General features: G+C 31.3%; 3 protein-coding genes and 2 long non-coding RNA genes across 6 annotated transcripts; 4 read left to right on the top strand and 1 right to left on the bottom strand.

Moving 5' to 3' along the window:
• Positions 1–629: 629 nt before the first annotated feature.
• On the bottom strand, positions 630–3,621 carry LOC111716218 (uncharacterized). The gene is made up of 4 exons (XR_002768435.1): positions 3,536–3,621; positions 2,060–2,149; positions 1,189–1,211; positions 630–706 (listed from the first exon to the last, which is right to left on the bottom strand). It is a non-coding gene; the product is annotated as an uncharacterized LOC111716218 (long non-coding RNA).
• Positions 3,622–11,302: 7,681 nt separating this feature from the next.
• Positions 11,303–30,627, top strand: LOC111716220 (clumping factor A). 2 transcript variants are annotated; one of them, XM_023491659.1, is made up of 11 exons: positions 11,303–11,387; positions 16,394–16,529; positions 19,324–19,388; positions 19,982–20,055; positions 20,382–20,457; positions 21,706–21,787; positions 23,978–24,042; positions 24,595–25,260; positions 26,260–26,571; positions 26,834–26,958; positions 29,853–30,627. In XM_023491659.1, exons 1-11 carry the CDS (start codon positions 11,374–11,376, stop codon positions 29,984–29,986), a joined length of 1,749 nt encoding a protein of 582 aa, XP_023347427.1. In that variant the 5' UTR covers positions 11,303–11,373; the 3' UTR covers positions 29,987–30,627. The 2 variants fall into 2 exon arrangements, with proteins under 2 accessions (XP_023347427.1, XP_023347428.1); XM_023491660.1 differs by having other exon boundaries at positions 24,595–25,179; positions 29,853–30,626.
• Positions 30,628–41,364: 10,737 nt separating this feature from the next.
• Positions 41,365–47,316, top strand: LOC111716217 (uncharacterized). Its single transcript, XM_023491658.1, has 6 exons — positions 41,365–41,487; positions 41,745–41,840; positions 42,952–43,055; positions 43,608–43,731; positions 45,180–45,233; positions 47,200–47,316. Exons 2-6 carry the CDS (start codon positions 41,754–41,756, stop codon positions 47,314–47,316), a joined length of 486 nt encoding a protein of 161 aa, XP_023347426.1. The 5' UTR covers positions 41,365–41,487; positions 41,745–41,753.
• A 266-nt stretch (positions 47,317–47,582) lies between these two features.
• On the top strand, positions 47,583–50,472 carry LOC111716219 (uncharacterized). The gene is made up of 4 exons (XR_002768436.1): positions 47,583–47,670; positions 47,761–47,836; positions 49,797–49,864; positions 49,942–50,472. It is a non-coding gene; the product is annotated as an uncharacterized LOC111716219 (long non-coding RNA).
• A 5,043-nt stretch (positions 50,473–55,515) lies between these two features.
• On the top strand, positions 55,516–59,715 carry LOC111716215 (uncharacterized). Its single transcript, XM_023491656.1, has 5 exons — positions 55,516–55,541; positions 56,354–56,440; positions 58,336–58,387; positions 59,031–59,128; positions 59,345–59,715. The coding sequence occupies exons 2-5, from the start codon at positions 56,355–56,357 to the stop codon at positions 59,409–59,411; spliced, it is 303 nt and encodes a 100-aa protein (XP_023347424.1). The 5' UTR covers positions 55,516–55,541; position 56,354; the 3' UTR covers positions 59,412–59,715.
• The last annotated feature ends 11,691 nt before the right edge of the window (positions 59,716–71,406 follow it).

Raw genomic sequence — 71,406 nt, 5'->3', positions numbered from 1 at the left:
GACCTCTATCAGACTTGGGGGGAAACAGCAGAAACTGGGGTTGGGACATATGGAGGGGTGCTTGAAGAAAGGGATGGGGAGAGGAATGCTCAAATATTTTAATGGTTTTTGCTCATATTCCATATATTTGTTGAAATTTGATATTTTTTTCCAAAAACAGAGGGTCTGAGGAGGTCGGCCCGGCGTCTAAGACTAGGTTTCAGACTCTAAGATTCTACCCGGGTGTAAGCGTAACTTCAAGTGCTCTTCATGGAAAAATGGCAATGCCCGATTCACAACAAAGCTTTGCATGATAAAGTATGAATAATATATTAATGTTTATCGTTTTGAAAACTGATTATTTTCAATTGTGGATTCTCTGCTGAATTGACTTGTACATTTTTATAGAAGGAAAACATTATCAAAATAAAACACTTTTAAACCTAGAAAAACGAAAATATTTTCCACATAATTGATCAGATAAAGTTTTAAAGGGCATCGTTGTGAATCGGGCATTGTCACGTTTGCATGCAGGGTCACTCGAAACTATGCATACAGTCCCTTTCAACCCTTTAAAAAGTTTTGATCTATAGTTTGATGGGCGTTACTGTTTTTTTATTGATTGATTAAAACAATACTTTACTTGATTGATTGATTGATTAAATGATACATTACCTGGTGTTGGCCGGACATTGTATCAAACCCCCATACCCGTACTCAGAATCTTCTAAAGATCAATTTACAGATCAATTCTCGATATTTGTTTATCATTGATCAAGTCATTAATATTTGCCAGTCTTTGATTAAATCATTGATCAATTCTTGATATGATTGTTTATCATTGATCAAGTCATTAATATTTGCCTGTCTTTGATCAAATCATAGATCAATTCTGAATATTTGTCTTTCTTTGATCACATCACAGATCAATTCTGAATATTTGCCTTTCATTGATCAGGTTATAAGATCGATTCTGAAAATTTCCCTTTCAATGATTACATCACAGATTAATTTTGAATATTTGCCTTTCAATGATTACATCACAGATTAATTTTGAATATTTGCCTTTCAATGATTACATCACAGATTAATTTTGAATTTTTGCCTTTCAATGATTACATCACAGATTAATTTTGAATATTTGCCTTTCAGCCCAAACCCCTTTTAATTTTGAGAACACTCCATTTTTTGGAGGAAATTAAAACTTACCCTGCAGGCAGTTCCCACCTTGACTGAAAAATAATAATTTATATCAATCGATAAAATTAAATATTCACTAATTTAGAATTTGATCTGTTGGTATAAAGACGACATTTACAGTGCAACTGGAAGTAATAGTGATGGGAAGTTTGAACTTTTAACTTTTTGGAAAACAACTTTTTTTTACAAATCAATAAAAACTATTGCTTTTGTTTTAACAGAGAAACACAATAATTCTCTGAAATTTTTTTTTTAACAGTATATGGATCAATGAGTGGTGGAATTATCAGGAGGACATTTCTACTGTAGGTAAATTCCATAGATTAATAGCAATACAGATAGAACACTATATGTCGTCTTTTCAAGTTTAAGGGGTTTTTCGTTGACAACAACCCTGAAGGCAGAAGCCCAAACGCTGCGTCGAATGACAGGACAGAACGAGAGCATGTGCGTAACTCCTTTAGACGTCTGCCTCAGGATTGTTGTGAACGAATAAACCTTAAATCTTGAAAAGGCAACATCTAGTGTTCTATCTGTATTGCTATTAATCTATGATTAAATTTATCACAGGTTACCTAACCTTATACAGATACTATAGGGTGTCCCACGAAACATGACAGTTGATAAATAGTTTTAAATGTCGTCTTCCATGCACTGTATTAGATACCAAAGGCTGTTTGCAGTTTATTTCGTTTAAAAAATCTTTTGCCCTAGTATATTTTACTTTGAAATCAATTTTACTATAATATGACTCCTAAATAAAATTTTTATTATTGTCTTTCGTATTAAAAAACTTATCAAATTATGGAAGAAGACATTCTAATCTATTTATACCAACTGTCATGTTTCGTGGGACACCCTGTATAAAATCTTGAATTACCTGCAAGAATAGCAACGAATACTCTGGGCTGGATCCAGGTAAAGTCCAGCTACAAGGAGGACCTGGAGAAGGGTTAATCTTGATCCAAACCTAAATATGATAAAACCTGACTAGCTAGTACACGTTTTAAGTAACTCTCCATTCAAAACCTAAATATGATAAAACCTGACTAGCTAGTACACGTTTTAAGTAACTCTCCATTCAAAACCTAAATATGATAAAACCTGACTAGCTAGTACACGTTTTAAGTAACTCTCCATTCAAAACGTATCCCTTAAAATAACAACAAAGTTGACATTATACATAATCCTATTTATTTAAATAACAACAAAACGGCAATTTTTGATATAGACTTATGTTTTGAATTTTCTGAGGTAGCATCATGGAATCAGCAAAATTGTGGAATCCCATTTTTGTGTGTTTCGGGAAAATCTAACATGTTTTTGTTAGATTTTTCTAAATGATACGGTTGGGAGCGGCTGTAGGTCACTAACACCGCCCCCCCCCCCATCACAAACACAAACAAAATATATATATTTTTTTAACGTCATATTTGTTTTATTGTATGTATCTATATGTAACATTAATTTGAAAATTTATTTAACATCTTGCGAAAATCCGCGAAACATCTGTGAAAAATTCTCAAATCATTCATACTGATGATTGCATAAAAGCATTGTTGCGTTTCAACTGATATGTATATATATATATATAGTAGCCTTATAGGGCGCTTCGCGCCCATCTTCTAAATTAATTGTGAACATGTTCTCTATGTGCACATCGTAAAACAAAACAAAAATAATTTCGTGGATTTTCAAAACTTTTAAAAATTTAATGAAGATCGAATTTTGATGGAGACAAATATTTGAAATTTTGATCATTCATAAACCTTCCCTGTGGTCACGTGATGTCCCATAAAAAATTTGGGCCCGATCGGTTCAGCCGTTTTGACGTTTATTGGATACAAACAAACAAACACCCAGACCAACAAGCCAAATTCCCTCCCTAGAAAAAGGCCTTAGAGAATAGGTAAAGGGTTAAAATGCATGTTCATAGCCCAATTTTCATGGCCAGCTCATAGATAACTTTAATAGTTTGGGTGCTAGGGAGGGTTGAAAAAAATGTCTAAAAATGGTAAAAAAGTTTTACACAAATATCATTTGTGACACGTGTTTCTACATGCAATTTTCAAGGGCTTTTAAAAAATATAGTTTTGTAGCTTTAGTCGCAAAAAGGTTATGGGTTATTTCAGATTTTTTTTCCACAGACCAGACTTTTTTTTCCGCCCTGTATTCTACCCTAAAAATAAAAAAAAAATGTTAACGAAAAATCCTTCAAATTACAATTCATTAAAAGTCAACAAATTTCGCGGTGATAGTGTCAAAAATAAGGGTGCCAGGACAAAAAAACTACAGGGGGGGGGGGGGCGCCAAACGCTTCCCCCAGCCTGTTTAGGGTTGAGTATTTTTTGCTTACATCTTTGCAGGATGAACGATTACAGCTGACTGTTGAAAAGGTCTACAGACCTTTACATTTAGTATTTCCAGGATGTATCATTGTGTGCTATTCATACAAAATAAATACACTTTATATAATATATATCTACTATATACATATAAACATATTATTTATAATATCAATAAATTACTCCAATTTTACAATGAACTCAGATTGTTAGACGAAAATTTGAAATATGTGATAAAAAACACGTATTAAAAATCACACTATAAAAGCATTAAATTAAATATTGCTGGTTAAAAAGAACGATGAAGTTCTCTAAAGAAAATGGCAAAAAACATAATTCTTAATACTAAGTTTTAGTTTTCACACAATTTAAGGAAATTTTTTATTTCAGGAAAAATATAAAATCGCAAACTCCAAAAATAAAATTGTTTAAAAGAATTCTAACTTCAGTTTATCCGGTTGCGGTCCCTATTATTGCACGATGCACTTTCAGTATAACCCCCCTGTATAAAATCTTGAATTACCTGCAAGAATAGCAACGAATACTCTGGGCTGGATCCAGGTAAAGTCCAGCTACAAGGAGGACCTGGAGAAGGGTTAATCTTGATCCAAACCTAAATATGATAAAACCTGACTAGCTAGTACACGTTTTAAGTAACTCTCCATTCAAAACCTAAATATGATAAAACCTGACTAGCTAGTACATCCCCCCCTCAATCTTGAAGTATAAAAACAATGTCTGTTTGCCACCCATATACAAATCTAAAATTTGTATGTATATTTAATTTTTCGTTACTCATTTTTTTCCAAGTTTATGTGACATTTAACTAGCAATGTGTGTTCCTCTGAGTAATATTTGTTTTAAACAGAATTTAAAATTTCCTAACCTTATCTAATAGGTCATTAATGGAGTTGTTCACTATTTTGGTAGTGCATCTGTAATATATACAGGGTCACATGATATTCTGTATAACTGGCAGTACATTCTACATTATTAATTATCGAATGGTTTTTAATTTTTATGACAGAAAAAATCTCAAGAACTGACGAGGGTCAACCTAGACCGAAATATATTTTCAATAAAATGTGGAACTAACATCTACTTTTCTTCTCTACAGAGGTTTGGTCCATCACTATCACCGAACTTTTAATTATTTATGTTTGTAAACTTCTACGTAAAAACCCATTATTCATTTGAACTGCGTTTCAGATGAATATGTAACATGGTTTTAGCTTAAACCCTGCAATATGTACATTCAGCTTATAAACATATGTGGAGATAACTGTGTTATTTATCCTCGCTGATCCTATAAATACGCACATCTGTAATACGTAACATGATTACCTTAATCATGTAGGAATTGTAATTACCTCTATTAACTTTAACTTGTCACATATAAACCTTAAATACGAATTGAGTAATTTGGTTATGTTGAAACATACAAATTGGATCATACCTTGACTCTTAAGTACTGGTATTGATCTATAGATTGCTAGTGTCCGTTTTGACACTGATAGCTAACACAATTGGATCATACCTTGACTCTTGAGTACTGGTATTGATCTATAGATTGCTAGTGTCCGTTTTGACACTGATAGCTAACACAATTGGATCATACCTTGACTCTTGAGTACTGGTATTGATCTATAGATTGCTAGTGTCCGTTTTGACACTGATNAATGGGGCAGCCTACGGCGCTTCAGAAGGCCTAACTAAACTTATGGGAAGTTGCCGCTTTGGAAATTGTCATTTAGGAAGCCACCTTTGGAAAAATGTCTTTGGAAAATACCTAACACCGATATAGGACCCGCGCAGGCGCCGCTGCTAGAACAGACTTGGGAAGCCTAGGACAGACTTGGGAAGTCGCCGCTTGGGAAAATGCACATTTGGGAAGTTGCCACTTGGAGAAAAATCCTTTGGGAAAGTACCTAACATCTATAAATATACAGGGTTGCCCACAAAGGATGAGACTGACGAGAAGTATTTAACCTCTAAACATGTGTATTTTTAAAAGTTGTTAGTTCATCTTCGAAACATACTTACAATCCACCACCAATTTATATTAAATATAGTGTAAACAATAAATATGTAACATTCCTTATCCTTTCCTTTCTTTATCCTTTCCTTACCATATCCTTTCCTTTCCTTTGCTTTCCTTATATTTCTATTTTCTTGTTTTTTTTTAACATTTTCTCCTGAAACACTTTGTATGTTTTTGTTATATTTCATAAATAAATAATTTTTTACTTTACTTTTTTTGTACATAAATATATTCGTACAGTGTACATAAATATATATTCGTGCAATGTACATAAATATATTCGTACAGTGTACATGAATATATATTCGTACGATGTACATAAATATTTTCGTACAATGTACATAAATATATTCGTAAAATGTACATAAATATATTCGTACGTACGATGTACATAAATATATTCGTAAAATGTACATAAATATATTCGTACAATATACATAAATATATTCGTAAAATGTACATAAATATATTCGTACAATATACATAAATATATCCGTACATGTACATAAATATATTCGTACAATATACATAAATATATCCGTACATGTACATAAATAGTCACAATTAAGTTGAATATGGACAACTCTAAAGAGTCAAGTCAAGCTAAAGTAAATTGTAAGTAGAATTTTAATCTTATAGGTCATCCATAGATATTAAATAGGTTTATTACTCCATTATGTTTTCAATCATAACTCCATTAATTGGATAGCTATTGAGAAGAATAAAATGGTTTTGATTTTTATGATTTGTAACTAAACAATTTGATCTTCATGAACTCTGCGTAGAAAACAAAGCTTGAGAAGCTACGAGGTTACAAAGTTTGTCAAGTATTTATCCGTCAAATAACACTCTATTTATAGATTTATAGATTCTTTGTAAAAGTTAATTTTTAGGTTTTGCTGCAAAAACAATGGCGGATTAAACACTTTTTAATCCTCCAGTTTATTAGTGAAATTTAAGAAATTCCAACTTTCTGGAAGTGATATTTATTTTTATTTTTGACATGCCAAAACCGTTCCTGTCAGGCCCAAAACAAAATGTCGCTCCAAAATTTCTCCTTTTTTGTACCCTACAAAAAAAAAACATATTCGAAGCAAAATGAAGATTTTTGCAGAAATAGATTGATTAATTGATTAATTTGCGAGGCTAGGAAATATTGCATTTTTACAAGAAAATCCCATTCTAGCCTTTTCATTATAACTTCTCAGTATTTCTTCATGTTTCCTATGATAAAAAAGAAATATTTAAGCCCCTTCAAAATTTTATCTGATCATTAATTTGTAGGATAACGTCGGCTTTCTAGCTTTACAGTGGTTAGTTTTGATATTTTCTACATTTTAGAAGCAGAAATACATACTATTGGGACTTTTTGTAGAGAAACAAAAATTTGAAAATAAGTATTTTTAATTAAACAAAACATGGATGCCTATTTTATATTAAGTCAGACAAAGCTGTTATGGGCACCGTTGTAAATCGGACATGCCACTCTTGCAATTACATTATATAGTCCCTTTCAGGGTAGTAAGGGGGAGGAGGGGGGGGGGATAGGTAAATCACCACTAGCTCGCTAGCCTCTACTAACGCCTGTTTGTGCAGCGGGGGTGTTAATTACATTTAGTTTGTGTTTAATTTGACGGTTAAAGTATATAATTATCAAATAATATCAATATTATTATTTACCTAAATATTAATTAAAAAGAATAGGAGGGGAATGGGGGGGGGGTCGACTACAAAAAAAAATTAAAAACAGTTTGATTTGTAAAAGTTAGAGAGTAGAATATATATTAGAGGGGAATTTAGAGAATCTCTTGAGTATGAATTTTTTCAGTCCCTTTCAGCCTGAAAGGGAGTTCAAAATGTACAAATCATGTAAATGTTCACAAATTATATGCAGTAGAGTACATTAATACAGTATGTTCCCTAGACTATTCATTTTAATTTAGAATTTGTGAAAGCTGTTAAATAAACTCTATAATGAATTAGGTGAATAAAAGACATCATTTGATTTATAATTATAACGGAAAATCATCGTTTGTAAAGTAAAAGGCATAGAGTCTATGTGAAATGATCATTGGTCAATTATAAAACCAGCCTATTTCAAAATTTGGTTTTCTTTTAACATTAATTTTAGATTTTCAACAAAATGATATTCCAGGGCCCAAAAGGTTATATAGCATAAATATGTGAAGTACACCTGCAGTATGGAAACGGTACAATAAAATGGCCGTTTTACACTTTTTCAAGTAAATTCCCCTCTAAAATATATTCTATTCTCTTTGATTAAATACGACTTTGCGCTCTATTATCAAATTGTTCACCGTAAACATGTCTCATAGGTATCAAATGAATCCTAAAGTTTGTCTCAGCAATATAATGCAGTTTCCGCTCAACTACCATGTCTAGCCGGTCTCTCTCTTTAAAGTCGCCTTTCTATTCCAGAGTTCTCTGGTTTTCACTTTATAGAATAAGAACAAATGAGATTAAACATTGCAATGTATACTATTGTGTGGAATGTGCATTAACTTTTATTTTATTTTATTTGTAATAATAAATTATACAAATAAACGTCAATAAAACTACATTTAGGATATATTCTGGTACACTATTTTATAGACCATTGATCCATTATTAGTCACAGTGGAACAGTAGTATTGAGAACAATTAGATCTAGTTTTGTAGATTTTGCTTTTTTAGTTTACAGGCCATAAACCAACCAGATTTGGCCATTTAAAGGGAAAAATATTAATGTGAATTTAGGTGACCACCCACCTTTAGATTTATGATAAAGGTACAAAACCTCTATTTGTTCAACAGTGAAAAAGATATCTTAAACATCTGGGATTTAGTTAACTTTTCTATATTTTTGCTGGGCTAAAGTTGTAAAGAATACCATAGTTATACATATGAGGTTTAGTTTAATAGGAAAATATATTTAAAATATCATGTTTGAAGGTGAAGAATACATTTTTGTACCGTATATAAGGTCACTTTAGCTAAATAGAAAAATAGTTCTAATAAATAATATCATATTTGAAAATGAAGTAAATAGTTGTACCTAATACACGCTAATTGTCATGAACATCAGAAGTAAATATTTATATTTAAATTGCTAAAATCCGTAGAACGTAATAAAACAGTTGCTCTTGAGGATAAAAAGTTCTTGAGGTAAAACTCCTTGTCGATATGATGATTAATTATCAAAAGATGTCTTAGCGAACTAACCATTTACTAGAGGAAATACGTAGTCTTAGAGAACTAACCATTTACTAGAGGAAATACGTAGTCTTAGAGAACTAACCATTTAATAGAGGAAATACGTTTAATATCAACTGTCTACTCAGTAGTGTTTAATCTCTTAGTAAACGTTTAGGACCAATTCTATAGTGTTTAATCTCTAAGTATAACATCAAGTGCCTCCTCTATAGTGTTTAATCTCTAAGTATAACATCAAGTGCCTCCTCTATAGAATTTAATCTATAAGAATAACATCAAGTGCCTACTCAATAGTGTTTAATATCTAAGTATAACATAAAGTGCCTACTCTATAGTGTTTTATCTCTAAGTATAACATTAAGGGCCTCCTCTATAGTGTTTAATGTCCAAGTATAACATCAAGTGCCTCCTCTATGTTGTTTAATATCTAAGTATAACATCAAATGCCTCCTCTATAGTGTTTAATCTCTAGGGTAAACATCAAGTGCCTACTCTATAGTATTTAATCTATAAGTATAACATAAAGTGCCTCCTCTATATTGTTTAATCTCCAAGTATAACATCAAGTGCATACTCTATAGTGTTTAATCTCTAAGTATAACATCAAGGGCCTCCTCTATTTGTTTAATCTCCAAGTATAACATCAAGTGCCTACTCTATAGTTTTTATTCTCTAAGTATAACATCAAGGGCCTCCTCTATAGTGTTTAATCTCTAAGTATAACATGAAGTGCCTATTCTATAGTGTTTAATCTCTAAGTATAACATCAAGTGCCTCCTCTATAGCATTTAATCTCTAAGTATAACATCAAGTGCCTACTCTATAGTGTTTAATCTCTAAGTATAACATCAAGGGCCTCCTCTATAGTGTTTAATCTATAAGTACAACATGAAGTGCCTACTCTATAGTGTTTAATCTCTAAGTCTACCATCAAGTGCCTCCTCTATAGCATTTAATCTCTAAGTATAACATCAAGTGCCCACTCTTTAGTGTTTAATCTCTAAGTATAAAATAAAGTGCCTCCTCTATAGTGTTAATTCTCCGAGGAAAGTATCAACTGCTTACTCTATAGTTTGTAGTCTCTAAGGTTTTGAAAGAGCTCTCAAGTCTGAACACCTTTAATATTATTTACAGTCTATTCAGAGGGGAAATCTTCAAGTTACAAACTTGACATCATTCATTTATCATATGTAAATATTTATACACCATATTTTGGTTTTTAATATTCATTTATCAAATATAAATATTATACGCCATATTTTGGTTTTTATTATTCATTTGGTTTCATATTTGAATAGATATTAAAAACTGATTTAACATGTTTGTTTGTAGGGTTCAACAACATTGGTTAAGCCCTAATTAAACATTTATGTATAACGATTAAATTATAAACATTAACCTAGATTTTAAACATTTAAACAGTTTCACTAATGAAAAATTGTCCAGGAACCAGGAGCTGTATAAAAAAATATTTGAATTTCAAAAGTTTTTCTTAAAAGTACGAATTAAATTCCTTACTAAAACTTGAAGGGAGTGTTTGCGAAAAATGAAAGGGGGTATAGGCTTAATGCGATAAAAAAGCGCTTTTGATCGCTACTAATCTTACTTCTATCTGTTGCGTCTATAAGGAGAAACTTGTTAAAGACGTCTCACACCGAATAACTTAGCGCCCATACAAATTCATAAAATTGCAACATACGACTTGGACTGTAAAAATCAATTTAATTTCAAACAAATCATTCAGATACTACCTATAGTCTTCGATTATCTTTCGCCACATTTGTATATAGTTTATATTTTATAATATAAATATATTATATAAATATTATGTAAATTGTGAACATCTTTGTGTACATTTTAAAACAAAAACAAAAAAAATCGCGGATTTCATGAACAAATTTTGTGGTTTTTGAAAATTTATTGGAATTCAAAGCGTTAAATACACATTCCTTTATGTAAAAAGCTTTTTTTGTGGCATAAAAACAATTTCAAAGGAATTTCACTAATAAACTTAAACCAACTCTTTACAATAGGAATGTCATTTACTCTTGTTAAAATTAGAATCAATCAAATTTTAAACCCCTCCAAATTCAATGAAACCTTGAGGGGGGGGGGGGGAATTTTCAATACTTCTATTTTTTCTAAGAATAAATGAAACAATTCTAATTTTCATTGGTTAACTGTGCTGCTCAAAAGTCAAAGACATTACAATTGAAAACTTATTTGATTGCATTATTAACTAGTTGAAGTCATAGTTAATTCCGCCGTTTACCCGCGCTTGGTCGTAAATTACCATTTTAGCTATTTTTCCATATTAGAGTGGACAAACTCAATTTAGAATCTCAAAACCAAGCTAAGAACATTTTCGTGGTTCTCCCGATTTCCCCCCAAAAAATATGAGGAAAATCATCCATATGGGTTTATGAGTTATGATCGGACATACAAACAAACAAGAAAAAAACTGAGATTAAAACTTTAATACATTTTTGATGCTTAACAGAATTATTTTGAACATTTCAGAGAGAAAATTAATTTGAAGAAAATGCCTCCTAGAAGAATGAATGCTGGATAGAGGATGAGGTTTCAACTATCATTATGAGGAAAAAGTGGTAATATTTTAAACCAAAGTTAATCACAATTAACTTTTTGACCAATAATTATTTTTAAATTTTAATTTTAAAAAAATTCCGTAAATTAGATGCTATCAGGTGTAAGTATTTACATCTCTATTTTTCTTAATCTCAATTTTCTTCTTGTTGCTTGTTCATCATCCATCATGTTTGGCAAATTTTAAAAAGAAAAAAAATACAATTATTTTTATTTTAAATTTTTTTTTATTTGTCAATTGGAATAAATCAAATCTGTTCAGAGATGAAAACATAAATACTAAGTGGCTAAACATTTAACTGGTTGCATATTGCATTGCATGCAGCATTTTTTAATTCTTTTGAATATTTAGAAAAAAATAATAAAACTTCCAAAACTGTTAAATGGTAAAGTAAACAAACAAACTAAAGGCACATCACTAAATGCATGTGTTTTGTTAAAAAGCACAATTCCTTGGACTACCATGATTTAAAAATTTCAGAACCATAAGATCAATGGTGAAAATGGTGCTAGAAAATTTTTCTTCTACGGCAAAAGTATTGCTGCATAAATAGTGAAAATATATTACTATTTATACTAATTTTTCATGGCCTTTTCCAAAATGAAATTTTAAAAATTATAGTTAATTAATTTTATATGTTCTACCCTAGCTAGAAAAAAATTTAAAATAGTATTTTTTAGTCAAGTTTCATAAAAAAAGCGCTATGGGAGCAGCAATACTGTTTTTTTCAAGGTTAAAGGGACTGTTTTTCTGACTCAAAAAGTGTTTATTTCTGTAAATCATCAGCGTAAATTAAGAAAGCAAATAAACTGTATTTTTAAATGTGGAATTTTACCTAAAATAAACGTCATTAGGCTAAAATTTGATATTCCTGCAAATATAAAGAATAGAAGTATTATTTTAAAGTATTAAATATTTATTTTTATTTTTAGAACTAGAATACTTATACTTTTCCTGAAGCTATGGAATTTTCCTATAGGATGTTTTGTACTGAACACAAATTTTTGATTAAAGGGAGTGTTTGCAAAAAATGAAAGGGGGGTATAGGCTTAGGTCAAAACCTAAAGTCGATTTTTATTTAAGGCATTCATATTTAGTTTATATTTAATATTTGTTTTGTATACAATGCTCTTTAAACACCGAAATAGTTGGCTGCTAGATAGGGTTTCCATTTTTCCAGAACAAAATTTCCATTTTGGAAATGAATGGAATGATCCGGAAATTTGTTACGTAACCAGAATTCCAGGATAATTCTGGATCAAATGGAAACCAGAATGTTTACTGCTTACATGATAAAATCCGGACATTTTTCTGGTTTACGGAATGGAAATTGTAAAATTTTCAGTTTCCATTTTATAAACCAAAATTTTTTCCAGTTTACTTAACATTAACCGTAAAATTTCCAGTTTCCATTTTGAATTCAGGAAATTTTTTAGGTTTACATAACGGAAACCCTAAAATTTCCAGTTTCCATTTCGAAAAATGAAAGTTTTAAAGATTTACATAGGGAAAACCATAAAATTTCCAGTTTCCATTTTGTTAATAGGAAATTTTAACACATTGTTAGACATAGAAAGCAATGTTAAAACATTAGAAGTTAAAACTTATTAGTTGACATATATTAAATACGCATTTAAGTCTATAATTATATATTCACAAATATTTTACTTTAGTTCATCATGACTATTTTACAGTTACAGTTTTCACTTTCCCCACAATATTTTTTGACAAATTGGTTTTTATTTTTCAAAGGGGTCCCCCCCCCCCCCCTCTACCCCCTCAGGTTGGGATGAAATAAACCATATAAATAAGAGTTTAAAAAAATAGACTTTAAATTGGTGAATTAAAAAATAATAAATTTCGCCATTTTTTACCACATAAATTTATAAACCAGTTTTAAACCTTCCTTTGGGCCATATGAGCTGCCTCACAAATTTTTGGCTCGGTTGGTTCAGCTGTTTTGACGTTTATTAGATACAGACGGACAAACAAACAGACGAGTAAAGCATATTAATAGAGTGAGAACCAGAAAACTATGGAATAGGAGGACAACTTTTAGACTTAAGTTATGACTTTAAATATTGCAATGAACATGAGACATGGCAATTATGTAGTATATGCTATACTGTTTAAGACAAATTTAAGATGTCCTTAACGTTTTTCCACAGCTTCTTCCCAGAAAATTCCAGAACCATTTTTCTGCAACAATATTCCAGAACATTCTGTAATTCCGGAACAATGTTCTGGAAATTGTTCTGTTTACAGGGGGAAAGTCATTCAGGAAATCTTTTCGGAATTTCGGAATTCTGTAACCTTTTCCATAATGGAATGGAACAAATTTTCGGATCATTTTCTTATGTAAACCATAACCCAGAATTACTATGGAATTTGAATGATTATATGTGGCAGAGATACCTAGCGGAAAACATGTTGATTTAAGTGCATTTTATATAAAACAAATAACAAATATTATGAAATATTAACTATATACAAATGCGTCAAAAAATAATCGATGACTTTAGGTTGTGATATCTGAATGATTTGTTTAAAATTAGATTGATAATTTTACAATACAAGTCCTTTATGGCAACTTTCTGAATTTGTATGGATACTACTGTTTTTTTACTAGTTAAGTAAAATGTCTGTTTACAGTGCCCCTTTACCTGTGTCTCATGTTCATTGGATAATTTGAGTTTGAAAGATGCCTATTTAAAGTTTTTTGGTTATTACTGTATTGTTAAAAAAACTTGAAATTGTAAGTTTAGTTGAAGGTTAAGCCAGTATAATGTAAGGAAGTATTTAAGTATTGGTTAGGTTGGTATATGATATATTACTTTTGTTTTCCTAGACTAACATTAATGTAATTCATCATGATATTAAGTACCAGCCTCAAAATATTCTTTGTCATCAAAATATTTATTCAAAACAGAATCATAAAAATCATTAATAACAATAATAACAATAAAATTAATAACAATTAATAACAACGTAAAAAATTGGGGATATTTTAGTTTTTAATTGGTGGATTTAAAAAAAATGTTATCAAAAATTCTTAACAGAAAAACTGAATTACAACAAAAAATGGCAGTGTTTTGAGTCTTTTTATATATGGTTACATATCTACAAGCAAACCAACAAAAAAACTCCAAAAATCGGAATCAGGGCATCACAGCCACATTTTTTAATGTTCATATTTTAAAAAGTAAAAAAAAAAAAATGGTTTTTAAATTTTCAGCTTGTACGCACTGAGAGCGTGCACTTACAAACATAAATATACAAAAGTTTAAAATTATTTTAAAACATTTAAATTGTAAATATTACTGTTTCTAGTTAGGAATGTGAAGGTTAATCTATTATTCATTATCGATTTAAATTATAAAAAGAAAGCTATTTTTCCTTGAAGAATTTTTCAGAAAGCGCTTTTAAAAATATCCTGCATTACTACTGATCATTTTCCAGATTAATTAAACATGAAATATGCCAATTTTAGTAGAAACAGTGTAGAAAAATAAGCTACAAGGTCATATGATATTTCTCTAAAAAAGAAAGGCATTTTTTATATAAAAAAGTGAGTTTTATTGTGTTTTAACCAAGGTCAGGTAATAATTAGAAATTGTTATTTTTTTCAAAAGAATATTTGAAAGATTGTGAAATTATATTCTTTAAACAAGAGTTGATGGGGGGGGGGGGCAATGACTCCATGCTTTATTTTTGTTTTCGTGACAAAATATATATCCTCCCAGCACACACAATTCTGTTTTAAAGAAAGGAACATTGTGTAAATTCTTCTTCAAAAAAGTAGTAAGTAAAAATTGGCATGGAATTTTACATTAGTGGCTCATATTTCTTATTTCTACATTAGGAATCATGAAGAAGGAATTATGAACAGATGAAAGGTTGTGCAATAATCTTTATAGTTTATAAAAAAAACAGGGTTCTATTGTAAAAAAAACAGGTTTGAAAAGTGGTAACCTACGCCAATGTTAACTTTAGTGGGAAATTGTTGAAATCACACTAATGAACAAATTACTTCTAGTGATAACCAGAAAACTCTGAAATAGAAAGACGATCAATCACCAATTAAGGAAAATGGGTCTGTTTACAATGCACCATTGCTGTGTCCAATGGATTATTCAAACTCATAACTTGAGTCTAAATGTCATCTTCCTATTTCAGAGTTTTCTAGTTCTCACTTGATATCTTTAGTTGACATACTTGCTATTGATTTGGTTGGTGGTCTCAGATTAAAGCTTCAGTTGACATTGATTGCTATCTCAATTTACTGCCTATGTGACATTCTCCTTCTTGACATCCATTGATATTCTTGATTGGCATCCTTAAATGGCATTCTAGGCACACAAATTTCACCGGAAGGGAATTGTTCATTTGGCGTACTGTCCAGTTTTTAATCTGTCTGAGTACTGCACGGCTTAATCTAGTAGGTTCAACTTCGGCCTGGTACTTGAAATGAACAAGAGTTTCCAGAAAAGATTGCTACCTTAAGTTAATATTTCCATTTCCTTAGTGACATAATTACAGTTGACATCTTTGGTTGTCATTTTTGCTTTAATATCCTTGATTGACATCCTTGATTGACTGACAGCTGTGTCAGATAGTTTTGTTTGAGGCTGAAAGTAAAGAGTGTATTAAAGCTATTAACCTACTTAGCACAATTTACAACTATACTAACGGAACTCTAATGTTGTTTTCCAACCTTAATTAAGAAAATATGTAGAAGTAGCATTTTCAATAATCGGCATCTTGTAACTAAAAACTATTTTAAGGTTTAAGATTATTAGAAAAAAAAACTACAAAACGTGTGAAAATCATTCATAAACTAATTTTTGATGGAAAAAATATTGTTCATCATATCAAGTTTCACTTTTTAAAGTTATTTATTAAAATGATATTTAATTTTAAAATGTCTGTTCAAAATAAAAAAATCTTTAGAACAAATTAATTTCCAAATAATATATATGAGTTTTAAATAATTTTTTTTTAATTTAGGGAGCGTTGGTGGTCGAATATCCTACAGCTGACTGTACTGAGTGTACACTTGCGCAGTGCCGGGGGATTTTCTTTAGGTGCACCTACAGCTGCTTGCTCAGCTGATATGAAACCAAGGCATGGATTCGCACCACAGGTAAAAAAAGGTTTCAACGCTAGTGTTTCTTAAAGTCTTAATTATATGGTTTGATTTATACGGATAATGCTAAACATTTATATCATAGATTAAAAAACACAGATAGAAAATATATGCTGTATTTTCAAGATTTAGGGTTTTTTAGTTCACACTAACCCTGAGGCAGAGGCCCAATGGGTTACGCGCATCCGCAGAGAACAGGCTTTCTTTCTGTGTTGTAATTTAACGCGGCATGGGCGTTAATCCTTTTTTGGCTTCTGCCTTAGGGCTGTTGTGAACAAAAAATCTGTACGGTTATTAATCTATGATAGATATGATCGGCATGACTTTGGATTGACGAATAATTGGAAAAGTTGAAAATGTGAAGCACTTTTTTTTATAAAAATAAATGAATAAATTTTTTTAGAAAAACTAAGTTTTAGAATTTTTTTTTGCTTATGACACCCCCGGCCACCTAAGAATGTACAAAACAAATTTCAGCCCATTTGGTTGGCTATACACAACATATATATTCGAATGTCTTGTTTTTTATATACAGTGAAATACTTAATAACGAATACATCGGAAGAATTTATCAAATGTCGTCTTGACAATTTTTCAATGAGTTTTATACTATATTACGTAAATTTCAGTATTTGCGAAAATAAATAAATAGCCATGAATATGCGGGAACAGTTTTAAAGAGTTACATATAATTATTTAATTAAAAAACTAAATATCTGCAGAAAGTGAAGAATACGACATTTGATGAATTCTTTCAATGTATTCGTTATTAAGGGTTTCACTGTAGATAATTTGATTTATGATTTATAATTTGGTTAACAAGGTCAAATTTAGGTTTCACACGTCATAGCTCGGTGTGGAAAAGTCGCACTTTAGATTCTGAATTGTTAGATTAATGATGTTAAAAAAACTGAACTTACAATAAATATCTACATTCGAATGACGTCAGACTGTGACATTCTAGAATGTGAATTAGCCACTGGAAATAATGTTTTAAATATGTTATTAAAATGTATGTTTTTCGCTTTCTTGGGTTCAATATTGTTAAGAACTTTTAATAGACCACGAAAATTTGACTCAAAATTTGTGTAACAATTGCAAAGATGGAAATGGCTGATTTACAAACCTGATCAAAAATGGGGAATACAACTATTTTTTGACTCAAAAATAATCATTTCTGATCATTTTTTTTTGTTTCTTGTGCAAGAAATGCTAGACCGATAAAATTAAATTTTTTTTTTTTATTTCTGTATTTTTTCGAATATTTTTTTCCACCGGCAACGCCAGGCCCTTCAGCTAGTGACTTATAATTCTTTTATGAATAATTGATTACAATCCTTGAGGTCTCTGTAAATGCATGCTAGGGTTCTATAGTAAATTAATATTTGATGAATCTTCAAGGTTTATTGTTAACCCTGCTAGATGGGGTGCAGGCTTTCACCTCAAACCCGTAAATTATCCAAATTGAAATTCCTTTATTATTCGTTTGGTTTTGGTGTCCTCTATTATTATTTGTTTCCAATAATCAAACTACCTAGTTTGATGGATGATACTTAAATTTGGTTGGAGGGGGGGGGGGGGTTGTACCTATCTCCCCCCATTCAGAAGATGTGCACTCTCTTAGAATTAGGCCGGAATTAAGATAATCTCGGGCGCTGAGGGATTGGGGGGTTTGCTACTATATTGTTCTTTGTTTTAAGAAAATTTAGATTTAAAGCTTAAGAATGATTTTTATTTCTATGTTATAAAAAATAAAAAAGGCGAAAAATTCTAAGGATTCTTTTTCAAATTTTTATAATTATTTTTTTTATAGTTTTTATAAAATAAAATGGTACGAGGCATAGTTTAATTATTTCTCTATCTGCACGTCTGGAGATTCTCTTTTTCTTGCTTAAGTTCTGAGATTGTAAATTCGAATTGGTCATAATCTCCACAAATAGATTGTTAAGTAAAATGTAGTATTTGTACACTCTCAGTAAAGCTGTATTCTTACATCACAAGTGTCCGACAAAATTATTTATAAATATCTTACAGTGAAAAAGGTGCAATTTTTTTAGTTATTTATTTTCCGTTTTTACATTTTTTATTTAATCTTGAAATGCCAAATGATGTGAGAAAATTTCGTTTTCCTTGTTATATTTGACACTTGTGACGTAGTGTATAATTGATCCATTTCTCTGTTGCCACCTATTTTACTTTTTCTATCTATTTGATCTCCAGAGGAATCTTTTTATTTTGAATTTCCACGAATTCTAATTAACAGCAGAGAGAAAGAGTTTTTCTTGGAACGAAGTCAAAATCATTAGAAAATAAAACTGTCAGACAAAAAAAAAACAGATTGGAGTTGTCTGAAGAAGTTATTCACGCCACTGTGCTCTCATTTCCCAAGGTTTAACTCATTATAGATATAATAAAGAGCGTGGCTCTACTGAGAAAGAACTCAATAATCGAATCTAAAAACGAAATAAACCGATCTAGGTTACATACACCAGAAAAAGAGTCTAGAAAGTTTAACAACTTGTACTCTTATGTCACAACAACATGAATAAACGATTATGCCCCCCCCCTCCCCCCCCCACACCCCCCGACAAAACATTTCATATTATTACATTTTAGAAAGTAAAATTTCTACATTAATATATTTCCTACTTCTTATATTTTAAGTTTGCCGCCCAAATTTGATCTATCTATCTATCTATCTATCTATCTATCTATCTATCTATCTATCTATCTATCTATCTATCTATCTATCTGTCTATCTATCTATCTATCTATCTATCTATCTATTTAGAGTACTGAGTCCCCTGCTGAGCTAGTGGTTGACCGGCACACTCTACCAGCTGACCAGTATTTAAGGTTATTAATATGTCAATCAAATGAAGTTAAAAGGACTGTTTGCAATTTTTCAAGTTGACATTATTTTGAAAGTTTTAAAATCAAAACGTGACCTTTTTGAGCAAAAATGATCGGTTTTCGATCTTGAAATCAAATGAATTTTATTAATCCACTTTTGCAGCGAAACCACAATTAAAATGTTTTATTTTTTCATAGAAATTCTAAAATATCTTTAATATTCTTGCTCAGGTAAAATGTACATGGTTGAAACGTTATCATTGTGACTCTTAAAAAAGAAATTGTAATTTCACTTTGTAATTCATAAAATTATTAATTACCATTTTTTTTATCTATGTACATTTATAAAGTAGTAATCACTGCTTCGACTGCTTTGGAAATGCGCCAATTCATACCATGAAAATCCGCCAAATAGAATATTAAACCGGTTTTTTGAATTCAACTCTGTGGAAAATAAGATTCAGCTTGAATCCGAAAGCTCAAGCCGTAAATAAAGTCCAACGACATCTTAGACCCGAGCCGTATTTCCCCAAAATTTTAAATCGCGGGCTCTGGTTTCGAAATTTTGATTTAATATTTAATTTCTGTTTGTCTAGAGTTACTCTTCGAAGCACCCGACCTATAAAAGGATTTCTTCTCAAGGCAGAGAGTGTTACAACAGCAGATAAAGGTTAGAAATTAGATAATAAATATTTATGTTATATATTCCATATATGGACTTTTGTATGTAAACTCATCACACAAAGTTAAACAAAATTATAAAATTTAGTTATTTTGGCCGAACGTTGGACTATTTCGGCCGGATGTTGGACGATTTTAAAATACCACGGACAATTAACTAAAGCTAGCATGATATAAATCTAAAATTTTGAAATAGGGTTATAAAGTTACATCTCTATACACTGATGTCGTCTTTTACTCTTATAAAAACAAGACAAAAAAATCTAACATAATTGCAGCATCCCCAGATTATAGAATGACCATTTTATATCTTAGAAAATACCGAAGAAGGAGCTTTTGGAAGCTGGTATATTCCATATCTTAATGATAGTTCTATACTGTCAGAAGCAAGGTAATTTATACCTACCTTAATACAGTTTATACCTACCTATCTACCTTCATACACTTTACTTTATACTCACTTACCTACCTATCTATCTACCTTAATACAGTTTACTTTATACTCACTTACCTACCTATCTATCTACCTTAATACAGTTTAACTTACCTACTTATCTATCTACCTTAATACAGTTTAACTTACCTACTTATCTATCTACCTTAATACAGTTTACTTTATACTCACTTTTCTACCTATCTATCTACCTTAATACACTTTACTTTATACTCACTTACCTACCTATCTTTCTACCTTAATACACTTTACTTTATACTTATTAACCGTTATATCTTACTACCTGTATACAGTCTACTTTATACTCCATTACCTACATATCTATCTACCTTGCTACACTTTACTTTATACTTATTATCCTTCCTATCGTACCACCTGTAAACAGTTTACATTATACTTATTCACCTTTCTACATAGACCTTCTATCTACCTACCTTACTACATATTACTTAATGATTACTCGTCTTTCTCCTTAACTACCTTTTTGCATATTATTTTAAACTTATGCACCCTCTTATCTACCTGACTTACAACATATTACTTTATTTTTACGCACCTGAAAAAAATGTGTTCATCCTATTTAGCTCTTTGTTTATTGTTCAAAACAGTATTGAAAGTCGAAATAAAGCCAATTTATGTTGTTGAAGAAACAGTTGCTATAAATGCCGTTTTAACCTACAAAAGTAGTCCTAATATTTGAAATTGTGCTCGATCCCTTTTCCAAAGATTTTCAAAATAAATTTCAGATACAAATTTATTTTTAACGTTTTATACAACAGAACAGAATAAATTTCACATTTCCAATTGTGGATTTAAAAAAAAAACCATCAACAGATATTTGGAATTTCTTTTGAAAACCTTGGAAAAAGGAACCAAGTATATTTCCAGAACCTTTTGAAGGTTAAAACGGTATTTTAGAATAAAATGTTTCATCGACGATCCTCCCTCTCCATTTATAAGCATGTAACCTGCCCTTAATTTTTTTATTAAAATTCAACCACGTTTAGAAGTGAAAAATACAACCAAGTTAAGTGGTGAAACAGTTATTGAACCTACCAACCTACCAACCAACCTACCTACCAACCTACCAACCTACCAACCTACCAACCTACCAACCTACCAACCTACCAACCTACCAACGTATCTACCTACCTACCTACCTACCTATCAACCATACTAACCTAGGTACCTGCACTGTGGGACTGGACAACAGAATGCTGTAACGCACAGTGGTCGAACCAGTAGCATATACGTTGTATCCTTTCAGGCAGCAAAACATAATTCATATTTTTCATAATCTATATTTTTTAATAAAGCACTTAACAACTGAACAAAGAGCTTGACATGGAATGAAATTTCTAATGACGCATCATTTTAAAAGTTGTATTTCCGACCAGTTAGAAATTTCATTGATCAACAATAAGGCAGCTATATTCTCGTTTTAAAAATGTTTAATTTTGTCTTTTCTGCTGCACACATCCTTATCTAACATTGAAAGAGACATCCCAATTAAAATTTTCAATTTTCAAGTCGAAAATACGAGGATTTTCTTTATTTTTTTTAACTCTAAATAAGGGTACTGCTGTTAATTGGTATCAAACTTTAAATATATAAATTATGTCTAAATCCCCGTTAACCAAATTATAGAATATTTTCTCTCTCAATTAAAAATAGAATGAATTCGTGAAAAATAAAACAACTATTAATAATTTAGTTTTCCTTCAAATTCTCGTTGTGACTCACTAGAAAATTTAAAAATTTTTCCACAAATTCTCCTGCTTTTGCCAAATAATACTGTTCTAAAAATATATTTTTCAAAATTTCCTGTCAGGAATTGTACACTCTTAAGGAAGCAGGAATGGAATTATCAATTTGATCAAATGCATAAAACTGTAAAAATCAGAAAACTGCATTTATAGATATAGATATTGTTGTAAAGCACATAACTTTACTAGGAAGTTATAAAATAAATTATTAAGTGAAATGGGTCTGTTTACACTGCACTGTTGTTGTGCCTCATGTTCAATTGACTATTTAATGCTTTAACTTGGGTCCAAAAGTCGACTTCCTATTCTAGAGTTTTCTGGTTATCACTGTATTTAAAAGTAAACTTTAAAAAAGTAAAAAAATATTAAATCATGAAAATTTATCCCACGCAAATATTTAAAAAAAATCAAAAAATGTTCAAACAATTTTACAAAGTCTTTTTTTTAAAATAAAAAAAAATTATAAGAATTATTATAAATTATAAGCGTAGGTCTTTGAAAGTTTTTCACACTTTCATTATATCAACTATAGCTGGGCAAAACTATAATTGGTGTATTTTTAAACCCTATCCCGATTGGGTAATTTTTTTTTTTGGGGGGGGGGGGTTTGTTGAAAAATTTCAAGTGCGAAGTTTGTAAAATTAAGAAGTTTGATCAATGAGCATTCTATCTGAAACAGTTTTCGAACAGTCGACACCACGTCCCCTTCCCCAACCGTGATAGGGTTAAGATGCATGTATTTTGCTCCTAAATTTTAATTTGTTGTTCATTGTGTTTTTGCCACCACACCCACGTCCCCAAAGAATCAAACAGAGCTAAATAAATTTAAAATTTTTTTTCTCAAATTAGAATATCGTTTCTAAAATTGTCATGAGAGAATTCAATGAAGATTAAAGTAACATTCTAAAACTTAATCTAAAGAAAGTTTTTCCTTAAGAATTTTTTTAAAGTTTTCATCAATTTTTATAAGGAATATCCAAAAAATTTATTTATTAAATTTTAAAGATTTCACAAAGCTTCTAAAAAAACTTTACTTTACTCACGCAATGTTTAAATATTTTAATGATGAATTCATGTCAAATCTGGATTTAAGTTTGAAAAACTAATAATTTTACTAACAATGTTTAAATATTTTAATGATGAATTCATGTCAAATCTGGATTTAGTTTCAAAAATCTAAAATTGAACTGAAGTGAACTCGAATAGTTGCCTTTTTCCTTAAAGATTTTACCAAATTTTCTAAGATTAAATAAAATTCCTAGAATGACGGCATGATAAAAGTTATTCTTGACCATAGGGAGAATAGAACTTCAATGGACTCACAAATAATTTGTATTCCATTAAAAACCTCAGATTTACTTCACTGAATACCAACAAGTGTTTTTTTTATTCCAGACATATGAATACATAACAAGAGTTTTTATAATATTTAAGTCTTTAAGATCAAATGCCGCGGAAAAATGAGTTTAATATTAATATATCAATTGCATTCATATTTCAGGGATAATTTTTCCGCGGTATTTGATCTTAAATATGAAATAGGACATTATAAAAACTCTTGCTATGTATTCATATATCTGGGATTCACTTTTATTTTATCCTTTTTTATCCCCCCCCCCCCCTCCTTCCTCCAACCTTCCTTTCTCCATTTCCCCGTCCTTTTTCTAAATACTTATGTTTTTATAAATTAGTGGAAGCCTCCAGAAATATACAGTGGTATAATTATTCTACGTGCAACTGTAGTATTGGATTACAGGTAAAATAGTAGTGTTTAAATGGTGTTTTTGCCCTGGGTGGCCTCTTTTTAATCTATGGCGAAAATATTCTGAAACCCTTATATTCCTAGCTGAGCTGGGGTAAAATTTTCACCATTTTCTTATAAGTTTAAAAGTAAAATATCACTCCAGCTGAGTACACCTTTCAATATTTGCGAATTTTTTGCTATGAAGTTCCCGCATTCTTTTGAATTATCATCTTCCAGTATTAATATTTGGGATTTTCTTTAATATGTACTTTTTATAAGTTTAAACTTTATATTACATGTTAAATAATTGGCGTGCCATTTCGATATTGTTAACATTTGAATTCATATTTCTTAATATTTTCCAAAGCATAAAATTATCTAAAACCCTTCTGGTTGAAGGGTAATTAAAGTTAAAGAATCAGAAAGAATTTGAATCATTGATTCAAATTTGAACCGGCGGGATGCAGTTTAGCGACCCCTCAAATTAAAAAAATTCGGTCCCAGGATATTTAAAAAATAAAAGTTAATCCAGCCAATTTATCTTAAAAATAAAATTTTGTTTAGAACATACTGGACTGACGTTAGTTCTCCTCCTATAACTGTACTGCCGGCTGAAAATGAGATTAAAACAGATCTCGATGAAGATGGAAACAACTTGGTTGACTCAAGTGAATCTGTTACAATAGTTCCAAAGACTAGCATAGTAGTTGATGCTAATTCTATAGGAGTTGTTGAAAAAGACTCTGAAAACGTTGTTGAGTCCGATATGGAAAGTGATACCATTAAAGACACTAACAATGACACAAATAACAATGATGAGGCAACAGTCACTGATCCTGAAAGTGAAAACGATATTACAACCATTAGTTCTGAAAATGATATCGATGACTCCTTCGAAAGTCAAAGTGCTACAACTTATTATAAATCCATCCTTCTAACTCAAAGAGATCGAGTGAAGACAGATCCACCTCCAACAAAAGCATCGGAAGAAGATACAACAACAACAACAACAACAACAACAACAACAATAACAATAATAACGGAAGCCCCAACAACAACCTGGAAAGAAAGTACAACTTCAGAAGCATCAGCAGTAGTTCCTTCCTCAACGAAGCGTATTCGAACTACAATAGTTTACGAGATAGCGAGGTATATCTACCATACCTCCACCCCACCCGGTATATATACCTACACAAGTACCTCAACCCCCTTTACCTTCACAAGTACCAGGTATCTTGTTGTCACTAAGTCTAGCCTTGGAACGCATGACGCATGGAAACTAAATGGAAATGTGTAAGTTAGTCCTGTCAAGTCTTAAACATGCACTTTAAGGAATTTCTGATGCAAATATTTATTCTTCTTAAAGGGCCTGCATACGTAATTTTGAGTGATCTTCCAGTTGTAGATTGGCGTTTACAATTCAACTTTGAATCATGTATAGTAAAAGATGATCAAATTATTAACATCTTTCAAACTGAAAACGTAGAACCACTTGTATTATTAAAACTATTACGCAAGCTGTTATATAAAAACTAATATTATTATTCATTTCTCGGAGTCAAAGTAAATTATAATTTCTGGCGCGGCACTAGGTTCAAAGTTCAAACAAGAGTTGGGTATGGTAATCTATGAATGGAGAGCCACTTGAAACACCGTCTACATTCCCTTTAACTTTTTGTTTCAAGGAAGGGTGACACATGACCTTTTAGCTTTATCTAGAGAACTTATTCACTATTTACAGTGAGAATTCGAAAAAAAATGGAATAAGCGGACGACATTAAATTACTAATTCAGTGAAATGGGTCTGTTTTCACTGCACAATGTCAAAGTTTCTGGTTATCACTGTAGTATGTTAAAAGAAGAATGTAATAAAATTATTTCACGTTCCCAATCTCATATGCCTTTAACAATAATGGTAAAATATGATAATCTTCTAGACGTTCTATCTTTCTCTATTTGACACCTTAGATAATGTAACAATATTGGTTAAAAATAAGATTATCTTCTGGACTCATCCTATCTTTCTCTATCTTCTACCTTAAAGCATTGGATTCGATCCAGCGGCATCCTATTTTACATATTCTGTAATTTTGGGTATAAACCTACACAGGGTGTGTGGGGGATGGGTCCACATATCTTAGATAGAGTAATGGTAACTAGAAATTAAGATGTCAATTTGTTAAAAATGTTTTAAGACATAAGTATTTATGATTTATTTTTATTTTTCAGAGATGTAAACGAAGAAGCATCCAAAGACACTCATGTATACAGTAGTGCTAGTGATGAGGATCTTATTGAGATAGTTCCTCTGGATTCACAACTTGAACACCCTGAACACACAAATAGTGATGAGGATCAGAACAGAAGAATGGATTCTGGAAATCAGGAATCTAATTCTGAACCTGAACCTGAATCTAATCCTGAACCTGAACCTGAATCTAATTCGGAATCTGAACCTGAATCAGATTCTGAACCTGAATCTGAATCTGAACCAGGTTCTGATATTTCTCAGCATGAGAAAGAATTGTTAGATGCTCTCAGGGAAAATTTAATTTATAATATAATAACATCAAATACATAAGATTGCTTAAATGTAGTCTTTCTATTAAGCAGTTTTATTCGTCTAACTGTATTTTTTATCATTTAAGTCTCAATTTTTAATCCATAATTTACATCTTAGTCGAACTTTTTTCCACTTAAAATTTGATAGAATTGATCTTAATATGTCAAACTTTTACAGTATATACTAAAAATAAAATAAATAATATAATAAATAATAAGAACTAAATTTCCCCTCCTCCAGTGAAATATCTGTCCCTGAGATTGACCTTGAGAGTTTACCTGAACTTGACCTTGATCCATACTCTCTGGAGGTCAACTCATCACTGAGGGATCGAACACCGAGACTGAATGAAGACGACTTATCAGGTAATACATTTATTAGTATATCATACAATGAAGACGATTTTTGATTTTTATTTTGGTGTGTACCAAGCTTTCAAACAGAATAGATACACATACACAAGTAAACAAAGAGAAGCTCTCAACTTCACAGTTTCTCTTTGTTTACTTGTATTTTAAAAGCTATGTTAGAAATCAAAACTTAAATCAAAAAGTCGTCTTCCTTGGATGGATTTAAAAGCCACCCGCTGTACGTACTTAAAGAGACTGTAGACTTAGTTTTATATGTTTTTATCAAGTCAAACGTGTAGCACGTCTGATTCTATAAGGTACCCCTTGAACCCTATATGGTACCCCTTAAACCCTTTATCAATTGTTGTTAAAAAAACTACGATTTCATTCCATAGATATTTTAAGGTTTAGATTTATAACAATACAGACCTTTAGATGTCGTCTTTTCAAGGGTTAGGAGCTTTTCGTTCACAATAACCCTGAGGCAGAGGCACATAGGATTTCCGCAAAGGCAGCGTTGATTACAAGACAGAGAGAGAGCATGCACGTAACGATCCTTTGTTCTTCTGCCTCAGAGTTATTGTAAACGAAAAACCCCTAAATCTTGTAAATACGACATCTAGTGTTCTATCTGTATTGTTATTAGTCTATGTTTAAAGGTTTAGAGGATTAGACATGAGCCATGGATATTCAATTGAATAATATGTAAAATTCCGTAGATTTGGTGTGGCCTAGATTGACAATCAAGAAAGTTAGAATGAATAAATTTGAACCCGGATATCATTAAATAAAAAATTTTGTTGTTAACCCATTCACGGTGGGGGGGGGGGTGTTTTCCGCCCCCCCCCTGTCGTTTATTCTGAATAAATTTAAAAATGACTTACATTAGAACGCTCAAACTTGTTTACTTTTTTAACATAATAGTTGTAAACAAATTTTGCATGATGCATAGGGTAAGGGCGGAGATTTGTTAAACGGCGGGTGGGTGTTTAAAAAAATCAGAAATCGTCAATAACTTGTTTATTAATTAAGCTACAGGAGGGGAGGAAGGCCAACCACATCAATCTCTAGTCCGAACCACATTCTCATCATTTTCTCGTCCGAACCACATCGAAATTCTCGTCCTTTCAATATTATTTTTTTTAAGTGTCCTATCCTTGAAAATAAATACATATTTTAAAAATATGGCGACGTTAGGCCATATATGAAATATAAAATTTTCCCAATTAAATTTTAGATTTGTGTAAAAATGAAAATGCTTCATAAACGATGTTCTACAAAAAAGCGTCTGTATCTAGGGCCCCTTCTTTCGCGGAAAATGCCGCAAAACATTCTCAAACTCGATGTAAACAACTTTTTGTAATATTTCAGCTGAATTTGGGTTAGAGATATGACTTAAAATTTTTATATGATTAAATACTGTTTGAATTCATAGGGTTGTGACCAATTAATTGTAGCAAATGATTTGAATAATATAAATTGAACATTATTTTTTCTATAATTTTAAGCATGCGGCAGGCAGTAGTGAATGTGATCTCTTAGTGGGAACAACAAATCTACCTTATTTGTAAATAAATCAGAAATCAATGATTATTTTGTATGGGTTAAAATGGAAAGATTAAAGACCATGTTCACGCGAATTCTTTGGTATAAATTTTTATTAGTGAAAGTTATCCATTTTGAAGGCAGAAGAGATTCAATTTTGAACCTAAATAATGTTTGACATCATTCTCGTGGATTTGAAGATTTCAACATCTCAAAATCCTTGGAAAACTTTATTCTGGTCATGTGTTATGCCCTAACGTCGCCATATTTTTAAAAGATGTATTTATTTTCAAGGATCGGACACTTAAAAAAAATAATATTGAAAGAACGAGGATTTCGATGTGGTTCGGACGAGAAAATGATGAGAATGTGGTTCGGACTAGAGATTGATGTGGTTGGCCTTCCTCCCCTCGCTACAGGGCTAAGACTTAGGTCTTAAAAAATCTGAGTTTGTGGCAAAGACTCTATTTGACAAACAATTAACAAAAATACATAGAATGAAATTAATTACGAGTTTCCCCTTGTAATATTTCAATATTAAAAATAATTGATAATTTTGGAGTTAATAATATTAAGTATTTCCTTATCCATAAAGAAATTGATATTTTTAAATTGGAAAAATTCAAGTTTTTCAAAAAAAAACTTAAATGTTTATTCAACACCCATGGCTTACTATTTTTAAAAACCCCAACTGAAATGTTCTATTTAAAGTACAGTCAAGGAAAATAAATATTAGTAAAAATGTACATGACAAAATTTATTTTTCAATTGTAAATGTCATTAATCTCAAAAGATTGTCAAAGGATCTCAGATTTTCTAATTCCTATATCTTTGCAACCCAATGTTTAAGACCTTAGATATTTCAAATTATGAATTTTGTTCCATAGTATGAACTTGAAATATTGAATGTTTAAACCATCAGGTTTCATACATATAGGGATTAGAAGATTCCTATTTCTAAAATCTACAAAATTCAGAAGTCCTGGATTTTTTGATAACAATAAAAATAATTTACGATACAACATGAACTATGCCTAAAATTATAATGATAAAGAAAATAAACTTGAAGTTGAAATAAAAAAAAAAATTGCATTGAAAAACTCCAGGAAAAAAGGTTGTCACAGAATTCAATTTAAGTATTATATTTATATTTCCTTTTTTGTATTGTGTCAAATGTTATCTAACAATTATAACATCTTAGTTTGGGTATAAATTCTTAGTTGGGTGAGATGACTTTTATAAAAGGCAAAGCTGGGTTCCCTATCTAGTTCTTTTTTATTAATCAATAAATCGAAGTTTTCAAACAAACTTTTAAAACATTTGGATAAGTTTAACATTTCTGTAATAGATGTATATTCTTTTAGGAGAACCGTACGCTAAGATGAATTCAGATCTAGGGATTTGGAAGAATACAGGGGGAAATCTGCAGTCATCCTTGTTCATTCATTCATTCATCGTCTACATAGCCGTTTATCCATTATATAGATTAATAGTTTAATCATTAAATTTAGTATTTATTTTAAACAAATTATTAAAATTAAACTTACGTCATGATGAAAGATTTCACATCGAATATTTTCGGATTTTCTGCAGTTTGACATTTTCGTAGATTTTTAGGAAATAATAATAAATTTGCAACAATGATGTAATTGTAAACCCAAAAACCTTGCTTTAATAAACACAAAACACTGCCGTCCAAACATAAACCTGAAATTATTAAAACACTTTAGTTTAAACACATTGATACCTCGCTTGGGAGATAATCTTTTAACATCATTTCTTAACACAACGCTAAGATCATATGTTAAATTTTTGTTTGTTATTCGAATTTAATTGAGCCTTTGGCTCAGCCGTTCGCAATCACTTCACATTCATGTACCTTTTACATGCACAAAAATACTTATTTATTTGGCAAACACATTTTAGTTGCGGATTTAGACATTAGAAAACTGTCAAAATTCAACAAATTTGAACAGCCATAACAAATTCAAATAATACCACACAAAAGCGTTTAAATATTCATATTCTATTTTTTTTTGTAAAGTTACATATACTATCAAATAGTGAACCATGGAAAATTTCATATTTGATGTTTTCTAAGTAGATAATTTGTAATTTAGTCATACTATTAGTATTTTTGTGTTAATACTATATATATTGTATAGTTAGCTATATGTATTATTTTTGTAAAATATAAACCTTCGCAGTTCTTTTTTTTTATTTTTAATCTATTTTGCTTATATGAGGTTTCATACGCAACGAGGCATTTTGATTTATTCCAAAATACATCACGGGCAGCCGTAGTACATTTGAATTTCCGAGCCGGGTCAACCTTTCCGGTCCCAGTGTGTACTGTATCACCAGTACATGGGTAAATAAAGCTTATTAGGACTAGCTGGTGCAACAAGGTTGACGTGGTTTGACTTTTTTACTGAAGGGTCAGGGGTGCGTGTATTTTTCTGTGATTCTTTAGATATTTTTCAATCTATAAAAGGGATTGAAAGCGTAAATTTAAATGACCCTCCATGCAAAGATGTCAATGCTTGAAAAGTGTACGTATATTTTCGTGCCTTTCTTCATGCATTGCTTTTTAATGCTTGTTAAGGGAAAATTATAGGGGATATAGGCTGAAACCACGGACTACGTCTACACAGACTGCTTATCTACTTACACAGTGTGGGCTACGTAGGCCTAAGTTGACCCGGCACGACATCCTACGTTTTTACGATAGGTTTTTAGAGTGCCATCTTACGGCCACTTGTTGAACATATAATACCCATTCAGGGGTTAAGTAGAAATACTCCAATTTTCATTATGAAACATAAAATTTATGAATTCAGTCTTTTTTTAAAGATTTTGTGTTTCGTATCATAAAAGATCCTTAAATATCCCTGAATACAGATGTTCTCTGTGATTGGTCGTGTACAGTACTTGTACACAATAGAACATACTGTTGAAAATATCGCATATTTTAGCTGATAATCAATCTCTGTAAATCTCTTACCTCTGGCTGAAACCTAAAGTGGATCGAGACCTCGATAATTAAAACGTCTGTAACACATGACAAGAGCTTCCACCAATTGCTGTCAAAGAGAACAGAATATATATTAGAGTGGAATTTACTTGAAAAAAGTGTTAAACGGACATTTTGTTGTACTGTTTCCATACTGCAGGTGTACTTCACATATTTATGCTATATAATCTTTTGGGCCCTAGAATATAATTTTATAGAAAATCTAAAATTAATATTAAAAGAAATCCAAATTATGAAATAGGCTGGTTTCATAATTGACCAATGATCATTTCACATAGACTCTATGCGTTCCACTTTACAAACGATGATTTTCCGCTATAACTAAAAATCAAATGATGTTTTTTATTCACCTAATTCATTATAAAGTTTATTTAACAGCTTTAAAAAATTCGAAATTGAAATGGATAGTCTAGGGAACATACTGTATTTGTGTACTCTACTCATATAATTTGTGAACATTTACATGATTTGTACACTTTGAACTCCCTTTCAGGCTGAAAGGGACTGACAAAATTCATACCAAGAGATTTTTAAAATTCCCCTCTAATATATATTCTATTCTCTATGATTGCTGTGAAGTATTATTGTCAAGTGTCTCCGTATGTAATGTATCATGTCACAATGATACTGCACTGCCATTGGTAGAAGTTCTGGTCACATGATACAGACGTATCAATTATATTATCAATCTAATAAAATTGAAAAATTATTAAATTAAAATAACGTGTTTAACGAGACCAGAATTTTCACCAATGACAAGGTTATATAGCACAAATGTCTGAAGTACACCTGCAATATGGAAACAGTATCATGGTCACGTGTCTCCGTCTGTATCACATGACATATGGTACTGCACTGCCATTGGGGAGTTCTGATAATGTGTATCAATTATATCTATTAGAGATGAAAAATTATTAAATTCAAATAATGATAGGAGCAAGCCTAAGCTATTCAGGCTCCTCTGTAATATTATAGTTTTCAGATTGGTTTCGTATTTGCTGAATATGCCCTGATTATTGTAACAAATCTCATATATATAAGTTTTGGTGTTTCTTTTACAGCATTTTAAAATACTGCATCTACATATTCTTACCCTAATTTGATTGCAAGACATACTTGGGATGTAGGAGAAATGAAATCTTGGAATGGGAAAAAACTTAAAATGACCATCCCCCTAAAATCACCCCTCCCAAAACTCACATCGTCTTACAACATTTCTGACAATGAAGAGCGTTCACTTAATGATATTTTGGATTATTTAATCCATTATCACTTGGCGGAAAACGTAAATGACGCAAACCAACAGCAAGGGAGTCCTGTTTTTCTTGTCAGCCGCCCTGATAGTCAAAGAGGTCCAAGAGTTGTAGTTGACACTAGGATCTGCACAGTTTTTTTTTTTTATCATTTTCTCGAGACAGGATCATCAGATAGAACTCTGATAGGTCTCGATCAACTCCTTTAATGCTTAGGTTCCACCCTATACCCCCTTTCATTTTCCCTTTACAGCCCGTTTAAGAAAGGAATGCAGAAGTCCTATTTGCAGAGAAACCGCAAATGAAAGAAACCAGTTTAAAGAAACAAAATCATGGATTGAATATTTTTCTCCACCAATTAAAAAATGGCCGACAACATATTCTTTATTTGTTACAGATTGCGGATTTCTCTCATGGGATAGAATTTATTTACAAGGCTGTCATTGGTCAATACAATTTACTAACTATATTCCTGCACTCTCATTGGAGAAAACAATGTACGGATATCCAAAGAGATAGAAATCTAATATATGTAAATCGGAAATTTCCATCTTTGCATTAAGAGTCGCTTGAAATTACGCTTGAAATTACGTTTGAAATTACTGAAAAACTTTAATTAACGAAATAAATGAAAATATTTTAATGAATAGCAAGATTAAAATGACATGTTAGGCACTTTTTTTAATTCACTTTGGTGATTTAATTAAATTAATTCCTGTTACTCTACGCTCTTCAATATTTTTCGACGTTAGCCACTGTGATTTAAAGGTCTCAAGCTCTCAAGCAAAAATCGTTGAGAATTTTGCCAATTACTTCCTTAAAGCCAAAGCTGAAATGTACATGTAAAGGGCTACAGAAAAGTGAGTTAGAGCGGCGAAATCTAAACCCAAGGTGTTGCGACACTTCAAAGTTAAACTTGTCTTAAAAATAGAATTCATGAGACTGTTTATAAGCAGGCTTAATCTATGTAAAGCCTATACCCCTTTCATTTTTCGCGAACATTCTGATTAACTAAATTCTACCTAAAGGGACTGTTCACGTAGTTTCAAGTGACCATCCATTCAAATACAGGCATTTATGATTCAAAAATAAATAAGAACATCTTATTAATCCTATTAATCAAACAAGGGTATACCGTATAAAGAGTTATAGCATTGGAAATCCGGACATGCTATTTTTCTTAATAGAATCTCACATGACAGTACATGTTTATCCCTTTCACAAACATTAATTAAAATAAACCTTTTTCTTAATAGAATCTCACTTGAAAGTACATGTTTATTCCTTTCACAAACATTAATTAACATAAACCAATTTTTAATAGAATCTCACATGGAAAAACATGTTTATCCCTTTCACAAACATAGACTAACATAAACCTTTTTCTTAATAGAATCTTTTATTGAAAGTGCATGTTTATCCCTTTCACAAACATTAATTAACATAAACCATTTTTTAATAGAATCTCACTTGAAATACATGTTTATCCCTTTCACAAACATTAATTAACATAAATCATTTTTTACAAATTAAATGTTATGTAAGAAAATTTTATTTTTTTCCTTTTCTTCAGCCTTCATACAGAGTGAAAACCGGAAATAGTTTTAGTTTAGTAGAGTTTTTATTATTTCTGTTGAACTGAGTCTAAAACTAAAGAACTAAAAAGTTTTGACTTAAATTTTAAGTTCATGGTTAAATGCCACTTCTGACTTAATTTAAACCTGAACTTTAACCGTGAGGTTAAATATTTAACCCTGTGGTTAAATATTTAACTCGCCGAAATCGACGAGTTAAAATTTAAACACAGGTTTAAAATCTTGAAATCCTGCATTTTCCCTATTTGTCTATTATTCAATCATCATTCAGCTGCAGCTGAGAAAGCGGCATTCAACTTACGATATATTTAAAAGTGAAAATCTTATTAAAGAAATTTCACGTTTTAGATAAATAAATTTTTGGATGTAAACCCAAAAAAACGGTTGTATGTTTTGTTTTCGGTTACGTAAGAACAGCTGATTAGCGATGGTTATGTAATATTCTCCGTAAATCCTTTTCTCTGATTGGTTCAGATTTTTCCCGGAAAATTCAAATTTAATATTGAGAAAGTTTAATATTTAAGTAGCTATTCATTATTTTACAGAACTTTTAACCTCGAACTTAAAATTCGCGCATTCTTTAGTTTTAGACTCTGGGTGAGTTATTATAATTATTCCATGGCATGCACACGCTTTAAGCAACAACATACAGGGTGAGCAGAAAAATTAACTCTCAGACAAAAAATTTAGTATTTTTTTCCTGGAAAAATCATGGAATTTCTCTGAGCTAGTAAAATTTTTAACTTGAAAGGTACTACAGGCATGATTTCAAATGACCCCCCATTTGGAAAAATGGCATGTTCGGTTCCCAACAATACCCGGTTAAACCTATGACTAATTAAGAACTTATCCCTCTTAATCTACAGAAACGTCTGTTGAAGAATACTTGATTTAAAAAAATATTCTGTATTTTTGAGGCATAGTTGATTATTGAAACAACAGCTGTGCTGAGTTCACACTATACGCTAGCGTACACTTCCGTTTTTAAGCGATTCAAACAGTTTCTGATAAATATACACACAGAGTTCTCTGGCCTCGATTATGAGTCAAATGTTACGGTACAGTTCTATCCTGCTTTGCAAGTACCCCAGCAGGGGGTCAAGAGTTGATTTTTTGGTCCTTTTAATGGAATTCTTTAGAAGATTTTTTTAAAAAGAAAACTGCACTCACTCAGTTAATAAAGCAAGTAATTCATGACTCCTTGATATTATTATTCCCCTGTATCCCCCCCTCATATTCCCCTTTTCATTACCCCCCCCCCCTTCAATTCTGGCCAAATATAATTGAACCATAAATAATTCCCCTAGGTGCTACAAAACATAAAAAAAGATATGGGCATATTAAAAAGAGAATAAAGGGACTGTACGCGTAATTTCAAGTGAACTTAAGGTATTCTTTAAATCTTTTTACGAGCAAACAAAATGGAGATTTCCTTGTTTTTCATTCTGAAAATTGATCAGTTTAATTGAAAATGTATATTCTATTTATCTATCTATCTATCTATCTTTCTATCTCTCTAACCTCCCATTATATCTCTTTTTATGTGTAATTACAGAGTTTCGTGACTCTAAATATCTGTGTACATGTGCAAATGCAACTGTATACCGTACACTTTACAATACACTTTACATTGTACACAGTTCAAAGTAAATACATTATTTACATCACACTGTACATAATACATGCTAAAGTCCTAACTTTACACTGTTAATTGTAAATACTACACAGTACGCACAAAACAACACTGTACACTGTACAGTGAACAACTAGCTTTTTGTACTTTGGTTTTACTAGTTGTTGGGTCGTTTTCTTTTCGTTTTTAGTCAATATATACTTTCTTTTTGGTCTTTTCTTTTCGTTTTTAGCCAATATATTTTTTTCAGGGTGCAAGATTGGCAAATAGTGTAAGAAATGTTTAAAAATTTTTCAAGCTCGACAATCACTTTCATGGTATGTCAGATTTGACCCTAACAGACCTAAACGATCCAAATATTAACACGTTGGATTGATTGTTTTAGGAACTTAAACATTTTACGCTGAAAATAGTACATTGTAAACAGATCACTGTCAACAGAACGATTACAATTACATTTACAACCATCATTATGCTCAGACTATGTACAAATTATGTAAAAATTATGTAAAAATTATGTACAAATTATGTACAAATTATGTAAAATGATGTACAAATTATGTACAAATTATGCACAAATTATGTACAAATTATGTACAAATTATGTACAAATTATGTACAAATTATGTACAAATTATGTACTAATTAAGTACAAATTATGTAAATATTATGAACAAATTGTGTAAAAATTATGTACAAATTAAGTACAAATTATGTACAATTATTTACAAATTATGTACAAATTATGTACATATTATGTAAAAATTATGTACAAATTATGTAAAAATTATGAACAATTTATGTAAAAATTATGTAAAATTATATACAAATTATGTTCAAATTATGTACAAATTATGTACAAATTATGTACAAATTATGTACAAATTATGTTCAAATTATGTACAAATTAAGTACAAATTTTGTACAAATTGCTACAGAAGGGAATAGATTGTCCTTGAGAAATCTAGGTATAATTAACTACAGTTTAGAGGGAAAACAAAGTAAAAGAACTTTTTATTACTTTTACTTTTTTTACGGTCCTTTTCAGTTCAAGATAGCCCCTGGGAAAGAAAGGGGAGTTGAAAATCGAGCAGCATTTTGCCAATTACTCTGTTTATATTTTAGATACAGGGTGTCCCAAAAAACATGGGAATTCAGTGACGAATTTGATATCGTCTTTGTTATGAATTAGCATTGTAATACCTAATTTCAAAAGCTATAATATTATTATATCTGCTAGAGTTTATTTTATGAAAAGGGTAAAAGACTGCAGAGATGTGTCTGTAATGTCTCCGCAAGATGAACAGTGAAGACGGACAAGTTTACTCTGAGCTGAAAACTTTAGAATGGGATATCCTTAATCCTGATCGGATAATTAATCTGGAGATTAAAAATGAGAGGAGAACAAGCAATATTTAATCTCGAGATTAAGAAAAAGAGTGGATTAAGCATTAATCCCGATATCCACCATTCTAAAGTTTTCAGCTCTGTTTGTATACTGCAATTTTCTTGTTTTACTGAGTACAACCGTATGCAGTCAAAACATTAACAAACAAAATGTGAACATAGCAGACGAAACTCCTACAGATTTTGCCAATTACTTAATTTGCAAATTAAGTAAGTTGGTGAGGTAAACCTAAAGGTCAAGATTTTACAACACTTTCAAGTCGAGGCTGTTTAAAAAGTTTCATGACAAAGTTTTAGAGTTGTTTAGATTTCAATGCCATTATTTAAACTTGTATTCCTCCTCTTCAGGCTCTATGCTTTACTACAAACATTATAAGGGTATAACTAACTAAAGATGATGAATATATTTATAAAAAGCAGAGTGGTTTGTATTGCATTGATATTTATTGTTCTATACATACAGTTTTTCACAAAATGAACAAAATTGTAAAAAGTTCCATTTTACAACAAATCGTTAGAACGATATTGAAAGAATTGAACTTGAATAAAACGATATATAGTTTTTCACTAAACAAACAAGTTTTTTGAAGAAAATTTTGAAAAGTATAGTTTTTTTTATTCAAGAACGTTTTTACTGAACAATCTTTCAGTGAGTAAACGAACGAAATTGATGGAAATGAATAATAAGTTTAACCCTATTCCTGCTGGGGGGGGTTATCCTGGTTTTCAAGTACCCCAGCAGAGATAGGGTTAAGAACGAACTAAATAAATTTTTTTATAAACTATTAAAAAAAGTGAAAAGCGCCCACCTCTACTAATCTGTTCTGTAGATTCTTTGATAATAAATCATTTCTATTTCCTAAATTCAGCAACTAAAAGTCTAATGCTAAAAGTCTAATGCTAAAAGGTTTAGAAGATTTAAATTCTAAATACTGAGTGTTTTCTGCATATAAAAAAAATAAACTCTGTTTTTATTTATTCACAAAAAACCTTGCAGCATATAAATATGAAAATAGATTGGTAAAATGCCGCAAAAAACAAAGACGACATTGCATTTTAAACTTGGAACTAAATAAACTAAAAGCGGGCATGGGAGTCACGTCATTCTGTAATTTTCTTTTTTTATTCGTTATACCACTGCAGTTTCAGTAGAAGTAAACATTTCCATTTACTGTTTAGCGCCGATATAAGGATTCATCTCTAATTGGATGATGAGATAGATAGATGTTACCGCCATGCAATTTCTATTGGTTCAGAATAGACAACAAACACATGGCTGAACCCTGATTGGATGAGGCGCTAATGGACTCGGCATACAGGAGTGTTACGGTAACTTTACCCTTTACTACCCAGCTACCCCCTTCATATTTAAAATACAACATTACTCTATTCCCGGGAATCCCGGTTGTAGATTCTACTTAAAAACGACTTATACTTCACTGTGAGTTAATGCTCTCAAGCTCTCAATCAAAAATCTATGAGAATTTTGCCAATTACTACTTACAAACCAAAGCGCGCTAGCAACAAGTGCTATTTAGTGCTAAAATGTCCATGTACAGAAAAGCATTGGTGAGTTAGAGCGGTAAAATTAAAACCAAATGCGTTGCGATACTTTAAAGTAGTAGACACTGTTTTGAAAATTAATGATACTTTTTAGAAGTAGGCTGAATTTATGTGACTTAGAGCTAACATTGATCCCCACTCTTCCAACTTCAAATTTGAAGAAAAATTTGTAATTCTGTTTAATGCTAGTTAAAGGTTAAAAAACTGAAAATACCTCGTTAATATAAGTGTTCCAGCTAATGAGTGGATTTTAGACTTAAATTCTATAAAATACTAAATATATTTTATCATGATAATAACTACAATTCATAGAAAACTTGAAAAAAAAACTCCTTAATTGTCGTTTTCATGGATTTAGTTGAGTTTAGGATATCCTGTTAGTTATATTCATTCTTCATTTATATATATCTAAAGAGAGATGGGCACGTTCCACGTTTTCCATTTCGTTTGTTAATCGTTTGCTAGAAACCCATTTCGTTCCTATTTCATTCCCTTTTTATTTTAATCTTTCTTTCTTGCGGAACGTTCATTTAGTAAAATCATTCATTCCCCCCCCCTGGACAACGCCTTTGAATGTGGCCATTGAAAAAATCCCGTTCGTTAATTGCAAAAGCAAACTTCCCCCCCCCCTCCCCCATCCCCTTACCCCATTTATGGTATCCGGGGAGGGAAATACAGGGTGTCCCATTAAACATGACAGTTGGTAAATAGTTTAAAATGTCTTCTTCAATAATTTGTTAACTTGTTTGATACCAAAGTGACTAATAAAAAATATTTAAGGCAGTCATATTGTGTTAAAATTGATTTCATTTATAGTAATTTATAATTGAGTAATTAAAAAGTTTTTAAAGGAATAAACTGGAAAATGACTTTAATGTTATGTTTCTTAATATTCCTAATTTCCTAATATCCCTAGTTTCCTAATATCATTAGTTTCCTAATATCCTTAGTTTCCTAATATCCCTAGTTTCCTAAGATCCCTAGTTTCCTGATATCCCTAGTTTCCTAATATCCCTAGTTTCCTAAGATCCCTAGTTTCCTAATATCCCTAGTTTCCTAATATCCCTAGTTTCCTGATATCCCTAGTTTCCTAATATCCCTAGTTTCCTAATATCCCTAGTTTCCTAAAATCCCTAGTTTCCTGATATCCCTAGTTTCCTAATATCCCTAGTTTCCTAATATCCCTAGTTTCCAAATATCCCTAGTTTCCTAATATCCCTAGTTTCCTAATATCCCTAGTTTCCTAAAATCCCTAGTTTCCTGATATCCCTAGTTTCCAAATATCCCTAGTTTCCTAATATCCCTAGTTTTCTAATATCCCTAGTTTCTTAATATCCCTAGTTTCCTAATATCCCTAGTTTCCTGATATCCCTAGTTTCCTAATATCCCTAGTTTCCTGATATCCCTAGTTTCCTGATATCCCTAGTTTCCAAATATCCCTAGTTTCCTAATATCCCTAGTTTTCTAATATCCCTAGTTTCCTAATATCCCTAGTTTCCTAATATCCCTAGTTTCCTAATATCCCTAGTTTCCTAATATCCTTAGTTCCTAAATGATTTGAGAATGCAATATATAAACCACCTGCTTGGGCACCCTTTACCCTCAATCAAGAGACAATAATTATAGATAGGTGTACTAATTCTATCCTACCCTTGAAATATATATATATGTATAAACAATATTTATAGGTAGGTGTACCAATTCTATCCTACCCTTGGAATATATATATACAAACAATATTTAGAGATAGGTGTACCTTCTATGCTATCCATGGATTATATACATATATAAACAATATTTATAGATAGGTGTACCATCTATCCTACCCTTGGAATATATTCAAATATAAACAATATTTTTAGATAGGTGTACAAAGAGAAAATGTTCACAATGGAAAGATGGGCGCGAAGCGCCATAAAAGCCTAGTTTATATATTTATAAACCATATAGATAAGTGTACCTTCTATCCTAAACTCGGAATATCTGAAAACAAGCGAACATTTTAAGATCATAAAACTTAATAACTTTAATTCATTTGGAACTATGTTTTTTGATTTCCGAAAATTCAATATTTCATGTCTGCCCTATTCTTGCCAGATTTGTTAAAAATAGTTGAATCATAAAGGATTTGTTCGAAGAATAAGAATTTTGAGGTGGCTCGGGCAAATTAACTATTGGGACTTCCCCCCCCCCCCCTCTCTGTTAACAGAATTTCTAGAAAAACTTTTATATATTTGTTTTTTATATATCTGTTTGTCATTTCAATCAAAATGTTAGGTTTTGTTTTGAACAGTATTGTTTAATGTACTCCTATTTCTAAACATTGTCTATTTGAGTATTCCAATACTTTATATTCTATTAGTAAGTTTAAGGAATTCCAGTTTATATATATATGAGGAACAGACCTCAAATATGTCTGTGGCTAAGATTGATTGAGCATAACTAAGAGGCCATACTTTTTTACTTCTAATTGATTTTGGAGATTTAAAAGGCTGTACACCAAAATCAGCAAAGGTAATATAATTTCAATACTGTATTGTTCAGAATGACAAAATGCAATATTATTAGTTGCTTTGGAACCCAGGTTTTCCTGGAAAATAATTTGTCTCTTTAAACTTGAATTGTTAAACCAAGCTAAAAAACATCTCCGTAAATGAGATACAAAGATTGAAAGCAAATCAGTCTGGGGGTTCATGAGTTTTGATTGGACATAAAACAGACAAACGACAGACAACAGGAGAAACCTCTGTGAGCGCCTTTTATATTTCCAGTTTGAAGGGATGAGTTTAGGATTGGTTCTGTTAATAGTCTGTAGAGTTGGATTGAGTTCAGAGTGTAGATGGAACTATACCAATCCAGGGCCGAGGGTAAGCATTTAAATGTAGCACCACGGTGGACTAGGGTCAATTTGAATTTGAACCGGACCAACTCCTTGTACTGGCCTTAGTGACGCACGGCATGTACCGGCTCGACCTTATCCAAAGTTGGCCTGGTTTAATGGCGCGGCCAGACTTTTTACAGTACTCGCCCTATCATAAGCATATTTGATCTACCCCTGTTGCTTAGTTTAGTGTGGCACAAAAAGAATAAATACCACCTGGTGGTCCCCTTTATAAGTTTCTATGTTCTTACAAAAATGTGACACAACTGGGATACTATTTATGTTGCCAGATCCACTTTTAACATTTTCCAGACAAATGCATGGTAGTTGAACTGAGATTGTAGCTTTATTGAGATATTTTTTAGGATTCATTTGAGATGCATATTTGCATATTTGTTCAGCAAGAGCGCATGTGCATTTATTAAAATCCTCATAGATTGCACATTTTGGAGAGATGATTTTGAGAATTGCTTAGGAACAGGATGAGAAGATAAAAAATTACTGTTATTATCGAAAATTAGTAATCTTATTGAGTCTCATTGTTAAAACCCATTTTCTGAAGATTTCCTGGAACTTTTAATGAAAAGTTTACAATTGAAGAATTTGAAAAAAATAAAGAATGAGAAAAACAATATAATGATGACTAAGAAACAATTGATTCTAACATTGATTTATTGAAAATTTCGAATAAGAAATCCGTTCCTAATTAAACATATAATTAGTTTACTTTAGAAATTTTATCACATTTTTCTTCGTCGTTTTAGAAAAATTTTTATAGAACCGATTCTTAAAATTATACATCCAAAATGGATAATCAATAAGGTTTTAAATATTGAATTTGCGCTCTTCCTGAACAAATATGCACTGTAAAAACATCTAATAGGTCAAAAATAAATCCTAAAAATTTCTCAATAATTCTGCAATCTCAGTTCAACTACCATACATTGCTGGTCATTCCCTTTAAGGATTCTCTAATGGACTTCTTGCCTCTGTTTGTCTGTTACTTTCACATGTTTAAACAAAATTTAAAAAAATAAAGCTGAGATTGAATTACAATAAAGATTGTAAATATAATATGAACTTGTTCTGCTGTTTAGTATGCAAATGTACCGGCTAGCCTGTCTGTGAGTCCAGGACAAATATCTAAAAACCAGTTTCTCCACGTGGACTTTACCAGCACTCAGGAGCTAGACTCATTCAGGTGCGTGCAGACCATCAAAAACACAAATGGTGCACAGTGCGCTGTTTTAAATATACTTACTCATCGTACCACTAGTCAGATGAGAGCGTGTTTGTTCACACTAGTCCGATCTTCTCGATTGGGATTGGAGAGGATTAAGTGCTATATACTCTGCGTAGTGAGAATTCATACCCTCTCATCCGACTGATACGTGTTACAATATTTAAAACAGTGTATGCATAGACTCAAGCTGTGTTATATACCTTATTTAATGTTCAGAGATGGAATTTAAAGAATTTGAGCCACCGTTTAAATCCACCAAAATCCGGGTTAGATTAAACGCCGGCTTAAATCTTGAAACATTTGATACAATTTTAAGTGGGACCAACCATATTTAAACCGCCGCTCAAATTCTTTAAATTCGGCCACTGGTTTATTCTATTGTATCTCAAGCTGGATCCAGTACAGTGGTTCCAGGGAGGGAGTGTCGCCAGGATTTAGTCTTAATAATTATGGAAAACAAATATTTTCTTTCTTTAATCACATTGTGCATAAAATGATTGTACTTTCTAGAATTGGAGTTTTAAATGGAAACATGGAATCCATCGGGACCATTTACCCACCTTACCCCCCACAGTTTATGCATCTCTCTCAACTACAGGTTCAAGATTGCTGGGCAGTCAACACTAAACTTCAGGTATTAAAAGGAATGTTCACAACTTTTGTTTGGTTTCCATTATTGGAAGATGTTATGAAGACAATAAAACCTTTCTTCAAAGTCCAGTTCAGAAGCCGCAAAGCAGTTCAGTCCATTTAAGACTTGGTTTAGATTAATTTTATGAAACAGGCATGAGTTAGAAACAAAAGGTATAATTTAATTCAGAATTTTTTATTTCTTAAAATTCAAAAAATGTTTTTAACCCTATTCCCGCTGGGGGGGGGGTCAATTTGACCCCCCCCTGTAGTTTTTTTTACATAACTCAAAAAGTATTGGTCTGAGGCTGTTGAAATTTTCTGACTTTTCTTACATACCCAAAGCCCTCCCTTTAGGCCTAAAACCGGGCTTTAATACTAACTGCCTGAGTCCTCAGCCACACTGCCTGAATGACTGCTTTTGCCTGTAGCAAACTAAATCTTTGTTTTGACCCACTTTCACTTGTCAGATTTTGATAAAATTTAGCTTTTTGGAAAGCCTATGACATAAGGAAACGGATTGCACAAGTTTTGCGAAAAAAAATTGCAATTTTTTTGCAAACAACCTGTCAAAGGAAATTTGCACATTTTTAGTTTTTCTTGATTAAAAATCAGGTTATTTAAAATTTTGCAAAAATTTTTGCATATTTGAAATGGCATGGTCAAGAACTTTTCAAAAATGTATAACTTTTCATTTTTTGGACAAATTTTTTTTTGCAAACATTTTTACTATAAAACTGGATTTTGCGATAAAAAATTCAATTTTCGCAAATTTGCAAATTTTTTTGCAGATTCTAAAAGTAGAGCACAAGAGCTTTCTAATGATGTATCATTTGTCATATTTGGACATAAAACATGGGATTTAGAGGGGGGGGTCAAATTGACCCCCCCCCAGCGGATCCTGGTTTTCAAGTACCCCAGCGGGGATAGGGTTAATTAAAAGCAATCCCTCACTCTAAATTTGACAGAAGTAGAAAGTAAAATGCATGCAACTTCTATGGTACAGCGTTGTGACCTCATAGCTCCTCTTTCTCCAATTTTAATTTTAAGCACAAATATGAGAAAACATTTGTTTTGGTTATTTATGAAAAATTAAATATTTGTTCTTCAATGCTCTTTAATTTTGAAGAAGTTATGATCAAAAACAAATATGAATTCAGTCTTACGTATAATTTACTTTAGTTTGACATGCTAAAATTAAAATTATTTAAGTAAAAAGAATCTTGATGTAATTTTTAGTTAATTTTCACAAACCTGATGTACCTTAACGAAACATTGACTAACCATTCGTATATGTAGAAACTTAGTGCTTGTAAAGAATAATTTTCTTTTATAATCAGAAAAAGAAATTAAAATGTTTAACAAAAAGTATTTTTTAGTTGAGGTCCTTCAATAAAAATTGGGACTGTGTTTTCATTTTCTTAATGTAAAGAACTTATTTTTTTGTTTTAGAATAGATATCTTTGGTTTCAATGGGCAGATCCTGAATACACAGGAATTGTAAAGGTATTATCAGTATTACTAAAGAGGCTGTACAATTTATTCCAAGTGAACCTCAATGACAAGAGAAAGATGCTCAATTTACTAAGGTACCCCTTAAAAAAGAGAGATCTTTCAAAAAACACTTGAATCCCACTAAATCGTGTAGTATGCTGTGTACATTGTACAATTTGACCTCAACACCACAGACACGCTACATTCCAAACATTTGTAAGAAAGTAGTAATTTTCTATCTATTGTAGAAAGTGAATATTAAAATGTTTAAAACCTAAATCAGCTTGCAAACAAAGAGTTCAACAATTAAGCTTGTTTTTGTGGATTGATGAGAAGCTGGACAATGGTGATGAGTTGATAACAATATGCATAGAATGTAAGGCAGATTGAATTGACCGGCCCGCCCAATTATATTATTATACATGCTTTGCAGACGGGTACTCTATTTGAAAAAGAGTTTTTTAAAGGTCGTCTTATAATTTTTTAAACGTGCTTTCAAACAAATCCAATTTTTATATTATAAAAAAAATACACTTGTATTGCTTATATTTTTGCATCCCAAAAAAAGTATTTGTTTGGGTTGTTCAGCCTAATTTTTTCCCCTGTTTAATGTATACAATAACCTATTCTGAACACATGTATGCGGTATTTGTACATTAGACAAATATTCCTTATTCAATTGAAGTTCCGTCTGCAAAGCATGTATAGCATGTATAATCATATATTCTGACTTTCTTTCAACTTTGATGGCACGACCAGACTTTTAACAGAACCCGGCCTATCGTAGGCCTGTTTGACTTACCCCGCTAGGTTATTTTAGTGCAAGGTTATAATTCAAGGAAAGTTAATTGCATTTGCGTAGACTCTGCGTACATATTGAAACCAGTTCTGTGTGGGCGGAATTCGTAAACAGGAATAGATGCATCAGTGTTCATTCAATATCCGAGGATGTTAAAAGCATTAAATTTTGATAATTTTGAAAATTCACAGAATAGTTTCCTATGACCAGAATATTCATTGATTTGTTATGTAAAAGATGTATCCCATGTCAGGCTTCGACATCTATCTTGTGTTTACATTACAGCCCTGAGAGAGTACTATGCAGTACAAAAGATGTGTACACCTCTGAAATTCCTTGCATTATAACCTTGGTTTTTTTTAGAGCTAAAGCAAATTGGGCAGTATGAATACAGACTATAAAAGTCAGAACGGAACAGGACACCAAGGGAATTAATTATCTCCATCTCACAATTGGATTTTTTGAAACATTTTTTCATAAAGGGGCGATTAAATTCTAAATTATTATGAATGCATGTATTGACACCAAACTAACTAATGTAATATTGATTATTGGAAATGGTTTATCATTATACAACAATCAACATATCTCAGATATCATATTCATTACAATAACAAAAGTACAATATAAGAGGTTAATAAACTTTTGTTAAAAATTGTCTCAAGATGATTGAATAAGAAGTTTTAATGATTGTCCAGCTTTCCGGGTTCTGATGGTGTTATAATAACATTTAAATGAATTTAGAGGCAACTTTTATTTATGATAGAGTTTCCATGAAACATTTTTATGTTAAAGAACAAACATTTTAGGAAAAAATAATCCTTTAAACTCACTATGTTACACATGACATTAAAATACCAGAAAAGGATTAAATACAGTGATAAACAGAAAACTCTGGATCAGAGGAAGTCGTCTTATATACTCAAGTTACAATTTAAAATAATCCAATGTGCTTGAGAGACAACATTTTCTATTGTAAACAGGCCCATTTCACTTAATAAATGATTTGATAACTTAGTAGTAAAGCTATTTGCTTTGTAACAGCATCAAATGCACTCCAGTATTACTTTAATGTCGTCTTCCTATTCTACAGTTTACTGGTTGTCACTGTACTTAAATCAGGTAATGATATAAACATAAAAACACATATTTATATCACAAACTATTTTCTGATTTCAGGTTGTTGGGGAGGTAGTACAAGGAAATACAACATATTCTCTACCTACAGTTTATGCATATATAAATTATGATCCAATAAGGAAGGTTCTAGCCTCATTATCTTATCAACTCAACTAGAGTAAGATCTTGGTTTTTGAAAATGGTTTGTGCTATGTTATTTTTTTATCAGCCAAAAAGGTTTGTTTATTTTTAAAATAATGGTTGTTATTAATGTTTACCATTTTTTTATTGTTGGTTAACATGTGTTTCATAACAATGATAAATTGCCAATGATAAACTTTCTTTCTAATTTTTGGACTTCTAAAAGGCATTTGACAATCAGGTTTTGTACTTGCGATTCAAGACTTAAACAATTACGTCATCAAACGAATTCATAGTAAACAGCCCCCTTTTCATATTATGTAATAGAACCCTGATTTAGGCCTATATTTGATCCGTCTCTAGAGAATTCAACTCAGTTCCTAGAAAATGGTAAGTATATTATGTTAATCAAGAGAACAGAAAAGTATACAGAAATTTTAAAAAACCCATGCAACAATCCTTTTAAATATTCTGAATCAGCAGATACCAGTTCTACAATAAACCAGGAGACAAGCACTGATGATGATTTTCCCAATTTGGAAACAAATCTGGAGCAGTAAGTTTCAAATTTTTCAAATAACTGTTGATTATTATGTTTATTTCACTAAACATAAAACTGATTTCGTGAAATATATTTAGGGTTGGTATTTTTCAAATTAACAAATTAAACTTTTTCTTGAAAATTGTGGTGAAAAACAATCTTTTTACTTTAACAAACATCACTTGTTAACAACCAAAACCAATCTCAAAAATATAAAATACTAAAAAATATCAAATAAGATTTTGACAGAAATGAACAATCCAACTCAAAGCCCTCCTTAACAAAAATTTAACAAACAAATTTAAAAATCAAGAATCATTCTCAGCCCTAGAAATATTTTGGCTTGTTTAACAAGCTGCTTCTTAACATAATAATGATAAAATAAAAAATTACTAAAACAAAGCCTGCCTTTTGTGTGATTTAAATTCATTTGAAAAATTATTGTGGTAAATGAAGACGACTTCTCATAAATATACAGTGCTCCCCAAAATAAAATAAAGTTGTCTTCATTTTCCATGTAATTTACCATATTATTTTGGAGAGCATTAAATACTGAAGAGAAGTCGTCTATGCTTACCATATTATTTTGAGGGGCACTGTATATTTATGTGCAGTCGTCTACATGTTCCATTTTATTTTGGGGAGCACTGTATATTTTTGAGAAGTTGTTTTTATTTACCATATTATCATGTATGAATGTTTAAGGTGAAGAAAAATTTACAATTCTTTTTATAAACCAAATAGACCATGAATCAACCCCCCACACGAAATTTTGGTTTATTTACATATCCCTTTTCCACGTACTGCACCGAATAACAATGATCAGTGTTGTTGATTAAGCTAAATACACACGTCAGCGTACATTTTCCTCCAAATGTCCTGACGGGTTTGAAAAGAGTAGTGTTCGTACTTTGATTAGATATATCAAAAATAACTGACAAAATATCAAAAAAAAGATACAGTTTACAAACACTTAATTTTAATGAGGTGCTAACCCTATCTCTGCTGGGGTACTTGAAAACCAGGATATGCTGGGGGGGGGGGTTAATTTGACCCCCCCTCTAAATCCCATGTTTGATGTCGAAATATGACAAATTATACATCATTGGAAAGCTCTTGTGCTCTACTTTTAGAATCTGCAATAAAAATTGCAACTTTGCAAAAATAGAATTTTTTATCGCAAAATCCAGTTATAAAGTAAAAATGTTTGCAAAAAAAAAATTTGTCCAAAAAATGAAAAATATATACATTTTTGAAAAGCCCTTGACCATGCCATTTCAAATATGCAAAAATTTTTGCAAAATTTTTCTAATAATAGAAATCATAATTAAAATTTTAAAATAAAAATGGTGTTGGGTGCTTTCCAAAAGGCATTTTCCCCAGGGCGACTTCCCAAGTGACAATTTTTCCGTAGGCAACTTCTCTAATGTGCAATATCCCAAGCGGCACCTTCCCAAAGGTTAGGTTAGGCCCTATGAGACGATGCAGGTGCAATGGGGGCCAAGTGATGCAGATAGAATGGGCTAGGGGGCCAAGCGCCGTGGCTAGAACAGGCTTGAGGCTGAGGGCTGCGGCTAGGACAGACTTGAAAAGTTGCCACTTGGGAAATTGCACATTTGGGAAATTGCCACTTGGGAAATTGCACATTTGGGAAATTGCCACTTGAGAAATTGCACATTTGGGAAATTGCCCCCTAGGAAAAATCCTTTGGGAAAGTACCTGACATCAAACTATTTAATGACGTCTTTACTAATCCATCTAATTGAGATACATTAAAAATAAACTTTTAATGACATCTTTCCATTATAGATACATTCTAGAAATACATTCTAACTGTAACTTTTCGTTGACGTCTTTAACATTGCTTCCAACAGAGTCACATCATCACATGCTTAAATATTTTATACTAGATCTTTTACGAACCTTCAAATATTTTTTTATTCTCAAGAGAAAAGTCTAAAGAATATCTTTTTAGAGATGAGTTTGGTCTCAAATCTGACAATTCTACAATTATTCAACTTACATATGCAAATCACACACTAGGTAAATGTTAACTGACAATCCTTTCAAACGAAACGGATTATAAGAAGAATTTTTGAATTAATATATTATTCTTATAGTTAAAAAGTTGATTCCTTCCACCATTGAATCAGCTGATCCAGAGAAGTCACCTGATTTAGCAAAGTCAGCTGATTTAGCAAAGACAGTTGAATTGTCTGAACCCTACCAGAAGATGGAAGCTGAAGTTGGGGCCTGGAAGAATAATGCCGCAAATAATTCACTACATGTTTATTTTGTAACTTTATTTTTTTCCGGATTTTATTGTTTTAATAAGATATTTCAATGAGAAAACGGGTGTGCCTGCTGGTCTTTAATCAAATGTATTTTTTTTGTTTGCATAATTATCTTTTCATTTTGTGTTGACAACAATAGCTATTGTTGCTGATTGTATGGCAGTGGCTGGTTTTAACAACTCCGAACCATTAGCCATCTGCTGGTTTTAACAATATGTGCCATTTTTTTAGAATTTTTAAGCATATCATTTTTTAGGAACAACCACTTTTTCTGCAAAGTGAAATACATGCGTTATTTTAAAAATATGTGATGTAATTTAATTTAAACTAACCAAAAAATAAATAATTTTTAGAATCATAAAATTTAGATAAACTGTATGAAATTATTTAAAAATATCAATCAGTCGTATATCATTGAGGTTCTAATAATAGACTACTTTATTCATGGATGCTATATTTTTAGCTCCTTCAGTTAATTTTTAGCACCTCTAATTGATTTTGAACATGTATAGTTGATTTTTAACACCTTTAGTAGATTTTGAACAAATTGTTGATTTTTTAAACCTCTTATTGATTTTAGACCAATATAGTTGATTTTGAAAACCCCTCATTGATTCTAAATACAATGTTTAACTTTAAATATTTCTTGTTAATTATGAATAATTTTTTTGATTTTTAGTATTTTTGGTTGATTTTGAACACTTCTAGTTGATTTTAAACACCTTAAATTTATTTTGAACACCTTCATTGATTTTGAATATCTCTGGTTGATTATAAGCCCTTTTAACTAGTTTTGAACCATTCTGATTGTTTTTGAGTACCTTAAGTTGATTTTTAACACCTCTAGTTGATTTTTAACACCTCTAGCTGTTTTTAACACCTCTAGTTGATTTTTCACATCTCTATTTTATTTAGAGCACCTACATTTGATTCTAAACACTCTCGTTGATTTTGAACTAGCTTCTTCAGTTGATTTTGAACACCTCTAGTTGATCTTGAATCAGTTGATTTTAAACATGTTTGTTTTTGTATGACGAAAGATGAACATTGAAAACTTTTTTGTCAAATATTTTGTCTAAGTTATTTTATGTTATTAACAGAATGTTTAGAATTCAATTTGCTGATGGTGTAAAACCAAGGCCGCATGATTAGTCGGGTTACTCTAAATGTACTCCAATGACTCCAATGTGCGGAAAACGTCGTCTCCTAAGATAGATAGATAAAAAACCTAATTTGACATCACTCTCGCATCTATAATCAGTTACGTCATGGTTTTTATCTTTCTCTCTTATGAGGCGACATTTTCCTCAGATTGATATTAAATAGATATTTTTATTTTTTTTATTTTAACAATGATTTATGAATTTAAATTCTAGCTTAGCTTTTCATAGCCCAATTCACTTTCATATCATGTTTCTTTTGCATTATTGAAGATAGGTTATACAGTGGCCGAATTTAAAGAATTTGAGCGGCGGTTTAAATTTAAGCCGCGGTTTAAACATGGTTTGTTCCACTTAAAACTGTATCAAATGTTTCAAGATTTAAGCCGGCGCTTAATTTTAACCGGGTTTTGGCGGATTTAAACCGCGGTTCAAATTCTTTAAATTCCATCTCAGATCTATTAAATTTTAAAAGTAATTTAAACCAAATCTCAGTTGATCGAATGGTAGTATGATTCACAAAGGTACCCTGATATGTTTTGTCTAGAAAAACGAAGATATTTTCCACATTGTTGATCAGATGAAGGTACGTGTACACTGAATTCAAAAGCTGCAAGCTCTTACGGAAAAATCGATGAGAATTTTGATAACTACTTTTTTTAAAGACAAAGGCTAAAAACATTGATGCAAAATATTATATTATGTCATTATTCTTTTGACTTTGATATTTAGCACACAATTTTATAAAATAAAAACGTATACTAATATATTTGCCGTTCCTAAATGAATGTGGTTTTTACATTAACCTTATTCAAATATTTAATCTAGTAAAACAGGAAGCATGTTAACACTGTTAAAAGTACAGGGTTACACCTCTCATATCTCTGGGAACATTAGTTTTTGTATAATGTACAGACAAACATGGATTTTTTTTATGAAAACCCTTGCTAGAAAATCTTCACTAACATACGTAATGGTTAAAAATTAGCAGAAATTTTCCATTTTATTTTTTTTATTGACAACCGGGAAAACTTTGACCGTTAACTAAAAAATTGGTTAAAGTCAAAAATATTAAAAAGACACTGTAAAAAAATCATGTTTTTGCTTAATCTATAATTGCAAATTCGAAAATAAATGAGTATGGCCTATACGTACTCCATATACATACAGGGTGTTCCACGAAACATGACAGTTGGTGAATAGTTTAAAATGTCTTTTTCCATTATTTGAGAAGTTATTTGATACTGATTGTTATATTATAGTAAAATTGATTTCACAGTAAGATACAGGGTGTCCCACGAAACATGACAATAGCAAGACGACTTGAAAGTCGTCTTTGGTATTTGAATTTATTTGTGACATTTAGTCTTCTATCTACTTTAACATGTATGATTCTTGAAACAATTAGCACATAATTCTCCTAGCCCTGCCATTTCCAAAAAGTGGTCTGCGTTTTTTGTGCTTTCAATATTACCGTAGATATAAAGAGTTTGGTTCAGATTTCAATTTTGTCAAATAAAAGCAAAATTGTCGAAATCTGAACGAAATTCTTCATATCTCGGGCAATATTAAAAGCACAAAAAAGGCAGACCACATTTTGGAAATGGCAGGACAAGGGAAATTTTGTGATTATTATCTTTAGAAATCTACTTCTAAAACTAGGTTGACAAATAAACGCAGCAAATTATATCAAAAATCAAGACGACATTCAAGTCGTCCTGCATACTGTCATGTTTCGTGGGACACCCTGTATACATAAGTTAAACAATAAAGAAATAAACTGCAAAAAGTCTTTAATTTCAGATATCTAATACGTATGTGGAAGAAGAGATTCAAAATTATTCACCGACTGTCATGTTTCGTGGAGCACCCTGTACATCCCAGATGAAATATAAGAATAAATAACAAGAGTGCATTAAATGTCGTCTTGAAATTACTTAAAGAATATATGACAGACGTAATGCTTCATCATTGGTCTGCATAAAAAGAAAGCTGCTAAAATGTTCGCAGCTGCAAAGGGTTGAATACCATTTATGACAATATATCCAAATATCATTGCCGAGTCATCATTTTTTTGATCATTCTTAAGAAACTGCTTTTTATTTTTAATTCAAGATAAATTAATAGCTCTGTAACATGTAGGAGAGTAATTGATTTTGTGTTCCGAAATAAATCTAGCACCCCCTCACTTAAATCCTATAATGTCCAATGCGGTTTTCCTGAATTAAAAAAAAACATTAAACAAAGCTAGTGTATTGAATAGTTCAAATGCCAATGACCGGCCGGGTACGGTAAAAGGTCTGGCCGCAACATCAAAGTTAAAACCGAGCCAGTACAGTACAGGGTCGGGCCGGTACTTGCCGTACAGTACAAGGGGTCGGTCAGGCTCGAATTCAAATTGACCCTACTCCACCATGAAAATTTGAATGATCTTATTCATTTTCCAAACTTCTTGAAAGTCAATGTTAAAATTTTAAATTTTTTTTTTAACATCTTGCATGTTGCAAACAAAGCCATCGACAATTACTAGAGAAATGAGAATTAGTCACATGTTTAAGGGGTATCGGACATGCCACTTTAAAACAGTCCCTTTAATTGCCTACAAGGAATCAATTTATTGAATTAGGGTTTCTTACAAGAGCACTTATCTAATCTTTCTTGAACAGGAGATTCCGTTCAATTAAATAATACGAGATACTACAATTCTATTATGTTTTTATTTCGATAAATTGCCTTATGTAATACAGGGTGTCGGCCACGAAACATGAGAGTTGGTGAATAGTTTTGAATATCTTCTTCAATATGCTGCGATTATAAGTTAAAGACTTATCGCAGTTTATTTCGTTAAAAAATGCTTTTACTCAAATTTACTATTTTATGAATGCCATATAATATTTTTAATTATTCTCTTTGGTATCAAATATCTTAACAAATTATGGAAGAAGACATTTAAAACTGTTTACCAACTGTCATGTTTCGTGGGACGTACATCCATCAATTTGCCACAGAGTGGAACCATTTATACTGAAAATGAAAAGACGACGGTTAACCCTATCCCTGCTGGGGAACTTGAAAACCAGGATACGCTAAAGGGAGGTCAATTTGACCCATCCTCCCTCTAAATCCCATGTTTGATTTCCAAATATAACAAATGATACATCATTATGCTCTACTTTTAGAATCTGCAAAAAACTTTGCAAATTTGTGAAAATTGTAATCTTTTTTTGATAAAACCAATTATATATTAAACAAAATAAAAGTGTCCAAAAAATGATAAAATAAATGTTTTTGAAAAACCCTTTTATTCTATTTATTGATAGTTTCAATATTTGTTTTAAAACTCAAAATAAAATTTATTTCATCAGAAGTGATAAGATGTGCTTCACCAATAGGGATAGGAAATAACTAACTTTTTTTATTTCTTTTTATTTTTCATAAACTTTAAAATATTTTGGACATTTAAAATGACTCTAAAGTTGTGAAAGAGATTCCAACATTGTATTATGTAAAAATGTAATTTTGGCCATGCCAAATTTTATCCAAAAAAAGAATTTAAAAAAATAAAAAAGATCCTTTTCTTGCACAAATCTTCTGTCAACATTTGGCATAGTGTTAGAATAGCGAATGTTTAGAATAAACAATTTTAAATATGTAAAACTTTGTATAATTTGCAAGTAAAAAATTTTGTAAAGATATTGGCAATCACTACTCTACACTCTACGTGTATACAGGGTGGTTTTTAAACACGATATTTTTAGGGATGCATTCATAAACCTTTTGTAGTATTAAAAGAATAGCGCTAAAATGCGCAAATCTAGTTATTTTTTATTCAAAGCTACAAATCTACAAAGCTACGGTCTCTCATGAACAGAATTAAACTTAAATTTAAACTTTGAAACTTTATTTGTTGGGTGCTACAAAGTAGAACATTTTCAAAATAACCATACTATTTTTGCAAAAAACACTTAATGATTAATTGGTTGAAATTTTTTTCTTTTTTCTAAATTTACAACATTATTAATCTAAATCCTTTTGGTTAGGCTGCAGGAATAACTCAAGTATAAAAGTTATCATAATGGATATCATGGCTATCACTATGACGAATAATGCGTGTAAGAGCGAAACTATGAATTATTAGAAATTTCGAGAGCGTTTAAGGAGTAGGTTGATGATGATTGGTTTAATCCCTCTGCGGTTGGTATAAAAGAAGGAGAAGAGAAGAGAATGGTTCAGTTGTTCTCCGACTCTTCTCCGCTCTAGACCAAGGTAGAGAATAATAAAGAGATTCAACTAAACCAATAAAAGATAACTAATGTCCCCCTCCCCTCTATCTAATCAATGCGCTTAGTACTGAGAAGGGGTGGGTTGGGGGGGGGGGGATATCTGTAATTCACAATTGGAACATTAAAGTGAAAAAGCAAAGTAAAAAATATTAAAAAGTAATGCAAAAAAGCAAAGCTAAAAACATTGAAGCAAAGGGTGCAATACAGGTTGTTTCAGAAATATCTCTTCTGCATATACACAGTCCAAACAAAGAAACACAAAAAAATCGTTAAAAGATACAAAATTGGACATGAAAAAATTCGTACATTTGAACATTCAGAAACCTAAAATAACATAAAATTACATACTTTAAGCTTATCAAAACAAAAACAGCGGTTTTATAAGCATCTTTGAATGTCCATATTCACTATACATGAATATATAAAAAAAAATGTTGGACTGTTTCGATGTTTTTTTTTCAACAAAGTTTTAAGTTATATGGTATATATAAATTCACAAAAAAGTTGCTATAAAATTAAATTAAAGAATTTCAGAGGAAAATAAAAATACGTTAAATTAATTCAATCTGTGGTCCACCCGCCCTCAGCAAACACAACATATTGTTTAATTAGGATAATGTTAATTTTAATCTACTCTATATAGAACAAATACATATTTTTTAAAAAATGCCCTAATCATGATAATATTTTTTGAAATAAAGGGACTCCCATTTATGGAGAGGCATGCCTAGTTCACAATGGAACCCTTTCAACCGTTATCTGTTACGTCCATATATTCCTATATATACTATTTAGTATGAATACAGTGTTCTTGGTTCTAAGCTGTTTAACTGGACTATCGTACTGCTACTACCTTCCATCAGAGGATTCTACGGATCAAAGGTATTTCACTTTCCTGTACAGAACGGGTGTATAATTTTATAAAAAATCAATTTGATTTTTTTTTTACGTGGCAGCGGAGCGCAAATTTTTGTTTAGGGTTTTTCTTGCTAAATTGGGGAGTATAAAAATTGTTGGTTAAAAAGTATGCAAAAGGATGAAAAACTTAACTTTGCATTTACCTTTTTTAATTTTTTCCTTCAGATCTTCAAAAATCATTTATCTTATATAAGCTCCGTATATTACATATTAGATTTCTATAAAGTTAAACCCTAAATAAGCCACACATCGAAAGAATTCATCAAATGTCGTATTCTTCACTTTCTGATAATGGAATGTTGCAGATATTTAGTTTTTTAATTAAATAATTATATGGAGCTGTTCCCGCATGTTTATGGCTATTTATCTATTTTCGCAAATGCTGAGATTTACGTAAAATAGTATAAAACCCATTGAAAAATTGTCAAGACGACATTTAATAAATTCGTTCGATGTATAGCTCATTTAGGGTTTAACTGTATTATATTGAATAATCTAATTTTCAACTTTGTACAACGAATAATACAGAAAAAAATAAATTTTCTTAAAGTCTAATCAAAGCCTTGGCTAAAGCCTTTCATAATTTAGGAATCTAAAATGATGTATAAAGTTTTCCTGAGAAATAGAAATTGCGGCATTTCTTTACAAATCTAGCAAAACGATTATTTTCAACTTTATCAAGAATTTCTAAATGAATAATTCAAAGGGATATCAAGTTTCTGAAAAAAGTATTCTAAAAAAATAAAACATTAGCCACAAATTCAAATAAACTTTTCACTATATCTTTGCAAGCTGGTATTAAAAAAACTTTTAAATTTCAAAAATTGGTCACAAATTAACTATAGTTTGTTTTTTGACAACAGACTGCAACTTGCAAGTAGAAATAATTAGCGTTTGTTGCAACTCAGCAGGCGCGCAACTATGGGGGGCATGCCCCCTCCTTGTCTGATTAAGGGGTGCATGTCCCCTTAAGACAGCTTGCTACTCCCTGTAGAGGGGGGGGGGGAAAGTCCTTAAAAAGTTTTTAAAAAATAGCAAATTTTTTTTTTAATTCTACACGCTTTAAGCAAACTTAAATTAAATTATAACGCTTTTCATTGTAAGCTCATATTCCTTTTTTTTCCCCTTTCTATAAAAATGCCTCCACCAGACTTAAATTTGCCCCTTTATTTTGAATGTTGGAATTTGTAACCTTTGTTTTTTTAGAATACCACAAAATAGTTTTAATTTGCACCTCTAAATTTAATTTTTTTTATTCCAAAATGTTTTATAAATACAACCAACTTTAAAATTTACAAATCTATCTAAAAAACATGACGTTATTATTTTTTGATAATGCTAAAAAAAAATTCAGATGTTTTGCCCCCAACAAAAAAATATACCTTAGTTAAAAAAATGCCTCTTTATATATTTTAAAAAAGTCTCAAATAAAAGATTAGACTCCAAATGCAAAATAAATGTTTTAGATTTCCCATAAACAAAAATCACCAAACTGAAGAAAAGCCCCCCAAAAACAAAGATTTGAGATTTCCCCAAAATTCCAAGCTGTTAAATCCATATTTTTTAGTTAATAACTATTCAGTCTCATTTTTGGTCTTATAATTTCATGTTTTAAAGCAGTATACTGCTATTAAAGTGAGATGGACTAAAGTTCAATTTACTTAAACCTGAATTAATTCAGAGGGATAGATCATTATGATTATAGTGAAATGGAATTATTTTATAAATTAGTATAAAATAAGCATTTGGCATTTTAAATGTTAATACAAATCACCAAAACATTAACTAATACTGCAATAAAATCTATGATAAAATAAAATAAAATAGGAATAATCAAAATCATTTTTTGATCTTTTTAGGGAATTCTTGGAACAGGTGAAGTATCATCCAATCGACTACTCGGAGTTCCAGGTATTAAACCTTGTTATTTTTCTTAGTTTTTCTCCTTGAGTTCCAGGTATTAAACCTTGTTATTTTTCTTAGTTTTTCTCCTTGAGTTCCAGGTATTAAACCTTGTTATTTTTCTTAGTTTTTCTCCTTGAGTTCCAGGTATTAAACCTTGTTATTTTTCTTAGTTTTTCTGCTAGAGTTTGTTTGCTACAAATATTTTGGGAAAGGAAGCGCAAATTTTTGCTTTCTTTGCGATACATTTTTGTGCGAAAAAAACCCTGCGTATTCATTCGCAAACTTGATCTTGCAAAAAATTGCGCTATACCGTTTTCGCGTTATTTTGTTTTGCGCAATTATGTGAAACAGATTCTCATTTATTGGTGGATTAAAGGTGTAGACTGTATAAATTTGTTTTCTGTGAGATTGCATTTTTTTGCATATAATTGCAATGCTTAAAAAGGAACTGATTTATTGTCTCTACTTTGCAACCTGATGCGTGATGGTGCACTGCAAATCAAGATGTGTACGCTCTCACACAAAAATTGAGCAGTATTTTGCCAATTACTCCTTTTAAATTTTATGCGCCTTGCTTTTCAAGCAAACCGGAGTTTTCCATGAGAACAAATTTTAACTTGGTTAAATTTAAAATGTGTTGCTTGTTTAGGAAATCCTGCCCTACTTGTTTGCTCGAGGGCGTAGGCAGGACAAGCTTAGGAATGGCCGAGGAGGGGATGAGACTGCATTCAAAGAATTCTCCAGAGTGTAAGTTTTAACTTAATTTGAAATCAAATTTTCCGCATATTGGTATATAATAAACCGCTAGATTTAAAAGCATATATTTCAAACCTTTAAAAATGCAAAATACTGTTTAAAACTTGAGTTTTTTAAAGACAAGTACCTCACATATGTAACTGTAAGTAAAGAGCGTGAAAAGTGTTAACCATTAATGAAATAAAATGATAATGAATGTGAATCCAGGTACCGTGGCGGAAAACCTCTGTTTCTCTCCAACCACGCGGACGCTGTGCTACGAGGACTCGGCTAAACTGTGTAGAAGACGACAATCTACAAATTCTACAATGCCGCGCTCGATTTTACAACTAAATGTACATTATTACTGATTTAACGACCGTGCGCAAATTTAAGATTTTTTTTCACAGATTCAAATTATTCCTACAAACAATATATAGTTTTAAAGCATTAAAATTCAATTGAAAAAAATTGGAATATTTGTTTGAAGAGACATACACATAATGAGTTTGTTAAATCACTGTTTGCTATAAATTATGAACCTCTCGAATTCTGACAATTTTATATTAAAATTATATTAAAAACTATTCTTTTATATACTAATATTTAAGATTTGAAAATAAATGGCTTTATAAATTTTATTGATACACTCTGGCTATTTTTATCTGATGAAATTTCATAGACCACAGTAGGTGCAGAACATCAGAATAATAAATTTACTCGTAAATAAAAGATTAAACGATAATGTTATAACTTAAAGAAATTATTCGCTTACTTATTTTTGAAAAATCAGCATTTGGGCTTAATTGGCACGTTTAGACTTTTTTCACACCGTCACCTTCTTTTAAGGTAGCTCTTCGTTCTTAGCTATAAGAACTGAAAGATCTGTACATTTGGTAGCAATATTTTCCGTTCTTTCCTCAGGTAACAATTTACGGGTTGTTTTAATAATGAGAGTATCAGAAGAAATAGATGGTATGGTCCCCATGAGACCCCAAAGTATTTTGGGCAGAAGGAATAGGTTTAACAACAAGCTGTATCCAATCTGTTACGTTAATTTAATGACAATTAACAATTATAAATTATTGCTTGTCTTGTATCTATATAGTTTATGAATCACTTAAAAAGAAAAGGAGATCTTCTGAAAAAGTTGGTTTACAATGAATGTCTGTAATAGATACAGGATATATTGGAGAACTAGTCTCGGAGAATACAAACTAGAATATTATAGTTAAGTAAGTAGATGTTAGGTAGCTGGATAGGTAGATAGTAGATATATTTGGGTAGGTATATGGTAGGCAAATGGGTAGGTAGCTAGGTAGTTAAATGGTAGATAGCTTGGTAGGTTGCTGGGTAGGTATCTGGATAGGTAGCTGGTTAGGTAGCTAGGTAGGTAGCTGGGTAGTTAGCTGGGTAGGTAGCTGGGTAGGTAGATGGTAGGTAGCTGCATAGGTAGATGGGTAGGTAGCTGGGTAGGTAGCTGGGTAGTTAAATGGTAGATAGCTTGGTAGGTAGATGGTAGGTAGCTGGGTAGGTTGCTGGGTAGTTATCTGGATAGGTATCTGGGTAGGTAGCTGAGTAGGTAGCTGGGTAGGTAGCTGGGTAGGTAGCTGGGTAGGTAGCTGGGTAGCTAGCTGGGTAGGTAGATGGTAGGTAGCTGCATAGGTAGATGGGAAGGTAGCTGGGTAGGTAGCTGGGCAGGTAGCTGTGTAGGTAGCTAGGTAGGTAGCTGGGTAGGTAGCTGGCTAGGTAGCTGGGTAGGTAGCTGGGTAGGTAGCTGGGTAGGTAGCTGGTTAGGTACCTGGGTAGGTAGCTGGGTAGGTAGCTGGGTAGGAAGCTGGTTAGGTAGCTAGGTAGGTAGCTGGGTAGGTAGCTGGGTAGCTAGCTGGGTAGGTAGATGGTAGGTAGCTGCGTAGGTAGATGTGTAGCTAGCTGGGTAGGTAGATGGTAGGTAGCTGCGTAGGTAGCTGGGTATGTAGCTAGGTAGGTAGCTGGGTAGGTAGCTGGGTAGGTAGCTAGCTGGGTAGATAGCTGGGTAGGTAGATGGTAGGTAGCAGCGTAGGTAGCTGGGTAGGTAGGTAGGTAGATTAATATAATATTTTGACATTTTCAATCTAAATGATTAATGGAGTGTTGTCAATAAATCAAATAAATCAAAATAAATCAAATTTCAGCTGATTCTTCTATATCTATTTCATTTCTTAATAACGTTTCCTTTCAAATTTTTTACTCATATTTATAAAAGAAGGAATCCGAATCAATTATAATAAAAGAGAGTTTTTCCATTTTTGCTCCAGTATACATCTTTGTCTAAGATACAGTGAATTTATATTTGTTTTATCAAAGTTGTATAATAAGGTTAGATACCCTGGATACGCACCAATATTTGATTGTATCAAGGTTGTATAAAAAAGTTAAATACCCTGGATGCGCTCCAATATTTGATTGTGTCAAGGTTGTATAATAAGGTTAGATACCCTGGATGCGCTCCAATATTTGATTGTATCAAGGTTGTATAAAAAAGTTAAATACCCTGAATGCGCTCCGATATTTGATTGTGTCAAGGTTATATAATAAAGTTAGATACCCTGGATGCGCTCCAATATTTGATTGTATCAAGGTTGTATAATAAGGTTAAATACCCTGAATGTGCTCCAATATTTGATTGTATCAAGGTTGTATAATAAGGTTAGATACCCTGGATGCACTCCAATACTTGATTGTATCAAGGTTGTGTAATAGGGTTAAATATCCTGTAGGTAAAGGCGACCTTTTTTAGCAATGGACATCATATGACGTCACTGCTTATTTTATAAAATGAAAACTTGAATTAGAATTTTAATTTTTAGCTTCAAACTTCTTAGCACAATCTTAATATTTGTTAAATGTGAAGATTGTTCGTTAATGTTAGAGTGACGACATGTGAGGATTTGGAGTGTTCATTGCAAAAAAAAGAGGACATCAATAATTACTTAAGTGTATTTTATGTTGTTACAAAGCAAATATTTTTACTAAACTTATTAATCACTATTAAGTGAAATGGGGATGTTTAAAATGCACAATTGCCGTGGTTCATGCTCATTGGACTTTTTAAAGTTATAACTTAATTCTAAAAGTCGTCTTCCTGTTTCAGCGTTTTATGGATATCACTGTTTATTTTTGGTTAGTTATATTTTTTATTGGTTATATATATATATTTTTTTATATTATTGGTTGGTTATATTTTTGGTTAGTTATATTTTTGGTTGGTTATATTTTTGGTTAGTTATATTATTGGTTTGTTATATATTTGGTTAGTTATATTTTTGGTTAGTTATATTATTGGTTGGTTATATTTTTGGTTAGCTATATTATTGGTTGGTTATATTTTTCGTTAGTTATATTTTTGCCTGGTTATATTTTTGGTTAGTTATATTATTGGTTGGTTATATTTTTGGTTAGTTATATTTTTGGTTTGTTATATTATTGGTTGGTTATATTTTTGGTTGGTTATATTTTTGGTTAGTTATATTATTGGTTGGATATATTTTTGGTTAGTTATATTTTTGGCTGGTAATATTTTTGGTTAGTTATATTTTTGGTTGGTTATATTTTTGATTTGTTATTTTTGTGCTTTGTTATATTTTTTTTTTTTTACATTTTTGGTTAATTATATTTTTGGTTATTTATATTTTGGGTTTTTTTTTTAATTTTTGGTTGCTTATATTATTGATTGGTTATAGTTTTGGTGAGATATATTTTTGGTTATTTATATTTTTGCTTTTTTCTATTTTTGGTTTTTTATCTTTTTAGTTGGTTATAGTTTTGGTTTTTTTTATATTTTTGGTTTTTTATATTTTTGCTTTGTTATATTATTGTTTTTTTTTTATTTTTTTTATATATTTCCCCCGCGCGCCAATTTACTGCAAAATGTTTAAATCAAATCAAATCGAATTATATATTTAGCCATATTTTCATAAATTATGCATGTAAAAATGGATATTTATAATTAACATTAGTAGAAATTACAGTTTATGGCAGGGAGACGGAACTAGCCGGAACTGTTTTCAATCGGTCTCTTGTACAATCAGTCTTTAATCAAAAAATTTGACTTGAAAAGTTTCACAAAAATTAGATTAGGTTGGACTTCCTGGCAGAGAAAGGTGAGGGTTCCTTTAAGAAGTCTGGTGGCTAATAATTAGCGTGGAAAATAAAAGATATGATTCCTGGCTGAAAAGATCCACAGGCTGGTCAAGCGAGAAACAAAGCTATAATTGAGAATTAATTAAGTATTTGAGCAACTGAAACAATAAAGTCTATCACATCTAAAGTCTAAATATTTATCAAGCAAGAATTTTTTAACACTAAGTTTAAACCCAAGCTTGCTCTCAATTTATTTAATATTAGGATTAAAATCATTCCATAACAAAGGAAAACTGAAAAAAGGAAACTTTTTAAAAAAATCATTTCGGACCCTTGGTAGAAAAAAATCATCAGCATTTCTAAGAGGATAAGGGAGATCCGTTAAGGCTGAATTTTTTATAAAAAATTATCTTAGTTAACAGTAGAATATTTCTGATCTATAGAATGCATAATTAATAATTGCTGCTGAATTATTAGGTCAGGAAGAGACAAAATATCTAATGAGGAAAATAAAGGTTATACGAGGCTTTAGAAATTATGCGTACGCATTTTTTCTGAAGCAAGTTTATAGCGAATTAATGTTTGATTTACTACAGCAGCTATAAATAGGCAGGCAGTACAGAATATGAGGATGGATGAGCACGAAGTATAATGACTTTAAGGCTTTACCAGTAAGAATATTCTTTGCTCTATTTAAGTAAAAAATAGATTTAGAAACCTTGTTACGAGTTTGTTTGATGTGATAATCAAAACTTAGATTCTCATCAAAATAAATGCCGAGCATTTTAAAGGCTGGCACTTTGGACATCTTTGAAATATGTTCAATAGGAAAAATTCTGGTTAAATCAGGACTTGAGTTGATGTCATTATTATTAAAATGAAATTGAAAATCAGGAATGGAGGTTTGCTTTGGATGAAAAACCATGACTTTAGTTTTTGAAGTATTGACACAAATCTTGTTGGCTCTTAACCACATACCTAGTTTTTGTAGTTCATTGTTAACAAAATTTCCTACCTCAGCAATATTTGAACCTTTAGCTAATCCTGTAGAGTCGTCGGCAAAATGGAAATTAGGTAACAAGTTGGATTTGTACATATCATTAATATAAATGAGAAAAAGGAGAGGACCTAGAATCGAACCCTGTGTGGGACGGATACATTTAACTAAGTTTGTGAACCATACCCCCAAAATTACCCTATTGTAAGGTCGTCTCCGACAAACTGTATCTCCGTTGAACCCTCCGTACACTCACCAAACCAAACATTTTCAAGGCTTTCTAGTAATATAAACAAAAACCTCATGGAACTTAACGTGCATTAAAAGAACCAATTTAAACTTAATTTTCAGTGAATCATTTACAAATAAACAGTGAAATTACTTTAACCAGATAAATATTCATTTCAGAAGAATTAAATTGCTTTAGACTTCAGTACAAACAACTTTTCGCCGCCCTACAGTTTTCTAGATTGTAAGTTCCGTATACTTAATTCACAACAATATCTTAAACCTTTCATTGGCCAAGTCACAACAGTACCTTTTTAAGCTTTTATTTATCGATTGACAACATTAATAAAATATGATCTACAAAACCTGCAAACCTAGAGTTTCCTAAACCTGCTAAACCTAGAGTTTCAAACACCTTTTAAGCCTTTATTCAATTCTCAATGTTACATATTTAAAGACCAATTGTTCGATTCACATCAACGCCCATTTATATTGTTAGTTACCCTTAACTGTTTAATCTTTATTAACAATCATTATTTATACACATGTACGTCAATAACAATTTGTATTTTGTTGTAGGAAACCTTCGTTACTGAAATATACATTTTCAAGTGGTTCTCATCTATGTATGGACGGTAGAAAAGAGTGTTTCCCTAGCCTATTCACCTTTGGATTTGTCATTCTTCGAGTTACATATCCTCTGCTTCAGTTCATCCCGCTTCGAGCAATATTCCTTTTGATCGGCTCACAAAGTTATAATAACATCGGAAAGAACATTATTCACAATGACGAATTGCTTACGATTACTCAAATAACTTTCAAACCATTTAAGATTTACATTTTTACGCCTTTTTTATTAAGTTTCAGTAAAAGAATATCATGTTTAACAACATCAAATGCTTTCCCTAAAATCGAGAAATGTTGCAACTGCAATTTTATTTTCATTGAGAGCAGCTAAAATATAATTAACAATATTTAGAATTGATTGAAATGTAGATTTACCGGGTTGAAATCCAAACTGCATTCTGTATAAGAGTTTATTATTTGCTAAGAAACTGTAAACACGTTTAAAGACAATCTTTGACAACAAGGGGAGGCATGATATAGGCCTATAGTTAGTTAATTCCTTGGGATTTCCAGATTTAAAAACCGGACAAGTTCTTGATACTTTAAAACTCTCAGGAACCTGGCCAAGATCCAAAGATAAGTTGAAAATGAATGAGAGAGGTACAGCAATTACAGTTATTACGCTTTTTAAAAGTTTCGCATTCAAACCATCAATATCAAGACTTGATTTACTTTTTAATGAATTGACAATTTCAATAATTTCAGAGGGGTCAACCTGTCCAAGCTCAAAGTTAAATCCAGAATCAGTAAGATAATCTTCAGGTTTAGCGGTCGAATCAGGAATATCCTTTAAGATATTCTCAGCAATTTCTGAGAAAAAAGAGTTAAATTCATTTGCCATGTTTTGAGCATCATCGATTGATTTACCATTTACAGATATTTACAGAGACCTTATCAATACTGGATTTACCATTTACAGAGACCTTATCAATACTGGATTTAGACGAGGATCTATTTAAAATCTCATTTAAAGTTGCCCATAGCTTTTTGGGATCATTTTTGTTTGACTCAAGCTTACTTTCAAAATACATTTTCTTCGCAGATTTCAACACTTTATTGTAAAGGTTTCTATAATTTTTGTATTATGCCAATTCAAGTAGAATTAACTTTGTGCAATTCAGGTTTATTCTCTGAAATTATATCAAACAGACTTAAAAAGATAAGTAGGTTTAATCTGTAAAAGAATAATTATATTTTTAAAAACAGATTTTTTGCAGGCATTCAACAATTTTCAGTGAATGCCACTCTAGTCTATAACCTTTTCTAAAGATTTTAATACATTTTTCATTACATCCCGCCAGGTTTTCAGCAGGTTTAAAACTCTATCTTCAATACAAATTTATTGTCAAAATTTGATCCTTTTCAATATAGCATAATTTAACCTTTTATTTGTTATTTTTGAATCTTTTACTCTTTTTTCAATTTTACACATTTAAAGTTCAGTTTTTTGTAAGAAAAGGCAATTATTTTGTAACTAAAGGAAATGATTTTGTACCAAAAGGCAATGATTTTGCAACTGAAAGCACTGATTTTGCAACTAAATGCAATGGTTTTGTAACTAAATGTAATGATTTTGCAACTGAAGGCACTGATTTTGCAACTAAATGCAATGATTTTGTAACTAAATGCAAAGATTTTGCAACTAAATGCAATAATTTTGTAACTAAATGCGATGATTTTGTGATCAAAGGCAATGTTTATTTAATATCATGACAACAGTATCTTTAAATTTAAATTTAAAGGAACTGAGTTTTTTCCACAAACTCAAAAAGTCTTATCCCTTTATTTCTCCTATCCAAAGATGTTAACCTTTGATATTTCAAACTATGATTATTTGATCAAACATAATTCATAGTTTGAAATATCTGGTTCCAAAGATATAGTGGTTAATAAATAAAAGTTTGTGACAAAAACTCAACTCCTTTGAAACATACGTTACAACAGTAAAATGTCCAATTATCAAGGTTACCCATAAAAGCTTGGTCTGAACAAGATAAATCAGATATCCACATTAATATTTTTAAAACTAATTATATTTTAGTGTGGTTTCTCTTACAAAGTTACTTGTGCATTTTAAAGAGACTGTAAAGGTAAAATTAAAGCGGGTTTAAAACTGAGTCAAAGTTATACAACAACTCATATATACGTAATTATATGGTCAATGGAGCTATGTGCCCAGATATAGAACGGCCATTGGTGGAAATCTGGTCACATGATACAGAAGCAACATCATTATTATAAATTTTATCTTATAAAGATTAATAAGTATTATGTTCAAGAAAGGAGCATATACCAATAATCTTTAGACACCTCTGGATTACCCTAATTTTCCGATTTGTTCCGTATTTACTGAATATCAACTTTTTATAACTTTGATTCATTTACCATATGTGATCACATATATATGAGCTTTGGTATAACTTTGACACAGTTGTATATCAATTTCTTGAGACAGAAACATCAGATAGAGATAAAATCGTGGTCAACTTTTTTTTTGGGTTCAGCTTCAGTTTTTGCCCAGTAATATTCGTCTATTGCTATCTTTGAGGACCACTTTAAATTCAGTCTACAGCCCCTTTAGAAAGGATACAGTCCTACTTTGCAACGTGTCCAGTCCTACTATACAACCTGTCCAGTCCTACTATAAAACCTGTCCAGTCCTACTATTCAACCTGTCCAGTCCTACTATGCAACCTGTCCAGTCCTACTATACAACCTGTCCAGTCCTACTTTACAACCTGTCCAGTCCTACTATACCCTACTATACAACCTGTCCAGTCCTACTATACAACCTGTCCAGTCCTACTATACAACCTGTCCAGTCCTACTATACCCTTCAAAGCTTTGTCTGATCAAGTATGAATTAGATATCCATGGTCATATATTTGAAAACTGGTTAATTTCAATTGCGGATATCTGCTGCAATAAAACATTGCAGGAGGTATCCTAAATTAACACTTTTTTAGTTAAAAAAACTTTACTTTCCGCTTTAATGAACGATAAATATTCAAAACTAGGAACCTTTTTAGATTCTAACGACAGGCCCTGTAAGAAACACTGTAAAAAATCTGCAAAATTACTAGAATGTCATGTCCTTTTCCAACGGTACACTTCAAACCTTGGTCTGGTCACTCCTGTACGCCGAGTCCATTAGCGCCTGATCCAATCAGGGTTCAGTCATGTGTTTGTTGTCTTTACTGAACTAATAGAAATTGCATGGCGGTAACATCTATTAATCTATCTTTCTGTCTATCTCATCATCCAATTAGAGATAAATCCTTTAATCGGCGCTATCAGTTAATGGAAATATTTACTTCTACTGAAACTATAGTGTGGTCACAAGTTTACAATTTAAAAACTAGTTAAATGGTGATTTCTCTACAAAAGTAGTATGCGAATACTGCAGAAATAAATATAAGAATTATCAGAATTAAACAGTTTTAAAGTAAAAAAACTACCCGGAAATGGAAGAAAACATCTTGTTGCATCTACTTAAAGAATGATAGACAGCATAATTCTAGGATTTAAATAAATTCGCAACAATTTGCAAAACCTGCAATATAAACTGCATCCATTGATTAGTGCACATCTGCACTTTGTAAATTTACGCGCTTTGTTTAAACTCTAATTCTCCATGCTTCATCAAATATTGAAATTTAGGCAAATTATGCAATTCTTGGATATTAGGCAATGACAACGTTAATATTCTTAAAAATAATAGATTATGCTCTGCAACAAATATTTCAAAAAAGTTGCCAAAATATAATAATGTTTGAGTTTATTGTAATAAAAACCAATCAACGGATACAATGATAATTGTCAAATTTAATTTACATTTCTAAAAATTATAATGCGGCTTGGCCTGAAAATACATCATGCTTGTTTAACCCTTTTTTAATTTGTTCGTTCCGTTCCGTTCGTTCCCATGAAAGAGCGATCGTTCCCCAGAAACGACAGCCAGTCGGGGAGGGGGGGGGGTGCCCTCATAGTTGTTTGGCTCAAAATGTTCAGGTTTTGTTCTTCCTAACAAATTATATTTAGACTCAGTTGCCCAACTAGCACTTTTTGTAAGGCTGGGGTGGCGAAATTTTATTTTCAGGGGTTGATGGGGTACAATGGGTCGGCCAGCCCTCCCACAAAACATTATTCTATAAAAGTTGCAGAGTTGGCTCTATGTTCAATCTAAACCAAAATTTTATTATATCCTATGGTTTTTTCTTGTGTTAAGAACAAATTATAAATTAGAACAATTGTGCAAATTTCAATGTGCAATTTGAGAAAATCTGAAGGTGCTGTTAAAACGGATTGTTCAAGTTTAATCTAATATTTTAAAAATCAGCAACTATTGAAAATCATTTTATAATCTGTGACAGTGGTTTTGAATGGTCAGAGCTGTGAACATTAGAATGCATGGCTATCGAGATCAATGCTTGATCCTCTCTTTTTCTTAATATCGTGACTAATCTAATCCTTTACTTGTATCCTGAAAAGTTTATAAAATTCAACCAATCAGAGTCCCCGTATCAGAAGCCGGATAATTTGAGATTTTGCGCGCCATTTAAGATTAATATACAAAAACGGGAGGGACTCTCTAATTTCGAAAAACCGGTTTTTGATTTTTCTGTACTATATTCATAAAAGAGTGGATTCAGCAAGAAATTAAAAGTGTCCACATTGGATGTTCGGATTAAGTAGTCGGGATTAAAGGTATCCCATTATAAAGTTCCCAGCTCAGGTTATCCTTCTTAAGTATTTTAGATGACCCAATATTCTTTACTTAAAACTCCATAAAACTAACATAAAATTGTGCAAATTTCAAATTTTAAAGTTCTGTGCTAACGGATTTGTTCAATTTGAATCTAAATTGTTGAAAGTTGAAGTAATTTAAGAAAATCTTAGACGATTATCAATTAATCTGTGGACTGTTAAAGTGGTTTTAATTTGTCAAGTTATCCTTTTAAGATAATCCCATATTCATTCCTTAAAACTCTTGTTCAAAATGAAATTTTGATAAATCTTCTAATTTCTGCCAAATTTTCAATTTTGAGATCATAATTGTGGATTTATTGCAGTTTTAAGACGACTTAAGTATACATGAATTCGACCCACAAATTACGTCACAAAATGATATTTGTGATATGCGCTTTCCTCCGTCCCACACCCGTTTTCCCTTCAGGAAAAAAGTTTATACTTTTGTATGCTAAATATAGACGATATGCATTTATGGTACGATTTTGTGACCTCGTCGCACAAACGTGCCATCTAGGTACAGGGATTAGAGTTCTTAAACCCTAATCATTTTTAAAAATGACTCAAAAAAGTGCTCCAGTATTTGGTTTTAAGTAAGAGGCTTCCATGTGGTGTAACACTATGTCGAATAATCAAAAATCTCTCCGTTTACTTCAGCTAACCAGTTTAAGAAACAAAAAAATTCAATACATGTAGCTGAACCCCCATAGATTTTTCCTTTCTGAAATTCAAGATGTACATGTACGGATTCATAAACTATAGAATAGTTGCAGCAATCGCGGCCCCATGCAACTTCACACAGCGGACCTTAGAAATAGGCGATTTTTTTCACCGGTCATAGAAGTCGAGCCTCTTTAACATAGAGTAATAAAACGAAGAGGTGAAGCTTAGCTCAGATGTACGTACACAACCGACCTCTCTATTAATTAATTAATAGACAGGTCGGTTGTGTACATCACGATATGTTTACGTATCTAACATTGTACACTTGTATTTAGAGCGATCGATTTCTACGGAGTGGTTTAATGTAGATATTTGAATTCTTTGAATATTAGTATTGATAATTAGATAGACACTAAATATGGATTGTAAACACAGGATTGTAATATGAAGTACATTCAAGTTCAGTTGTTTGTTTATTTCAATACAAGCATGTCTAAATATTGCATCGTGAAAAAGTGCCCCCGCCTGTTTTGGATTAAGAGCTCCAGGTCGTCATCATTTTTTCATCTTTTGTGGGTAACCCTGCATACACTGTCATGTTTATGATAAAGAGTTGAAGAGAAGAAACAATAAAAAATGTTTGAAATAAGAATGTTTTCAGTTAAATTCATGCCCTAGAAACTTTTTGACAGAACTTTTAGTTAATAAATTGAAAACCTACAAATTTGAAAATTGTCAAATGTTTGAGTCAACATCCTCGAATTCTCTTCAAATAAAGAAAGAAAATATAAAAATTGGTCAATTCCATAAAATCCCTCTTTAGAAATACGATCGCTCTATATACAAGTGTACAGTGTTAGATACGTAAAAATATCGTTATGTACACAACCGACCTGTCTATTAA

The sequence above is a fragment of the Eurytemora carolleeae genome, unplaced genomic scaffold (genome assembly GCF_000591075.1).
Source record: "Eurytemora carolleeae unplaced genomic scaffold, Eaff_2.0 scaffold1002, whole genome shotgun sequence".
In the NCBI taxonomy this organism is placed as follows: domain Eukaryota; kingdom Metazoa; phylum Arthropoda; class Copepoda; order Calanoida; family Temoridae; genus Eurytemora; species Eurytemora carolleeae.
The sequence above is the reverse complement of the archived record's forward strand: the minus strand, read 5'-3'. Positions and strand labels throughout refer to the sequence as shown.

What these genes read in the sequence shown, in the direction of transcription:
- LOC111716220 (XM_023491659.1), top strand. An exon ending in TATACGTTGTATCCTTTCAG is followed by an intron (nt 21,788 to 23,977) that starts GCAGCAAAACAT and finishes TTTATAAATTAG; the next exon opens with TGGAAGCCTCCAGAAATATA. An exon ending in ACTGTAGTATTGGATTACAG is followed by an intron (nt 24,043 to 24,594) that starts GTAAAATAGTAG and finishes AATTTTGTTTAG; the next exon opens with AACATACTGGACTGACGTTA.
- LOC111716217 (XM_023491658.1), top strand. Translation starts at nt 41,754, where the DNA reads ATGAGTTTAGGATTGGTTCTGTTAATAGTCTGTAGAGTTGGATTGAGT. An exon ending in CAGGAGCTAGACTCATTCAG is followed by an intron (nt 43,056 to 43,607) that starts GTGCGTGCAGAC and finishes TGTACTTTCTAG; the next exon opens with AATTGGAGTTTTAAATGGAA. An exon ending in CAGTCAACACTAAACTTCAG is followed by an intron (nt 43,732 to 45,179) that starts GTATTAAAAGGA and finishes TTTTTGTTTTAG; the next exon opens with AATAGATATCTTTGGTTTCA.
- LOC111716215 (XM_023491656.1), top strand. Translation starts at nt 56,355, where the DNA reads ATGAATACAGTGTTCTTGGTTCTAAGCTGTTTAACTGGACTATCGTAC. An exon ending in GAGGATTCTACGGATCAAAG is followed by an intron (nt 56,441 to 58,335) that starts GTATTTCACTTT and finishes TGATCTTTTTAG; the next exon opens with GGAATTCTTGGAACAGGTGA. An exon ending in TCGACTACTCGGAGTTCCAG is followed by an intron (nt 58,388 to 59,030) that starts GTATTAAACCTT and finishes TTGCTTGTTTAG; the next exon opens with GAAATCCTGCCCTACTTGTT.